This window comes from Hordeum vulgare, chromosome 3H, assembly GCF_904849725.1.
Source record: "Hordeum vulgare subsp. vulgare chromosome 3H, MorexV3_pseudomolecules_assembly, whole genome shotgun sequence".
Classification (NCBI taxonomy): Eukaryota; Viridiplantae; Streptophyta; class Magnoliopsida; order Poales; family Poaceae; genus Hordeum; species Hordeum vulgare.
This window is the reverse complement of record NC_058520.1, coordinates 534,406,204-534,465,315: the sequence shown is the minus strand read 5'-3', so window position 1 is coordinate 534,465,315 and position 59,112 is coordinate 534,406,204. Positions and strand designations below refer to the sequence as shown.

General features: G+C 42.8%; 1 pseudogene; it reads left to right on the top strand.

The window, feature by feature from the left end:
• Nucleotides 1–10,064: 10,064 nt before the first annotated feature.
• LOC123441987 lies at nucleotides 10,065–36,119 on the top strand (annotated as a pseudogene).
• The last annotated feature ends 22,993 nt before the right edge of the window (nucleotides 36,120–59,112 follow it).

The window sequence follows — 59,112 nt, the reverse complement described above, 5'->3', positions numbered from 1 at the left end:
GAACATGAGTCGTATGGTTGAATACGATCAGCATAAAGTTGCTCACCATGGTGACTAGTCCGTCTCACGTGATGATCGGACACGGGTTAGTCAACATGGATCATGTATCACTTAGATGACTAGAGGGATGTCGATTTAAGTGGGAGTTCATACTTAATTTGATTAAATGAACTTAATTGTCATGAACTTAGTCTAAAAGTTGTCTTTATAAATATTGTAGATGTCCAACGTCAACCTCAATTTCAACGCATTCCTAGAGAAAAACAAGCTAAAAGATGATGGTAGCAACTATGCGGACTGGGTTCGCAACTTGAAGCTCATCCTTGAAGCAGCTAAAAAGGCTTATGTCCTTGATGCGTCGCTAGGTGACCCTCCCGCTCCCGCAGCAGCCCAGGACATTCTGAACGTCTGGCAAACGCGGAGTGATGACTACTCTCTGGCTAGGTGTGGCATGTTGTATAGTTTAGAAACGGGGCTCCAAAGGCGTTTTGAGCCACACGGGGAATATGAGATGTTCCACGAGCTGAAGCTAGTTTTTCAAGCTCATGCCCGTGTCGAGAGATATGAAGTCTACGACAAGTTCTTCAGCTGTAAGATGGAGGAGAACAGTTCTGTCAGTGAGCACATATTCAAAATGTCTGGGTTACACGGTCGTCTGACTTCACTTGGAGTCGAACTTCCGGATGATGCTATAATTGACAGAATCCTCCAGTCTCTCCCACCAAGCTACAAAGGCTTTGTGCTTAACTACAACATGCAAGGGATGGAGAAGACCATTCCCGAGCTGTACTCGATGCTCAAGTCTGCAGAAGTAGAAATCAAGAAAGAGCATCAAGTGTTGATGGTCAACAAGACCACTAGTTCCAAGAAAGGCAAGGGTAAGAAGAACTTCAAGAAAGACGGCAAAGCTGTTGCCGCACCCGGTAAGCCAGATGCCGGGAAGAAGAAAAAGAACGGACCCAAGCCTGAGACTGAGTGCTTCTATTGCAAGGGAAAGGGTCACTCGAAGCGGAACTGCCCCAAATACTTAGCGGACAAGAAGGCCGGCAACGTTAAAGGTATATGTGATATAGATGTTATTGATGTGTACCTTACCAGCGCTCGTAGTAGCTCCTGGGTATTTGATACCGGTGTTGTTGCTCACATTTGCAACTCAAAGCAGGAACTGCGGAATAAGCGGAGACTGGCCAAGGACGAGGTGACGATGCGTGTCGGGAATGGTTCAAAGGTCGATGTGATCGCCGTCGGCAAGCTACCTCTACATCTACCATCGGGATTAGTATTAAACCTTAATAATTGTTATTTAGTACCAGCTTTAAGCATGAACATTGTATCAGGGTCTTGCTTAATGCGAGACGGCTACTCATTTAAGTCAGAGAATAATGGTTGTTCTATTTATATGAGTGATATGTTTTATGGTCATGCTCCGCTGGTGAATGGTTTATTCTTGATGAATCTCGATCGTGATATTACACAAATTCATAGTGTGAGTACCAAAAGATGCAAAGTTGATAATGATAGTCCCACATACTTGTGGCACTGCCGCCTTGGTCATATCGGCGTTAAGCGCATGAAGAAGCTCCATACTGATGGACTATTAGAGTCTCTTGACTTTGAATCATTTGACACATGCGAACCGTGCCTCATGGGCAAGATGACTAAGACTCCATTCTCAGGAATAATGGAGAGAGCAACCGACTTATTGGAAATAATACATACTGATGTGTGTGGTCCAATGAACGTTGAAGCTCACGGTGGTTATCGTTATGTTCTCACTCTCACCGATGGTTTGAGTAGGTATGGATATATCTACTTGATGAAGCACAAATCTGAGACGTTTGAAAAGTTCAAGGAATTTCAGAGTGAGGTTGAGAATCAACGTGACAGAAAAATTAAATGTCTACGATCTGATCGTGGAGGAGAATATTTGAGTCACGAGTTTGGCACACACCTAAGGAAGTGTGGAATCGTTTCACAACTGACGCCGCATGGCACACCGCAGCGCAACGGAGTGTCTGAACGTCGTAATCACACTTTATTAGATATGGTACGATCTATGATGTCTCTCACCGACTTACCGCTATCATTTTGGGGATACGCATTAGAAACTGCAGCATTCACTTTAAATAGGGCACCGTCTAAATCCATTGAGACGACACCGTATGAACTATGGTTTGGCAAGAAACCTAAGTTGTCGTTTCTTAAAGTTTGGGGCTGCGATGCTTATGTGAAGAAACTTCAACCAGAAAAGCTCGAACCCAAAGCGGAGAAATGCGTATTCATAGGATATCCTAAGGAAACTATTGGGTATACCTTCTATCTTAGATCCGAAGGTAAAACCTTTGTTGCCAAGAACGGATCCTTTCTAGAGAAAGAGTTTCTCTCGAAAGAAGTAAGTGGGAGGAAGGTAGAACTTGATGAGGTAATTACACCCCTCTCAAACAGGAAAGTAGCGCAGCGCGGGAAGTTGTTCCTGTGGCGCCTACACCAACTGAAGAGGAAGTTAATGATGATGATCATGAAGCTTCGGATCAAGTTACTGCTGAACCGCGAAGCTCCACAAGGGCACGCTCCGCACCAGAGTGGTACGGCAACCCTGTGATGGAAATCATGTTGTTAGACAACAGTGAACCTTCGAACTATGAAGAAGCAATGGCGGGCCCGGATTCCAACAAATGGCTTGAGGCTATGAAATCCGAGATAGGATCCATGTATGAGAACAAAGTATGGACTTTGGTGGACTTGCCCGATGACCGACGAGCCATAGAAAATAAATGGATCTTCAAGAAGAAGACTGATGCAAACGGTAATGTAACCGTTTACAAAGCTCGACTTGTCGCAAAGGGTTTTTGACAAATTCAAGGAGTTGACTACGAAGAGACTTTCTCTCCCGTAGCGAAGCTGAAATCAGTTCGAATCATGTTAGCAATTGCCGCCTTTTATGATTATGAAATTTGGCAAATGGACGTCAAAACAGCGTTCCTTAACGGGAACCTTAAGGAAGAGTTGTATAATATGCAACCAGAAGGTTTTGTCGACCCTAAGGGTGCTAACAAAGTATGCAAGCTCCAGCGCTCCATCTATGGGCTGGTGCAAGCATCTCGGAGTTGGAACATTCGCTTTAATGAGGTGATTAAAGCGTTTGGGTTCATACAGGTTTACGGAGAAGCCTGTCTGTACAAGAAAGTGAGTGGGAGCTCTGTAGCTTTCCTCATACTGTATGTGGATGACATATTATTGATGGGGAATAATATAGAGATGTTGGAGAGCATAAAGGCCTATTTGAACAAGAGTTTTTCAATGAAGGACCTTGGAGAAGCTGCATACATATTAGGCATCAAGATCTATAGAGATAGATCAAGACGCCTCATAGGTCTTTCGCAAAGCACATACCTTGACAAGATATTGAAGAAGTTCAATATGGAAAACTCAAAGAAAGGGTTCTTGCCAGTTTTGCAAGGTATGAGATTGAGTAAGACTCAGTCGCCGACCACGGCAGCACATAGAGAGAAGATGAGTTATGTCCCCTACGCTTCAGCCGTGGGCTCTCTAATGTATGCCATGCTGTGTACCAGACCTGATATAAACCTTGCCATAAGTTTGGTAGGGAGGTACCAAAGTGATCCCGGTACGGAACACTGGACAACGGTCAAGAATATCCTTAAGTACCTGAAAAGGACTAAGGAAATGTTTCTCGTTTATGGAGGTGACGAAGAGCTCGTCGTAAAGGGTTACGTCGACGCTAGCTTCGACACAGATCCGGATGACTCTAAGTCACAGACCGGATACGTATATGTGTTGAATGGTGGGGCAGTGAGCTGGTGCAGCAGCAAGCAAGAAGTCGTGGCAGCATCTACATGTGAAGCGGAGTATATAGCTACTTCAGAAGCGGCTCATGAAGGAATTTGGATGAAGGAGCTCATCACCGACGTTGGAGTGGTTCCAAGCGCGTCGGGTCCTATGACACTCTTTTGTGATAACACTGGAGCCATTGCCATAGCCAAGGAGCCCAGGTTTCACCGGAAGACGAAGCACATCAAGCACCGCTACAACTCCATCCAGGACCATGTCCAGAGTGGAGTGATAGATATTTGTAAAGTACACACCGACCTGAATATTGCAGACCCGTTGACTAAACCTCTTCCACGAGCAAAACATGATCAACACCATAATGCTATGGGTGTTCGATACATCACAATGTAACTAGATTATTGACTCTAGTGCAAGTGGGAGACTCTTGGAAATATGCCCTATAGGCAATAATAAAATGGTTATTATCATATTTCCTTGTTCATGATAATCGTCTATTGTTCATGCTATAATTGTATTAACACGAAACAGTGATACATGTGTGAATAAATAGATCACAATGTGTCCCTAGCAAGCCTCTAGTTGGCTAGCTCGTTAGTCAATAGATGATCATGGTTTCGTGATCATGGGCATTAGATGTCATTGATAACGGGATCACATTATTGGGAGAATGATGTGATGGACAAGACCCAATCCTAAGCCTAGCACTAGATCGTATTGTTCGTATGCTAATGCTTTTCTAATGTCAAGTATCTTTTCCTTCGACCGTGAGATTGTGCCACTCCCGGATACCGTAGGAGTGCTTTGGGTGTATCAAACGTCACAACGTAACTGGGTGACTATAAAGGTGCACTACGGGTACCTCCGAAAGTGTCTGTTGGGTTGGTACGAATCGAGATCGGGATTTGTCACTCCGTGTGACGGAGAGGTATCTCTGGGCCCACTCGGTAGAACATCATCATGAGCTCAATGTGACTAAGGAGTTAGTCACACGATGACGTGCTACGGAACGAGTAAATAGACTTACCGGTAACGAGATTTAACAAGGTATAGGTATACCGACGATCGAATCTCGAGCAAGTTCTATACCGACAGACAAAGGGAATCGTATACGAGATTGATTGAATCCTTGACATCGTGGTTCATCCGATGAGATCATCGTGGAGCAAGTGGGAGCCACCATGGGTATCCAGACCCCGCTGATGGTTATTGGCCAGAGAGGTGTCTCGGTCATGTCTGCCTGTCTCCCGAACCCGTAGGGTCTACACACTTAAGGTTCGATGACGCTAGGGTTATAGGGAATTGTTATACGAGGTTACCGAAAGTTGTTCGGAATCCCGGATGAGATCCCGGACGTCACGAGGAGCTCCGGAATATGGATGTCAAAACGGCCTTCCTTAACAGTTTCCTTAAGGAAGAGTTGTATATGATGCAACCCGAAGGTTTTGTCGATCCTAAAAATGCTAACAAAGTGTGCAAGCTCTAGCGATCCATTTATGGACTGGTGCAAGCATCTCGGAGTTGGAATAAACGCTTTGATGAGGTGATCAAAGCATTTGGGTTTATACAAGTGGTTGGAGAATCTTGTATTTACAAGAAAGTGAGTGGGAGCTCTGTGGCATTCCGAATACTATATGTGGATGACATATTACTGATTGGAAACGGCGTGGAGTTTTTGGAGAGCATAAAGGATTACTTGAATAAAAGTTTCTCTATGAAGGACCTAGGAGAAGCTGCTTACATTCTAGGCATAAAGATCTATAGGGATAGATCAAAACACCTGACAGGACTTTCACAAAGCACATACCTTGATAAAGTTTTGAAGAGGTTCAAAATGGAACAGTCCAAGAAGGGGTTCTTGCTAGTTTTACAAGGTACGAGATTGAGTAAGACTCAGTGCCCAATAAAGATAGCGAGCATATGAGCACTGTCCCCTATGCTTCAGCCATAGGTTCTATCATGTATGCAATGGTGTGCACTAGACCGGACGTTAGCCTAGCCATAAGTATGGCAGGCAGGTTCCAGAGTAATTCAGGAGTGGATCACTGGACGGCGGTCAAGAATATCCTGAAGTACCTGAAAAGGACTAAGGAGATGTTTCTCGTCTATAGAGATGACGAAGAGCTCGCCGTAAAAGGTTACGTCGATGCAAGCTTTGACACAGATCCGTACGACTCTAAGTCACAGACCGGATACGTATTTATTCTTAATGGGGGTGCGGTAAGATGGTGTAGTTCCAAGCAAAGCGTCGTAGCTGATTCTACATGTGAAACGGAGTACATGGCTGCCTCGGAGGCAACTAAGGAGGGTGTTTGGATGAAGCAGTTCATGACGGATCTTGGAGTGGTGCCGAGCGCACTGAATCCAATAACCCTATTTTGTGACAACACGGGTGCCCTTGCCTTAGCAAAGGAACCATGGTTTCACAAGAAGACCAGACACATCAAACGATGCTTCAACCTCATTCGCGACTACATCGAGGAGGAGGACGTGAATATATGCAAAGTGCACACGGATCTGAATGTAGCAGACCCGCTGACTAAACCTCTTCCACGGGAAAAGCATGATCAACACCAGAATTGTATGGGTGTTAGATTTATTACAATATAAATCGCATGGTGATGTGAGGGCTAGATTATTGACTCTAGTGCAAGTGGGAGACTGTTGGAATTATGCCCTAGAGGCAATGATAAATAAGTTATTATTATAATTCTTGTATCAAGATAATCGTTTATTATCCATGCTATAATTGTATTGAATGAAGACTTAGATACATGTGTGGATACATAGACAAAATACTGTCCCTAGCAAGCCTCTAGTTGGCTAGCCAGTTGATCAAGGATAGTCAGGGTCTTCTGACTATGTACAAGGTGTTGTTCCTTGATAATTGGATCACATCATTGGGAGAATCATGTGATGGACTGGACCCAAACCAATAGACGTAGCATGTTGATCGTGTCATTTTGTTGCTACAGTTTTCTGCGTGTCAAGTATTTATTCCTATGACCATGAGATCATATAACTCACTGACACCGGAGGAATGCTTTGTGTGTATCAAACATCACAACGTAACTGGGTGACTATAAAGATGCTCTACACGTATCTCCGAAGGTGTCCGTTGAGTTAGTATGGATCAAGACTGGGATTTGTCACTCCGTGTGACGGAGAGGTATCTCGGGGCCCACTCGGTAATACAACATCACACACAAGCCTTGCAAGCAATGTGACTTAATGTAAGTCACGGGATCTTGTATTACGGAACGAGTAAAGAGACTTGCCGGTAAACGAGATTGAAATAGGTATGCGGATAGTGACGATCGAATTTCGGGCAAGTAACATACCGAAGGACAAAGGGAATGACATATGGGATTATATGAATCCTTCGCACCGAGGTTCAAACGATAAGATCTTCGTAGAATATGTCGGATCCAATATGGTCATCCAGGTCCCGCTATTGGATATTGACCGAGGAGTCCCTCGGGTCATGTCTACATAGTTCTCGAACCCGCAGGGTGTGCACACTTAAGGTTCGACGTTGTTTTATGCGTATTTGAGTTATATGGTTGGTTACCGAATGTTGTTCGGAGTCCCGGATGAGATCACGGACGTCACGAGGGTTTCCGGAATGGTCCGGAAACGAATATTGATATATAGGATGACCTCATTTGATTACCGAAAAGTTTTTGGCATTACCGGGAATGTACCGGGAGTGACGAATGGGTTCCGGATGTTCACCGGGGGGGGGGGGGGGGGCAGCCCAAGCCGGGGAAGCCCATAGGCCTTGGGGGTGCCGCACCAGCCCTTAGTGGGCTGGTGGGCCAGCCCAAGAAGGCCCCTGCGCAGGATAAGAGAAAATCAAAGAGAAAAAAAGGGGAAGTGGGAACGAAGGGAAGGACTCCACTTTCCAATCGTAGTTGGACTAGGATTGGAGGAGGATTCCTCCTCCCCCCCTTCGGCCGACCCCCTTGGGGCTCCTTGAGCCTCAAGGAAAGGCCCCTCCCCTCCCTCCTATATATAAGGAGGTATTAGGGCTGATTTGAGACAACTTTGCCACGGCAGCCCGACCACATACCTCCACGGTTTTTCCTCTAGATCGTGTTTCTACGGAGCTCGGTGCGGAGCCCTGCTGAGATTAGATCACCACCAACCTCCGGAGCGTCGTCACGCTGCCGGAGAACTCATCTACCTCTCCGTCTCTCTTGCTGGATCAAGAAGGCCGAGATCATCGTCGAGCTGTACGTGTGCTGAACGCGGAGGTGTCCTCCGTTCGGCACTAGATCGGAGCGGATCATGGGACGGATCGCGATACGGTTCGTGGGACGGTTCGTGGGGCGGATCGTGGGACGTGATGACGTTCCACTACATCAACCACGTTTATTAACGCTTCTGCTGTGCGGTCTACAAGGGTACGTAGATCGGAAATCCCCTCTCATAGATGGACATTACCATGATAGGTCTTCGTGCGCGTAGGATTTTTTTTGTTTCCCATGCGATGTTCCCTAACAATAGTGCATTTTGATAGGGCGTGAGGAGATTACGGTGGCCTTAGTTGCATCTTGGGGAGCATTGTGCCTCCACACACTCCAAACAAAGATTATCATCCACAAGGGTGTGAACTTCGGGATACATCGTCGTCTTCGCGTGCCTCGGTTATCTTTTACCCGAGCCTTTTACTTATGCACTTTACTTTGTCATAGTCATATTGCTTATTGTTATATATCTTGCCATCACTTAGTTGTTTATCTTGCTTAGCATAAGTTGTTGGTGCACATAGATGAGCCTAGTTGTTTTAGGTTTTGTGTTTGACAAATTAAATGTTAGTTTTATTCCATATTTGTTCATGCCTAAATTGTAATTATTTTAAAACGCCTATGCACCCCCTCTAGGGACATCCACGTCCTTTCAACAATGTGTGTCCTAAGTGTAAGTGTTGGAGAGTCTATAGCCGGACGCCTCAAACGACCACTCATATGCGCGCGGACGCGCTCGGTCACTGATCGCACATGAGAGAAAAGAAAACAAAATACCCAACCGGACGCCTCATATCATCCCTATACGTCTAGGTGTCCATGAACCCTCATATTCATCTCAAATATTGGTAGAATATAATGGCTAGCGGACTCGTCCGGGCGCGACCGGTCAGTCCGTCACATACGACGTGACCCCATCTCGGACCACCTTTTCCTTTTCTTTATTCATCCGTGACGATCGAGAAAAATATCGTTTGGGAGGAGTGGTTGGCTGTTTAGGCCGGAGGTTCTATTACATCAACTTTAATCGGACTTTAGTACTCCTAGTTAGAGCTAACTAGTAGATCTTGCTCTAACTAGTTATAAATAAAAGATCATGAAGGGTGTAAACTTTAATCGGACGATAGTAGCCCAACCATCAGTGATGTTCTATTAGAGCAAATTTTATCCGTGACGATCGAGAAAAATAGACAAACGAAATGGATCGTCCGATTAAAGTTGCTTTTAGTTGCCAAACACGTACTACTACCGATTACTAAAACCAAGTTAGATCTGCCATTTGGAATAACCATATATGATATTCACAAACAAGTCCTATAATATTTATCTTTTGTTGTTAAAACTAAACGAGGGCTTGTGTATTTGGTTATTGCATAGAACACATTGGGAAGATAGAGGACATAATTGTGAAGGGTGTAGCCGTTGAAACTTCCTCATGTTAGTACTATCTTCTTCTGATTCGTTCTACATGTAGTTGTACTTGTCGTATTGCATTGTTGAAAGATAAGGAAACGTTTCTATCGACGACGAGGCGTCTATGATAATTTTGTGGATCTTAAAATGGTATATCGGTTCGGCCTTTTGAATGTGGTTAGAGCAATTACAACGGGGCGATCCTAGCGGACGCGCGGTTTGTTCGTTTTTCTTTCCGCTTGGGTATGCCGCTAGCTCCGCTTTCGCCGTGTTTTCTTTTTGGGTTGGCCATTCGCCCAACACGGGCGGCCCATTTAATATCCACACATTTATATTAAAAGGCCTCTGGCCATAGGTTAAAAAGACCCCCGGTAGACGTGGAAGACGGGAATCGGCTGCGTGGAAGACGCGCGCGACGACTCCGGGCGCATCATCCGAGAATATGCTGATGAGCCCGTGCTGGTTGCGGCCGCGGCAACAACAGGGTTGAGAAGCCCGTAATGGCTAGGGTTTACCCCTAGGTACAACAAGGTCTCCCTTGTTGCCCCCTTTACGTGGGCATTGGTGTCTTCCTGCTGCGCGGCAGCGACGATGGCGGCGACGACAACTGCCTCACCCCTTGCATCGTGCGTCCCTGTGGCCCTTCCTCTGTGCCGGCTCTACGGCCCGCTCCTCGGGCGTCATCTCCTTCTTCTTCTTCTTGGGCGACGCGACGGTCTTGCGGTGGGCGCGGGCTTGCCTCTGCCTGCGGGGGCGGTACCGGACGCGACGAGGGAGGCGAGGCCGGCAGCGGCCTCAAGGTCGTCCTCCATGGCGATCGGAGCGGGATGGGAGCGAGCGAAAGGGTTTGGAGAAAGTGAAGGGGAAAATGGCCGCTTTGCCGCCGACTTGCGGGCTAGGGAGGGGAGTAGGCGCGCGTCGCACTCGTCCGCTTCATTTTTGCGTCGGCGTAAATCAAGTTCAAAATTGGGCCAGGAATGGGTGGGCACGCGGGCAGAAAGCGGACGCGCGTCTGTTTGGGTCAAATTTTTTTCCGCAAGGACCCACATAAACGACGGTGAAAGAAATGAATCATCCCACTAAAGTTGCTTTTATATATATAATCTTTTACATTTGTACTTGTTAGAAAAGTAAAGTGCACTTGCAAAATATTGTACTACTTAGGGTCTAACTGCAAAATAAAATGTACGTGGGTAATAACTGCAAACACTGAAAGTAGCGGTAATAAGTGATTGTGTAGCGAGGTGAAACGTAGCAAGCAAAGAGTAACAAGTAACAAGTAGTAGCAACGGTGCAACAAGTGACCCAATACCTTTTGTAGCAAGGGACAAGCCTGAACAAAGTCTTATATGAGGAAAAACGCCCTTACTTGAACAAACAGCCCACTTATGATTAACCTCTCTCGCAAGCATCCGCAACTAGTAAAGAAGAATTAAGACAACGTCTAACCATAGCATTAAACTAGTGGATCCAAATCAGCCCCTTACGAAGCAACACATAGACCGGGGTTTAAGCTTGTGTCACTCCAGCAACCCATCATCTACTTACTACTTCCCAATTCCCTCATCTAGGCCCAAATATGATGAAATTGGGTTAGGAATGGGTGGGCACGCGGTAAGAAAGCGGACGCGCGTCTGTTTGGGTCAATGGATTGGGTCAACTTTTTATCCGTAAGGACCCAAATAAACGACGGTGAAAGAAATGCATTATCCCATTAAAGTTGTTCTTATATAGAAATAAAATGTGCGTGTGTATATAATCTTTTACGTTCGTACTTGTTAAAAAGGTAAAGTGCACTTGCAAAATACTGTACTACAGTATTGGTACAAGCATCGGTCTGCTGCTGCACGGGACCGTAGCCGTAGCTGTCCCGAAACGACGCCGGGCAGGCTACAGCCTGGGCAGTCCAATGGTGCAGCGTTTGCCAGTGGGAGCTGAACAACTGAAACTGTTGAAGGCATCACAAGCGAAAGTATGGTGCAGCCAGGGGCCATTTAAAGGTGAAGACTGTGGCTGCGGGTGGTCTGACGCCTGGAAAGATGGGGCAGCAGAGGTAGACTGTCAGATGGAATGGGCATGGTCAACTTGCGAAACAGTCCGGTCGTTTTGAACAGTTAAAGTAAAATTAAGATCAGTATGTGGGCGCGGCTGCAGGGGTCAATACTTTTTTTCATCAGCAAACAGAGGCCAGCAATAAATGTTGTGGTTTCAGGAAATAGTCGCCAACGTTCTGTCGCAGGATAGCTGCTGTTGTGTTGTGTGCCTCCTCCATGTAGAAAAAAATGGAGGAGAAACAGCGGGTCTACCATGGTTCTGGAGTCCACGTAGAAGAAAATGGAGGAGAAACAGCGGGTCTACCATGGTTCTGGAGATGTATGTGAGGTTATGTTTGATGCATGGGCGAACCCGTGACCGGGTCTGGGGGGATGCTGCACTGTTTTGTTGTCTTGTGTTGAATTTGGGCACGATGGCTCTGCTGCCATCGCATCACATCACTCCCCAGTGCTTGCTCGAGAAAATTAACCCGGAGGTGAAGGGGTACTGGTAGTGTTTCTACTTATCACTCATCATTAAACCGGTGCAGTGCGTCGACCACCTACTACCGTGGATGGAAGAATTCAAGCCGGGGGCCGTCGGCCTGCCCCCGCGGATTCACGGCACAGCGATGCGTCTCGCTTTCCTTGTGTCGACATCGCCGTCGTCCTTCGTGCGTGCAGGCCGGGGGGAGAAAGTCTTCGGACCGCCTGCAGAATTACTAGCTCGGTACGGTCAGTTGCATTTGCATCTCCCTGAACCGCGTCGCCTGGCTGCCTCATCAGTCTCGATTTATTGGTTGGCTCTTGCTTCGGGTTCGGTGGTTTGCTGCCATGAAAGAAAGCCTTGCGGGGTGGTCAGTGGCGGGTAGGTTCGAGGCCGGGAACGCGGCCCTCCTTTGACTTGTTTTACTCTGCCGTTTTAACGCCGACGTCATGTCATGTGCGATCCTGTGTCTTGGTTCTGGCAGCCGCGGCTCGGCGTGCCTTGACTTGTGGTGCGCTCTGTCTCCTGGCCGAGAGACCCGGTGAAAAGCTGCTCCGGGTTTTGACGTGAGACTTGCGGGATAAAATCACTGTTCTAACCCTTCTGATATCTTTTGTTGAAATTAGTATATTGGGTCTTAGGCTCAAAAAAGAATTTCAGAAATCTTCAAGGCCACATCTAGGTGTGACATGAAAATGTGGTGGTGGGAAGTTTAGTCTCACACCGCTACTTGGGGCTGCTTGGAGAAAGTTAATGCGTCGATCCCAAAAGCTTGGACCAAAGACCGTGGACTGCGTTAATTTGGATTACGCTAAGAATAGCGTTGGCTATAGATTTCTAGTACTGAAATCTGAGGTATCTCACGTGAAGGTTGGTATAAATATGGAGTCGAGGGATGCTACATTCTTTGAGGATATTTTTTCATGAGAGATATGCAAACCACTTCTAGATAGGAATCTGAGAAAACTCCCGAGCCTGCCATTCATATGGAATAATATGAACAGACACATGATGAAAATCCTCCCGAGGATGACGAGGAAACCCTTGGTAGGGGCAAGACACAAAGGACTGCAAAGACCTTTGGTGATGATTTCCTCGTACACATCGTGAATGATAATCCCACTTCTATTTCAGAAGCGTATGCTTCTCCAGATGTTGATTACTGGAAAGCTGCGGTCCGTACCGAGATGGATTCCATCATGGCTAATGGGACATGGGAAATTGCTGATCGTCCCTATGGTTGCAAACCATTGGGATGCAAGTGGGTGTTCAAAAGAAAGCTTAGGCCCGATGGTACGATTGAAAAGTACAAGGCTAGGCTTGTGGCCAAGGGCTATGCCCAGAAAGAAGAAGAAGATTTCTTTGATACTTACTCACGTGTGGCTAGACTGACCACCATTCGAATACTACTCTCGTTGGCAGCCTCGCATGGTCTTCTTGTTCATCAAATGGACGTTAAAACGGCTTTCCTGAACGGAGAGCTAGACGAGGAAATCTATATGCAACAGTCAGATGGCTTTGTGATAGATGGTCAGGAAGGAAAAGTGTGTAAGTTGTTGAAATCTTTATATGGCGTGAAGCAAGCACCTAAGCAATGGCATGATAAGTTTAATACAACTCGAACATCTGTTGGCTTCGTTGTTAATGAAGCTGACAAATGTGTATACTATCACCATGGTGGGGGAGAAGGAGTTATACTATGTTTGTATGTTGATGACATACTGATATTTGGAACCAACCTCAAGGTGATTGAGTAGGTTAAGTCCTTTCTGTCTCAAAACTTTGAGATGAAGGACCTTGGAGTGGCTGATGTTATCTTGAACATCAATCTCTTGAGAGATGATGAGGGTGGGATTACACTTCTGCAATCCCACTATGTTGAGAGAATTTTGAGTCGCTTTGGATATTTGGACTGCAAAATTTCTCAAACACCATATGATCCTAGTGTGCTTATTCGAAAGTTTAAAGGCACAACTATAGATCAATTGAGATTCTCTCGAATTATCGGTTCGCTTATGTACCTAGCTAGCACAACGAGGCCTCACATCGTGTTTGCTGTGAGCAACCTTAGCCGGTTTGTTGCAAACCCGAGCGATGTTCATTGGCGTGCTGTTGAAAGAATTATGCGCTACCTGAAAGGTACAGTCAACCACAGACTTCACTATATGGGATACCCATCGGTACTCGAAGGGTATAGTGATGCGAATTGGATCTGTGACGCTGATGATGAATGCCACTACTGGGTATATATTTACTCTTGGAGGTGGTGCTGTTTCCTGGAAGTCTTGCAAGCAAACGATCTTAACGAGATCGACAATGGAAGCAGAATTAACAGCATTAGACACATCTGGTGTCGAAGCAGAATTTCTTCGAGATCTTTTGATGGACTTACGTGTGGTTGAGAAGCCGGTTCCGACTACCCTTATGAATTGCGATAATCAGACAGTTATTGTCAAAGCGAAGAGTTCAAAGGACAATGTGAAGTCCAACAAACATATAAGAATGAGATTAAAGTCCGTTAGACGTTTGAGAAACTCCGGAGTGATAGCGTTGAATTACATCCAAACGGCTAAGAATCTGGCAGATCCCTTTACTAAAGGGCTATCACATGTTGTGATAGATAGTGCATCGAGGGAGATGGGTATGAGACCCATATGAGTTGTCATGGCAGTAACCCAACCTATATGATCGGAGATCCCGTGAAATAGGACGTGGGAAAACAAGCCAGTGGTGAACTGAGGAGAGTAACGTTACTAACCCACTCCGTTGGAGATGCAATGCTCTCTGATACTGTATGGTAGGATGACTACTGTCTTAATGTGTTCTAAAGCTTATGTGTAAGCAAGATGATGTCCTACCGAGCGATCTTTGGAGGAACACGCCTATATGAGCCTGACTGCTGGTCACAGTCTATGAGATTTGGGTGATCTCTAGTAAACTCATGAATATGCGAGGAGTGTGACTAACATGCTCCACCCGAGGGGTCAGCCTTCGGTAGCCTAGTACTAGTAAGACTTGTGGTGAAGCTTCTTTACGCCAAACTGACAATTCAAGACATAGTCCATTGCTTAGTTGTAAAGGGGTGTAGCTGCTTGTTCTAGGTGAAGCTCAACCTTAACATGTCTTCATTGAAATGCCGGTATATTAAAACAATGATTGGAACGAGAGAACACGATGTGCCCTTGAGATCTGGTGGGGGGTTGTTGAAATTAGTAGTGGGCCTTAGGCCCATAAGAGAATTTTCGAAATCTCCAAGGGCCCATGTAGGTGGTGGCATGACAAGGTGGTAGTGGGAAGTTTAGTCCCACCCCGCTCGTGGAGAAGAAGTTGGACCCCTTTGTAAGGGTCTCTCTTCTACATGCTATTGGAGAGTGAGAAGAGAAGAGTCCCTCGCGCACTCCTCCTCCGCCACCCGCCTCGCCACGCCGGAATGGAGAATACATAACGGATGCGCCACGATCTGAGACGTCGGATCGTGGGCTATTACCGACTCGGACGTGGGTTCAGCCCCCGTCTCTCCACCCGGCCGCCTATATAAGTAGGGCTAACGCCAACCCTAGACGTCACGAGAATCAGAGCACATCTGCCTCACGCGCTCGTACCTTTGCTGCTGTTGCCGCCGACGACTCCGTCCCGTTCATCGCGTACACGGTCGACGGGAGAGCAGGCCTCCGAAACCCCGCCTCTCCCGTTCTTGTACGGGAGAGGGGAGATTATGTTTTTGAGGAGCGATCACGCGATTGCTCGCCTCCATCCGTTTGATTCGTCCACATCGTCCTCGTCATCGCCATGGCTGAACCATCTGAGGCCGATCTTCTCGCCCTTGAAGCTGAGAAGAAGAGGGCAGAGGATGCTGGTGCTACGGCTGCGTCCGCCGCCAACGCCGCTGCTACGGCCAACTGGCCTACTGGAGGGTATAACTCGTTTATCCAACTCTTGTTCGTTTCAATCCTAGCAGTACTACTTGCATGCATAGATGTATCAACTATATGCGTATTATGTGCTAGATTAGTTCATGAGCAGTATGTCATTAGCCTAGTCAATGCCGTGCTAGTTATTATCTCGTGGATTAATCTACTCGGAAAAATGCCTATTTACTCAACAATCCAAAATCTAGTGTGTGTAGGAATTTTTCAAGTAACGGTTTTGCTGCTACACTGAATCCGGATAAGTTTACCGGTACTTATTTCAAGCGTTGGCAAATGAGAACCGCCTTATGGCTCACGGCTATGAACGTGTTCTGGGTAGCCGGTGTCACTCCCATGGGAACGATCTCTTCTGAACAGGAGAAGATGTTCGCGGAGGCCACCATCCTATTCCTTGGAGCAATTATAAGCGTGATCGGAGATAAGCTGGCTGATGCATATTTACATATGCATGTTTCCAAAGAGTTGTGGGAGGCACTCGAATCTAAATTCGGGGCCATCGATGCTGGGAGAGAGATGTATGTTATGGAGCAGTTCCACGATTACAAAATGGTTAACAACCGTTCTATATTGGAACAGGCTCATGAGATAATATGCATAGCTAAAGAACTTGAGGTTCTTAAGTGCAATTTGCCGGACAAGTTTGTCGCGGGCTGAATAATTGCTAAGCTCCCTAATTCCTGAAGGAACTTTGCTACTACTCTCAAACATGAGAGGCGTGAGTTCTTAGTAGAGGACATCATCGGCCATCTGAGTGTTGAGCAAAATTCGAGACCAAAGGACTCCAATGGAAAAGCGGCTGAAAGCTCTTCTGTTGCCAATATGGTACATCAGAGGAACTTCAGTTCCCACAAGCCCAAGGGAAAGAATTCTGTGAAACAGAATACCGACTTCAAGAAGAAGGGAAAAAAGACCTTCAAGAAGAATAAGAAGGGAGATGGCTGCTTTACTTGTGGTTCAGATGAACATTGGGCGAACAAGTGCCCAAACACGTACAAGAAGCCGACGCACGACTCCAAGTCTGCCAATATGATTGTGGGCAACAATGAAAGTGGTGCATCTGGGTACGGTAATTTATTTACTGTATTTTCAGTTTATCAGTCCACCGATTGGTGGGTGGACACAGGTGTAAATATTCATGTTTGTGTTGACATCTCATTGTTCTCTTCCTATCAGGCCACAGGTCGCGGGTCCGTATTGATGGGGAATGGCGCGAGTGCTTCAGTTCTTGGTGTTGGCACGGTCGATCTGAAGTTTACTTCGGGAAGGATCGTGCAGCTGAATAACGTGCAGCATGTCCCCGCCATCAAGAAGAATCTCGTTAGTGGCTCCCTTCTGTGTAGAGAAGGGTTTAAGCTGGTCTTCGAGTCTAATAAAGTAGTTGTTACGAAATATGGACTTTTTGTTGGAAAAGGTTATGAATGCGGAGGTCTGTTCCGCTTTTTCCTTGCAGATTTTTGTGATAAAGTCGTGAACAATATTCATTCGAGTGTTAATGAATCTGAAGTTTGGCATCCACGTCTTTGTCACATAAGTTTCGGTGTTATGTCGCGGCTAGCAAAACTGAATTTAATCCCGACTTTTCACTTTAGCCAAAGGTTCTAAGTGCCATTCGTGTGTGCAAGCAAAGCAACCTCACAAGCCTCACAAGGCTGCAGAGGAAAGACACTTGGCACCATTAGAACTCATACATTCTGATCTTTGTGAGATGAATGGTGTGTTGACTAAAGGTGGAAATAAATATTTCATGACATTGATAGATGATTTCACTAGATATTGCTATGTGTATGTGTTAAAATACTAAAGATGAGGCTCTACACTACTTTAAAATCTATAAGGCAGTAGTTGAGAATCAACTTGAAAAGAAAATTAAACGAGTCCGGTCTGATCGTGGTGGAGAGTACTTCTCAAATGAGTTTGATTCTCTTTGTGCGGAACACGACATTATTCATGAAAGGATGCCTCCCTATTCACCCCAGTCAAACGGGGTTGTCGAACGGGAAAACCGTACTCTAACTGATTTGGTTAACGCCATGTTAGATACATCGGGTTTATCCAAGGCATGGTGGGGGAGGCTATATTGACCGTGTGTCATATCCTGAATAAGGTTCCTACAAAAGATAATGAGGTCACTCCCTATGAGGAGTGGTCAAAGAGAAGGACGACGCTCTCGTACTTACGTACTTGCGGCTGCTTGGCGAAAGTCAATGTGCCGATCCCCAAAAAGCGTAAGCTTGGACCAAAGACCCTGGACTGCGTTAATTTGGGTTACGCTAAGAATAGCGTTAGCTATAGATTTCTAGTAGTGAAATCTGAGGTATCTCACGTGAAGGTTGGTACAATTATGGAGTCGAGGGATGCTACATTCTTTGAGGATATTTTTTCCCATGAGAGATATGCAAAGCACTTCTAGCAGGAATCTGAGAAAACTGTCGAGCCTGCCATTTCTATGGAATATTATGAACAAACAGATGATGAAAATCCTGTGGAGGATGACGAGGAAACCCTTGGTAGGGGCAAGAGACAAAGGACTGCAAAGACCTTTGGTGATGGTTTCCTCGTATACCTCGTGAATGATAATCCCACTTATATTTCAGAAGCGTATGCTTCTCCAGATGTTGATTACTAGAAAGCTGCGGTCCGTAGCGAGATGGATTCCATCATGTCCAATGGGACATGGGAAATTACTGATCGTGCCTATGGTTGCAAACCATTGGGATGCAAGTGGGTGTTCAAAAGGAAGCTTAGGCTCGATGGTACGATTGAAAAGTACAAGGCTAGGCTTGTGGCCAAGGGCTATGCCGAGAAAGAGGAAGAAGATTTCTTTGATACTTACTCACCTGTGGCTAGACTGGCCACCATTCGAGTACTACTCTCGTTGGCAGCCTCGCATGGTCTTCTTGTTCATCAAATGGACGTTAAGACGACTTTCCTGAATGGAGAGCTAGACGACGAAATCTATATGCAACAGCCAGATGGCTTTGTGATAGATGGTCACGAAGGAAAAGTGTCCAAGTTGTTGAAATCTTTATATGGCTTGAAGCAAGCACCTAAGCAATGGCATGGTACGTTTAATACAACTCGAACATCTGTTGGCTTCGCTGTTAATGAAGCCGACAAATGTGTATACTATCGACATGGTGGGGGCGAAGGAGTTATACTGTGCTTGTATGTTGATGACATACTGATATTTGGAACCAACCTCAAGGTGATTGAGGAGGTTAAGTCCTTTCTGTCTCAAAACTTTGAGATGAAGGGCCTTGGAGTGGCTGATGTTATCTTGAACATCAAGCTCTTGAGAGATGATGAGGGTGGGATTACACTTCTGCAATCCCACTATGTTGAGAAGAATTTGAGTCGCTTTGGATATTCGGACTGTAAAATTTCTCAAACACCATATGATCCTAGTGTGCTTATTCGAAAGTTTAAAGGCACAACTATAGATCAATTGAGATTCTCTCAAATTATCAGTTCGCTTGTGTACCTAGCTAGCGCAAGGAGGCCTGACATCACGTTTGCTGTGAGCAAACTAAGCCGGTTTGTTGCAAACCCGGGTGATGTTCATTGGCGTGCCATTGAAAGAATTATGCGCTACGTGAAAGGTAGTGTCAACCACAAACTTCACTATATGGGATACCCATCGTTACTTGAAGGGTATAGTGATGCGAATTGGATCTCTGATGCTGATGAGATGAAGGCCACTACTGGGTATATATTTACTCTTGGAGGTGGTACTGTTTCCTGGAATTCTTCCAAGCAAACGATCTTAATGAGATCGACAATGGAAGCAGAATTAATAGCATTAGACACATCTAGTGTCGAAGCAGAATTTCTTCGAGATCTTTTGATGGACTTATGTGTGGTAGAGAAGCTGGTTCCGACTATCCTTATGAATTGCGATAATAAGACAGTTATTGTCAAAGTGAAGAGTTCAAAGGACAATATGAAGTCCAACAAACATATAAGAATGAGATTGAAGTTCGTCTGACGTTTGAGAAACTCCGGAGTGATACTGTTGAATTACATCCAAACGGCTAAGAATCTGGCAGATCCCTTTACTAAAGGGCTATCACATGTTGTGATAGATAGTGCATCGGGGGAGATGGGTATGAGACCCACATGAGTTGCCATGGCAGTAACCCAACCTATATGATCGGAGATCCTGTGAAATAGGACCTGGGAAAACAAGCAAGTGGTGAACTGAGGAGAGTAACTTTACTAACCCACTTCGTTGGAGATGCAATGCTCTCGGATACTGTATGGTAGGATGACTACTGTATTAATGTGTTCTAAAGCTTACGTGTAAGCAAGATGCTGTCCTATAGAGGGATCTTTGGTGGAACACACCTATATGAGGCTGGCTGCTGGTCACCGTCTATGAGATTGGGGTGATCTCTAGTAAACTCATGAATAGGCCAGGAGTGTGACTAAAATGCTCCACCCGAGGGGTCAACCTTCAGTAGCCTAGTATTAGTAAGACTTGTGGTGAAGCTTCTTTACGCCAAACTGACAATTCGAGACATAGTCCATTGTTCAGTTGTAAAGGGGTGTAGCTGTTTGTTCTATGTGAAGCTCAACCTTAACAGGTCTTCACTGAAATGCTGGTATATTAAAACAATGATTGGAACGAGGGAACACGATGTGCCCTTGAAATTTGGTGGGGGATTGTTGAAATTAGTAGTGGGCCTTAGGCCCATAAGAGAATTTCCGAAATCTCCAAGGGTCCATGTAGGGTATAACTCGTTTATCCCACTCGTATTCGTTTGAATCCTAACAGTACTACTTGGATGTATAGATGTATCAACTATATGCGTAGAATGTGATAGGTTAGTTCATAATCAGTATGTCATTAGTCTAGTCAATGCCATGCTAGTTATTATCTCGTGGATTAATCTACTCAACATCTTTATCACAAAGTGAATTCAATATGTAAGTATTTCATGATTTGATCTTTTTGGCAACGCGAGTGAGCGTGGTGTTTCTGCTCCATATGGAAACGTCTAGGTAGCTCGCGTTGCCGCTCCATATAGAAACGCTTAGGTAGACCGCGTTGGAGACTATCCAAAAACGCTAGGGTATTTGGTGTTTCTACCCAGGCTATAAAACGTCATGTGGATTGGCGTTATTGACCTTGATTTTGCAATCTTGGCTCTTGTCTCCTCCTAACTTTTTAAATCAGTGAAAATCTCTACTCCAGCAACGCCAACCCCCATGGCGTTGTTGCTTCTGCCTCAACGCCTCGTGGTCCTAACCTGCTTGTTGACAATCTTTACTCCAGCAACGCTAACCCCCATGGCGTTTTCAGCCTGGGTAGAAGCGCCAAATACCCTTGCGTTGCCATATGGTGTGTAACGTGGGCTAGTTCAGTGTTTGAATGTGGAACAGAAACGCTAAGCTAGTGTGGCATACCTACGTTCAGCAGCAACGCAACGGGCTATGGCGTTTCTAAAAGGGTTAGATCATGAAATATTTTCGGATTGAGTCCACTTTATGGCAAAAGATTGCTGAGAGCGTGAGAACAGTGCAAAAAACGACTTGGAGGGGCAAAAGTCCAAACAAATCTTGAACTTGCTTAATTCTGTAAATTAGCACACTCAATTTTTTGATCCCGGTCTATTTTAAACCTTAAGGCAAGCCACTGAACCAACTAAGTGCTAGTGCTTCTTTATATCGCGCAGGTTTAAAAGAATAAAAACTTAGACGCGCTATTTATTGCACATTACGTCGCATCATTTAGATTTTCCAATTATTTAAATATATGTTCACATATTACAAATTAGTTTCACGAACATGCAAAAAAAGTTCATCTATTCAATAAAATAGTTCACCAAATCAAAAAAGTTCATGAATAAACAAAAAGTTTACGAATTCAAAACAAGTTCACCAAATCAAAAAAGTTCATGAATAAACAAAAAGTTCACGAACTCAAAAGAAGTTCACCAAATCGAAAAAGTTCATGTATAAAAATAAATCACGAATTCAAAACAACTTCATTGATTTTTTTAATTTTTTTTCATCAAACAATGAAAATAGTTCATCGATTTAAATAAATGTTCATCAAATTTGGAAACAGTGCATTTAAATTGAAAATAGTTAATCAACTTTGAAAAAAGTTCACCGTTTTGAAAAAAGTTCAAAAATTTGAATAAAGTTCATCAAATTTGAAAAAATATGATCATTGATTTTGAAAAAGGTTCATCAAATTTAAAAAATTCATGAGTTGAAAAAATCCAGTTCATGGATTTTGGAAAGAAATTTATCTATTTGAAAAAAATATATAAGAATTTGGAAAAAAAGAAGAAAAGGACAAAAAAGGAAAAAGGAAAAAGGAAAAAGGGAAAGGAGGAATGAAGAAATGGATGAAAAACTTGTATGTTATCACACCTAGTGAAGTGGTCGTATTGGTTCCGGTTCGAATCTTGGCTTCACTATAGTTTTTGCAAATGTTTTAGTGTTTAGAAGACAGAAAAAAATACGGACCGACCCAACAAATCCATGCAAGTGTGTGCTGCTGGATTGAGGAGAATGCAGGCGCTTCAGGACCCTCTAGTGATAGTGCATGGACGAAACTCTGGCATAATAAAGTCCCTTCAAAAGTAAAGGTTTTCTTATGGAGGCTGGCTAGGCACTCAATGCCGACTACAAATTTGTTGCATCATCGAAATATGTGAACAACACACAGATGCACACTTTGTGATCGGGAGGATTCGTGGAGGCATGCTCTTTTAGAGTGCAGCATGTCCAGATACATTTGGGCTTTGTCTGACGAGGATCTTGTGGAGAGACTGAGTGAGAACGGCAATCCCCATGCAAGGAATTGGCTCTTTGCAATGCATGATGAATTATCACATAAGCAATATAACCGAATGGTGGTCACCTTGTGGGTGATATGGAGGGCTAGGAGAAAGACAATCTACGAGGATGATTTCCACAATCCACAATCCATGAATCAGTTTAGCCGAACTTTCCTTTCACGGCTGGAAACTAAGGAAGTAAGAGAGAGGACACCTGCGAGACAAGCAAGACCACTAACTGGTGGCTGGATCCGATCCGGCAGCTGTGGCACAAAATAGCGGCGAGGAGTGGTTGCAACGATCTGCCGAGATCATAATGGCTCTTCTGAAGGCGCCTCGGCTATTGTCTTCAAGGGTATCCATGACCCGACATGTTGGAAGCTCTAGCAGTGTGGGAGGCTCTTACCCTTGCCGAAGACCTTAACCTCCGGCGAATTCACGTGACATGTGATTGCAAGGTCATGGTGGATGACATCAAGGATAAAAATCCAACAAGTTATGGGGCAGTTCTACATGAAATCACACACCATTAGGTTTATTCTAAGAAATGTAGTATCATGCATGAATATAGGAGCTCGAATATCGAGGCTCGGAACTTAGCGAAGCATGTTATGAGATTAGATGTTGGCTGCCATGCTTGATTATGCAACCCTGGTTCGCTTGGTTATGCAACCCTGGTTCGTTATCTTTTGTACCCCTAAACATTGATCAATAAAAGTTCCTTGAGGTCGTCTAACAAAAGCAAAAATGCCTGTAACCGGCGCATGTGACGCTAAATATGATTCACCAACGAGGCATGTCAAATCTGAGGATACCAGTTGGGAAAACCCTATTTGACTTATTCCGCGTCAAATAGTCGGGGCTCCGCACACCCTCCTTAGAACACTTGGGCCGTCCAGTTTCGCTTGTCGAAGGTTCCCTGCATTGGTTTTATTTTTGTTTTTTGTTTTTGTGTTTCCGTTTTTTTGTTTCTTTTTCCTTTTTTAAAGTTACATTATTATTTAAAAAATAAGTTTAATTTTGAAAATAGTTCCTGAAATTCTGAAAATGTTCTTACCTTATAAAAAATGTCCTAAATTACAAATAGTTGCCGTTTAAAACAAATCATAACTTCAAAAAATGTTCCAGATTTAAAAAAATGTTCTGTATTTTTCAAAAAAAATCTATTTTTCCCAAACATGTTATCGTTTTCTTTCTATTTTTTCCCTTTTTTCTACTTCTTCAGATTGACATTTTCTATTTTTTGTTTTGAATTTTACAAATTCTTCTCGCGTTCAAAATTTGGTTCACAATTCATATTTAAATGTTCATGCTTCAAAAAATAATCAGGAATAACAAAAAATGTTTTTGCTTTCGAATGTTTTTTTTAAATGTTCATGTTTCAAAAATTGTTCTCCTATTCAAAGAACTGCAGGATTTTTTAAAAAATGTTCCCTTTTTCATAAATTGGTCACAATTTTAAACAAATCTTCTTGTTTTCACATTTTTATAAAAAATGTTCCTGTTTTACGAAAAATGTTTCTCTTTTTTAAGTTTTGTTCACAAATTGAAAACTTCTTCAAATTTTGTTCACCAATTCTAAAAATACTCATGATTAAAAAATGTTCAAGAATTTTAAAAAATGTTCTTCTTCATTTTCTGAATATGTTTGTGTTTTCAAAAAATGTATGTAAGTTCAAAATTGTCCGTGTTTCAAAAAGTGTTCATAAGATAAAAAATGTTCCCGCTTCAAACATTGTTTACAAATTTCCAAAAATGTCCTTTTTCATAAATTGGTCACATCTTTTTAAAAAAGTTCTTGTTTTTACACTTTTATAAGAAAAAAGTTCCTGTTTTATATCAAATGTTTCAGTTAAAAATAATAATTTGTTCACAATTTGAAAAGTTGCTAAAATTTTCTCACCAATTCTAAAAATGTTCATGATTTGAAAATATTTGGGGATTTTAAAAAATGTTCTTCATTTTCTAAAATATGTTTAACTTTTCAAAAAATATATGGAAGTTCAAAAAATGTTCAAAAAGTGTACATAAGTTGAAAAAATGTTCCTGCTACAAAAATTGTTTACAAATTTCAAAAAAAAAAATACTTTGTAAGAAAAATGGTCTGTGCTTTTAAATGTTCTTGTTCTCAATTTTTTTCGTTTTTGAAAATTATCCAAAAATTCAAAGATGTTTCCATTTATAGTATTTGTTTTTAAATACAAGAGTTGATTAAGTTCCAGAAATTCAAAAAAAATAAAAAAAAAACCTTTTATAAAAAAGAGAAAGAGAAACACAAATAAAATATAAAATAAGATAAAAAGGAAAAAAATTAGTCAATAAAAAGCAAAAAAAACACAAGCTGGTGCCAGACCAGTTGCTTTGCTAGCGGCGGCGGCCCAATCGCTTGCGTGTGCGAAGCTACCCCAATAGAGGTCCCTACCAGGTTGCTTGACATTACGACGAATCTGGCCAACCATTAGCGACTCACTGGTGCTGCTTTGTCATTATATTATATTATATTATATTTTTCATTTTTTCCTTTCTTTTTTTGCGATGGTAAAAAAGTTATATTTCATACTCATAGGGTTACAATGAGGAGGCACCAACTCCTTCTCATAAGATGGACCTTTACCAAGCCATACACTAGTAGTACTCTTCGTATAACTATACAAAACCAACTGATATGCTATCCTATTTTTGTCCACGCTTAATTTTAAAAGGAATAACCTCTCGTTCAACCATGTGATGCCTAATCTGTGCAACCAAGTGACCATATGCCCACGTGGTTAAACTCTCCCCATTCATAGTTGTTTGTGCCACGGAAGAATTAGACTCAACAACGATAGGTAGGGAGCTATGCTGTATAGCTAACACCATTCCCCGCATTAATGCATGTAGTTCTGCCTCCAACGCATCATTACATTTAAATATGCATCTATAGGCCGCAAATATCACACTTCCATCATATCGTCGCAGAATCATCCCAGCTGCCGCTGAACCATCGGAACGCATGAATGCCCCCATCGACAGATAATGCAACTTTGCCCAATGGTGGACTCGGCCATGCCAAGGGACCGCAAGGAATGCTCTGCTGGACGGCCTGCTCCTGAACCAGCGGCGTCTTCCCTTTGATAATCTCCTTACTAGTGAATCTCCTACACATGTTCAACGAGTTCATATAACTCTGAAGATAATCGGTCTTTATCGCCACTAATGGAATATCTTTCCCATGCACTAGATGTGACCGAAGGGGCCAAATTCTCCATAACAACATAATTGTGGAGTCCCGCATGGTATCATCACAATTTGCAAGTGTGTTTAGGAGCCACTTGTGACCTGTATCCTTCAGGAACTCTTGACTTGGTAATCTCCAAACATTCTGCATCAGTGACCAAACCCCTCTTGCATGCTCACATGAAACCAATGCATGGAAACTAGTCTCCTTCTCCCTCCCACACAACGGACAACCATCTCGGGTAGATATGTGCCTATATTTTTTTTGCACTCATTTGTAGCAAGAGCACCAGAGACAACCTTCCAAGCCATAATCCTCATCTTTAGAGGAACTTGTGCACTCCAAATTCACTGCCAGATAGGCCTTTGACCAGACGGCTGACTCCTAGAAGAACCAACCCCAAGCGAGGACTGAATCTCCGTCGCAAGACGATAAGCGCTTATAACAGAGAATTGACCGCTTCTTTGAGGGAACCAAGCAATAAAATCCTGCCTATTACGAGGTGATGTGCGAATCTTCAAAATCTCACGGACATCAAGGTCCGAAAAAACTCCCTTAGCCGCTGCTCATTCCATGCACCATGTTCATTCAAGAAGTCAGCCACCCAATTGAATCGATAATTTCCTTTTGGAGTGACCGGACGCAAGTTAAGCCCGCGCGGAATCCAAGCATCTCTCCAAGTCTTGATTAAGGTACCATCACCGACACGCCATGTATTTCCTTTTCTGAGTAGTTCTAGTCCATGGACAATCCCTTTCCATGTTGTTGAAGAATTTGAGGAAAAAAACAGTATCCAACAAGTTCCCCGGTGGGTTGTATTTCTCTTTGAGTAAGCGGGCACAAAGGCTGTCCGGACAATCCAGTAGTCGCCAGGCTTGTTTTCGTAAGGATAACGGTTTCCTTTTATTTTTGCAATGAGCATAAACATTTTTTAAACTGCACAATGTCTTCTATAACAAACGATGAAAATTAGTGGGGCTACCCAAAGTGCTTGACAGGACTTGAACTGTGGATTTCACATTTAGTGCGACAGTAGCCAGCAATTTGCACTCAAGGGTGCTCACACAGATAGATACTGCAACCTCAGAGAGAACAGACAGGAACGTTCATACATGTAAACATTTTTCTAAAATATCAGAACATTTCATGATTTTTGTCAACAATATTTAAATGCCAAATATTCTTTTTAAACACAAATAATTTCCAAAACTACAAAAACATTTCGAACGAAAATGGGACAATTTATTTGAAAATCGAAACATTTGCCAAAAACATGTGAACAATGTTGGGAATTTTTATCATCTTTTGACAAATGTGAATAATTTTTGAAATAACTATTTTTTCTTAAATATGTAAACAGAACTTGAAAATTCCAAAGACTTTTGAAAAACACAAAAACGAATTCAATTTGTGAGAAAAAACTGAAAGAAGGAACATTTTTTAAACTTCTGAACTATTTATAAATGCGCGAACATTTTTTGAATATATGAACAAAATTATTGAAAATATTTTTTTGTGAAAGTTTGTGCAATTTTTGTTCCGGATTCAAAAAATTGTTGTCCTTTTAAAAATATTTCAAAGAGTGTTCACTTTTAAAGAACTGATTGTGTTTTTGATAAATCGTTCTTGTTTTATCGAGAATATTCAGAATTTCAAAAATTGTCCGCACTTCAGAAAATGCTCAGGGATTTCAAAATTGTTTACGGTTTCTAATATTGTCTGCTCTGAATAAATGTTTTGAAATCTTGATACCGTGGTCCATGATTAACTATGTTCATGCTGTGTATATTTCACTAACAAGCAACTACTCTTGTTTTCTTTTGAGGCAAAACCATCTACTTTGGTGTCTAGCAAGTTGAGACCGGCATAGCGAAGTCGCATGTTGGATTCGTCGGAGTGCCTATTTTCTGGGTATTTCTAATGGAAATGTGAAAAATAAATAAACTCACTTCGGGCCCGATGGGCCATCCCAATCGCGTTCGCAACCAACAATCCTGGGAGCCGGGATTTGAATTTTTTTCTTTTTCGGAAGCGGGATTTGATTTGCCATATCGACAAACCCTGTTTGGGAACGCCCACAAGGTTTCAAAATAGATTGGAATCAAAGAGTTTGGTGTGATGATCTCTGGGATTATAAGTTTAAGGTTTGATTTAGTTTTATTCTACAAGTTCAAGGTTTTTTTGGATTCTTTCCGACTTGAAGGTGCCTTGCCTTGCCAATCCTGTTGTTCTTCGGTGACGTGTGTTTACTTCTTCTTCGTACGTGATGCTGCGCCTGCAAGGCAACAGGTTATCGGTGTATCGTTCGTCAAATCTGATGGAGTCCAGGTTGTGTTTAGCTTGCCTCCCGTGAAAATGCACCTCTCCCGGTTGAGAGATTTATTCGAGATCTAAATTTGCGTCGGTACAAGGTGCAATGGGAGTGTGTTAAAAAACCGATTTCTGAATTATTCTGTAATCTATAAACCTGTAGCTGCAAGAAAAAAGAACCAAAATTTTAAAACACTTTCAATTTTTTTAGAAAAAATTAAAGTTATGAGCAAGTTTCGCATTAGAAAAATCTTGTATTAATGAATTATATATAAATTATTTAAATAGAAAGACAAGAAAAAAGAAAACTAGAAGGACAAAAGCAACAAATAAAATAGCCATACGAGAAAACAAACACACACACACACACAATAGGATAGGAAAATCAGCCCATGCTCATCCATTGTGTTTGTTTGAAATTAAAGTAGTGAGCAACAAGTAGGTTTTTTCGAATGTCCAGGCCAGCATTATGACTGCGCATTGTTATCATGTGATTTTGGACCGGAAGCAACTAGTTAGGAAGCACTCCTTCGAAAGCCTCGGAACAATTGATGCATGCGCCGTAATTAGACGTGCTTTTAGCCACCGCCACGTGTCGCATTTTTTGATTGACTTTTTTGTTTTTTGTGTGTTTCGGGTTTCATTGGTCTTCCTTAGCTTTTTGACAAAAAAAGTTCAGTTTTTTTTGCATGGAAAAACATTTTTTCTGTGAGGTGCACGATAGTACTCCCGAAAGGTGCGTTTTTGATTTCGCGAGAAGCATGGTCGTGTCTCTCAGAAACAAAAAAAATGTGTTTGTCTGTTTTTCTTCTATAAGAGGTACGACTTTGCTTCTATGAGAGGCATGGCCGTGCCTCTCGGAAACGAAAAAACCTACATTTTTTTGTGAGAGGCACGATTTTGCTTCTACGAGAGGCGCGATTGCCGTGCCTCTCAGAAATGGAAACGAAATATCGCTTTAAGTTTTTTCGTGATAGGCACGGTTTTGCTTTCGTGAGAGGCACGGTCGTGTCTTTTGAAACGAAAAAAAAAATGTATTTTCTGTTTTTTCGCAGGAGGCACGGTTTTGCTTCCTCGATAGACATGGTTTTGCCTTCGCGAGAGGCACAACCATGCCTCTCGGAAACAAAAAAAAACGTGTTTTTTGTTTTTTTATCGCGAGAGGTATAGTTTTTCTGTCTGGGTTTTTTCGTCTTGTTTTTTTTTCATGAAAACAAAGTTCGTCAAAACCTGTCAACATGTGATTTAGTTTTGAAGATGTTGACGCGAGAAACCCATGATATAAACGGTTCAAGATTTGGACCACAGTTTAAGAGATAAAACATTTTGAAAATATGAATCTGATAAAAAACTTTCAGGTTGCGACCAAGTGACACACATGATGTGCGTCATTTATCGCAACCTGGAAGGTGGAAGTAATCTTCGAAAGGAGTACTTCTTAGTGATTTCGGACCCCTCTCACCTCGGGAGTACACTAAATGGGACTGCCCAATACTGTAGCCCTAACAACTGTTTTGGGAAGTTTTCATGGACTCGTCCGGGCCAGTTTGACACCTTTTTGTGGTTTTTCTTTGTAATGTTTCTATGTGTTTTTATGGTTTTTCTTTTTTGAATATTTTTTGGAGTTCCTTTTTTTAGGGGGGTGAGCCGTCTAAAAAATCCAATTTCTAAACCGCTGAGTTAGCTTTGTAAATATCTAACTGGAATTGGGAAATCTTTGTTTGCATATTAGCACCACGTAAAAAAGCACTAAAGTTACGAAAGTTTCGAAAATTTTGAAATATTCACATTTTTAGAGAAAATCTTTTATGAATATTTTTTTAGAAATATTTATGAATTCAGAAGGCAAAAGAGGAATTTAGTCGAAATTATAACCCAAAGAAACTGGAAGGGAAAAAGCCACGAATAAAAATAATAAACGATAACACTCACACGTGTAACACCAGACAACATGTTAGAGCATATTTCTCGATATGTGGTTTTGGTAATTGATGACGATTCCTATGGACTAATGCCCTGTTTGAGCATATTCCAGGGCTAGCGGTAGTAGCGCGAGGGTCTAACGGTAGTACCGCCAGGGCTAGCGGTAGTACCGTTGTGCTCGGGCTGTAAGTGAGGGTAACGGTCTGATTTCTTCCCCCCACTATATAAAGGGGGTCTTCTTCCCCCTTAGACTAATTTATCCGTTGAGCTCATGTTCTACCCCCATTGTTGACCTACTTAGAGCTTGCTTACTCTCAATCCCTGCAATGATTCTTGCTTGTTCTTGAGGGAAGAGAGAGAGGAGATCTAGATCCACATTTCCACCAATCACTTTCTCCTCTATGTGAGGGGAATCCCTTGGATCTAGATCTTGGAGTTCTTTGTGAGTTCCTTGTTCTTCCTCTTATATTTCTCCATAGCTTTTGTTGTCGTGGAGGGATTTGAGTGTGAGGGACTTGTCCACTTCGTGTGTTCTTGCCATTGCATTAGTTGCATTGGTTTGAGTTCTCCACGGTGATACGTGGAAGTGAAGTTTGAGAAGCTTATTACCTTGGTACTTAGTACCCTAGATATTGTTCTTCGTGAATGCTTTGGCGTCCTAGAAGCTTGGTGGTGTCTCGGCAGGCCCGGGCCCACAGTGGTGCCACATGTGCAGCCCGCACAGGGCCCACGATTTTGGGGGGCCCAAAAAAATATATATATGCATATGAATATAGTTGTACAAAAAGGAAAATCGGCTGGACGTGGGCGTCGTGCCTCGATCGATCGATCTGTGCATCTGGCCACCGCGCCGTGGGCTCCTGGAGCGAGCTGGCCAGCTGGGCACCTGCCGCCTGGGCCACTGGGCCTTTATTACGGTGTACGTGAGGCTACTACTACCACCTGGGCCCTGGCCTCAGCCCGTGTCAGCTACAGCGCTACCATCGATCGAGTCCTTGATCGAGGCACGACTCTGTGATCCAGCGATCGCTCGCCGCCTCGCCCCTGTCGCTCGCTAGGCCTGTCGCTCGGCAAAACAGGAGATCGCTCCTCGCTCGCCCTTGTCGCTCGCCAAAACACGCGATATCGAAACGTGAGGCTCTGGTGCTCGCGGCTCGCCGTCTCGTGCTCATGGTTCGCCGAGTCGCCGTCGCCGAAACGTTTTCCCATCAGGCATCAGCATCATGCATGCTTCCCATCGATCTGGAATTTGTAGACGCAGACCCTGTGTAGACGGGGTTGCACTATCGCGACATCGGTAAGAAAAGAATATCTCGTCGTCATGTGCTCGTCGCCTTCGTCGTTCGCATCATCACTGATCAGTTCATCTGTTCATCAGATCGATCCCGCGATCCGATTCAGGCCGCCGCCGAGACTCGTCGTCTCGTCGGATCGATCCCAGTTCATCCGTGAAGGATCCAAAACTAGGTGAGTTAGATAGTTCGTCTAAGTGTCATCATGCTACTGTATAACTTCAATTTCATTGTATTCATCTTTTTAATATTGTATTTCAATAATATAGTTTTGAGTCATCATGGGGAAACATCATTTTGGTGCCTATAAGCGCAAGAAAAAAGCAGAAGAACAAAATTTAATTAATAAATCTTATAAAGGCGGCATGGACAAATTTGGTAGAAAAAAACCACCGCAAGTGTCATCCGGTAATCAGTCTGTTGATCCTTCTACCCTTGCACTTGCAATTGTTCCTTAAAATGATGATAGAGATGGTCAGACAGAGACAGATAATATGAGGTAGAGGAAGATCATATTGATGTTAACTTGAATAGTTCACCTCGTCAGGATGTTGGGGAACGTCGCATGGGAAACAAAAATTTTCCTACGCGCACGAAGACCTATCATGGTGATGTCCATCTACGAGAGGGGATTTCCGATCTACGTACCCTTGTAGATCACACAACAGAAGCGTTAGAGAACGCGGTTGATGTAGTGGAACGTCCTCACGTCCCTCGATCCGCCCCGCGAACCGTCCCACGAACCGTCCCGCGATCCGTCCCACGATCTAGTGCCGAACGGACAGCACCTCCGCGTTCAGCACACGTACAGCTCGACGATGATCTCGACCTTCTTGATCCAGCAAGAGAGACGGAGAGGTAGACGAGTTCTCCGACAGCGTGACGGCGCTCCGGAGGTTGGTGATGATCTAATCTCGGCAATGGAAAAACCGTGGAGTTATGTGGTCGGGCTGCCTTGGAAAAGTTGTCTCAAATCAGCCCTAATTGCTCCATATATATAGGAGGAGGGGAGGGGAGGCTTGCCTTGAGGCTCAAGGAGCCCCAAGGGCTGCGCCACCAAGGGAGGAGGAGTCCTCCTCCAATCCTAGTCCAACTAGGATTGGAAGGTGGAGCCCTTCTCTCCTTTCCCACCTCCTTTTTTCCTTTCTCTTTGATTTTCTATCCTTGGCGCATAGGGCCTTCTTGGGCTGTCCCACCAGCCCACCAAGGGCTGGTGCGCCACCCCCAAGGCCTATGGGCTTCCCCGGGGTGGGTTGCCCCCCTCGGTGAACACCCGGAACCCATTCGTCATTCCCGGTACATTCCCGGTAACTCCGAAAACCTTCCGGTAATCAAATGAGGTCATCCTATATATCAATCTTCGTTTCCGGACCATTCCGGAAACCCTCGTGACGTCCGTGATCTCATTCGGGACTCCGAACAACATTCGGTAACCAACCATATAACTCAAATACGCATAAAACAACGTCGAACCTTAAGTGTGCAGACCCTGCAGGTTCGAGAACTATGTAGACATGACCCGAGTGACTCCTCGGTCAATATCCAATAGCGGGACCTGGATGCCCATATTGGATCCCACATATTCTACGAAGATCTTATCGTTTGAACCTCAGTGCCAAGGATTCATATAATCCCGTAAGACATTCCCTTTGTCCTTCGGTATGTTACTTGCCCGAGATTCGATCGTCAGTATCCGCATACCTATTTCAATCTCGTTTACCGGCAAGTCTCTTTACTCATTCCGTAATACAAGATCCCGCAACTTACACTAAGTCACATTGCTTGCAAGGCTTGTGTGTGATGTTGTATTACCGAGTGGGCCCCGAGATACCTCTCCGTCATACGGAGTGACAAATCCCAGTCTCGATCCATACTAACTCAACAAACACCTTCGGAGATACCTATAGAGCATCTTTATAGTCACCCAGTTACGTTGCGACGTTTGATACACACAAAGCATTCCTCCGGTGTCAGTGAGTTATATGATCTCATGGTCATAGGAACAAATACTTGACATGCAGAAAACAGTAGCAACAAAATAACACGATCAACATGCTACGTCTATTAGTTTGGGTCTAGTCCATCACATGATTCTCCTAATGATGTGATCCCGTTATCAAGTGACAACACTTGCCTATGGTCAGGAAACCTTGACCATCTTTGATCAACGAGCTAGTCAACTAGAGGCTTACTAGGGACATTGTTTTGTCTATGTATCCACACATGCACTGTGTTTCCAATCAATACAATTATAGCATGGATAATAAACGATTATCATGAATAAAGAAATATAATAATAACTAATTTATTATTGCCTCTAGGGCATATTTCCAACAGCCGATGATTCTTTTAAGTCTGATATATTTGATCCAAGAAACTGGAATTCTCTTGATTCTAAACAGATTGATATCTTAGCACAAAATGTTCCAAAAAGAGACAATTCAATTAAGAAAGGTCCTAAAGATAGATATCGTAAAAGGTTTACCGCAGTATTCTATACTAGATTTCTATCAAATGGAGAGTGTTGTCATAGAGACTGGCTTGTCTATTCTAAACAACTTGATAGAGTCTTTTGCTTTGCTTGTAAGTTATTTAGAAAAACTCATCAGAAAGGTCAATTGGCAAATGAGGGCTGTAATGATTGGTCACATATGACCAATAGACTAAAAGACCATGAGACAAGTGGGGATCATGTTTTGAGTATGACTAATTGGTATGAGTTGCGCAGTAGATTGGGAAAACATCAAACTATTGATAAAACAGCTCAACGACAACTTGAGAAAGAGAAGGACCATTGGAGAAAGGTATTATTCAGAATTGTTTGCATTGTGAAATTTCTTGCCAAGCATAATCTAGCATTCCGTGGTACTAATGGCAAGTTGTATGAAGATAGCAATGGTAATTTCTTGGGTTTGGTAGAGATGTTGGCTGAATTTGACCCCATTATTCAGGAGCATGTTCATCGTATTACAAATGAAGAAACTCATGCTCATTATCTTGATCATAAGATTCAGAATGAATTGCTACACTTGCTTGCTTCTTGTATTAGGTCTGAAATTATCAAGAAAATAAAGAGCGCAAAGTATTTCTCTGTCATACTTGATTGTACCCCTGATGCAAGTCACCAAGAGCAAATGTCTTTAATTATAAGATATGTGGATTCATCTTCAAGTCAAGTTTGCATATAAGAGTCTTTTCTAGAATTTCTTGATGTAAATGATACAACTGGTCAAGGACTTTTTGAGGTGCTATAGAATGAGCTAAATCTTCTTGATCTTGATATAAATGATGTGCGAGGACAAGGTTATGATAATGGATCAAATATGAAAGGAACGCATCAAGGGGTACAAAGAAAACTTTTGGATGCAAATCCTAGAGCTTTTTATTCTCCTTGTGGTTGTCATAGCCTTAATTTAACACTTTGTGATATGGCCAAGACTTGTGGTAGAGCAAAAGACTTTTTTGGGATCATCCAACGCATCTATACAATTTTTGCAAATTCTACTAAGAAATGGCATATTTTGAAAGAAAACATATCAGGATTGACTCTCAAGTCTGTGTCAGCTACGCGTTGGGAGAGTCGTGTTGAAAGTGTTAAACCAATTAGATTTCAATGTTCAGACATTCGCGAGGCTCTACTTCAGGTAACCAATATGTTCATATTGATAATGATGTAATTCATTCAGACTTTGACTAGTCCAACCATAACATTTATGAACTTTATTTTAATTTCAGGTATCTGAAACTGATAGTGATCCGAAGGCAAGCAGTGAGGCTCTAGGTTTGGCAAACAATGAACTTGGGGAGTATGAATTTATCGTGGCAATAGTCATTTGGTTTGAGGTATTGTCTGCTATTAATTTAGTAAGCAAGAACTTGCAAACAAAGGATATGCTTATTGATGTTGCAATTGAGAAAGTGAAAGGGCTTATTTCTTTCTTTGAGGGGTACAGAGAAACTGGTTTCTTAGAAGCATTGCAGATAGCCAAAGAAATTGCACTTGAGATGAATATTGATGCAACATTTCATAAAAGAAGAGAAATTAAAAGAAAGAAACATTTTGATGAGAACCGAGACGACACAAATATTGCCACACAATCTGCACAGGAATCATTTAGAGTCAACTATTTCATACGTGTTGTTGATCAAGCAATTTCCTCACTCACAAGGAGATTTGAGCAATATGAAGGTTATCAGAAAATATTTGGTTTCTTATTTACCTCTGAAACATTGCGTTCATTGGATAAGGATAGTTTGAAATCTTCTTGTGTTAATCTTGAGGCTTCCCTTATCAAGGATGAACAATCTGATATTGATGCCAATGAACTATTTGTTGAGTTGAAGTTTCTTCAAAATTTCATGCCAAAAGAAAATATTGGACCTGTTGAAATTCTGAATTTTTAAAGCGGCATGATTGTTTTACCAATGCAAGTATTGCATATAGAGTTCTCTTGACCATTCCTGTGACAGTTGCATCGGCAGAAAGAAGTTTTTCTAAATTGAAACTATTGAAGTCCTATATGCGTACTACTATGACACAACAAAGACTCAATGATTTGGCCACAATAGCACTTGAGAGTGAAGTCTTGGAGAAGATTGATTACGAGGATATAATTGAAGATTTTATTTCAAAGAATACTGCAAGAATGAGGATGTTCAAATAAACAACAATCGGGAGTTGTATAGGTATGACTTTTTTATATGTCCAATTTTTATGTAAGATATTATAATATATACATTATAAAAAAATTTGCGAGACATATATACATTATAGTTGCTCGTTAGTTCATGTTTTTGTAAGATAGGGCCTCATTTTTTCGTTTCGCACAGGGCCCTGGATTTTGTCGGCCCGGCCGTGTGTCTCGGAGCTCAATCATTGTGGTGTAAAGCTCCGGGCAAGCGTCGGGGTCTCCAATTAGGTTGTGGAGATTGTCCCGAGCAATTTGTACGGGTACCCATGACCGCCCCCAAGATTTGCCATTTGTACAGGTTCAGTGACCGCCCTCAAGGGTCCCTTAGTGGAATCACGACATCTTGCATTGTGCGAGGGCGTGAGGATATTACGGTGGCCTTAGTGGCATCTTGGGGAGCATTGTGCCTCCACACCGCTCCAACAGAGACTAGCATCCGCAAGGGTGAGAACTTCGGGATACATCATCGTCTCCGCGTGCCTCGGTTATCTTTTACCCGAACCCTTTACTTATGCACTTTACCTTGTGATAGCCATATTGTTTCTTGTCATATATCTTGCTATCACTTAGTTGTTTATCTTGCTTAGCATAAGTTGTTGGTGCACATAGTTGAGCCTAGTTGCTTTAGGTTTTGTGCTTGACAAATTAAACGTTAGTTTTATTCTGCATTTGTTCAAGCCTAAACCGTAATTATTTTAAATCGCCTATTCACCCCCCTCTAGGCGACATCCACGTCCTTTCAATTGGTACCAGAGCTAGGTCTCTCTTTATTAGGTTTAACCATCTAGAGAGTAAGGATGTCGACTAGGGGTTTAGGATTCACTGACACTCTTAGTTTCGATGGCACAAATTTTGATGTTTGGGTAATTCACATGCTTAATCACTTTCGGGTCTTGGACCCAAATTTAGAGCGAATCGTAGATATGGGTTTTTCTTCTCCAAAGGGTTCTCAAAATATATCTTTAGAGGATGAGAAAAACTCTTATCTCAATGCTCAAGCTTCTAATGTGTTTTTTGATGCTTTGAGCAATGTAGTTATATTTCAACTCATGCCATTTCGGGATGCTCATGAGTTGTGGACAAAGCTTCAAGATAAATATGGTATGTCGAAGATTTGTGGGAATGATTGTTCTCCCTCCACCTCCGGTCGTGTGGTCTTCTCAACTTCATCTACTTCACCTACATGTGGATTGCCACAAGGTAATGATATGGTGAGCAGTGGAGATCATTGCAATGATGATAGTGGGCTTATTGTTGATGATCCTTCATCACTATATTATTGCAATGCTTCATCTTTGGGCATTAACACTTCGAGCACTCTAAATGTTTTACATGCTTGTGTTGATAGTCCTTGCATATCATGTAAAAACTGCTTGACTAAATCTCATGATGATATGCTTCCTATATCTTGTTGCCATGATAAAAATGTATATATTTCCTCGAGTTGTTGTGCTAACAATGTAGAGGAATTTCATCACTCCATGGAACAAGATGTGGCCTTGAATGGTGCTTCAAGGGATCCTACATCATCATCTATTGTTACTCACTTTTTCCTTATGGCCAAGGCTTCAAAGGTATCTCCTACTTTGAATCCCAATGTATCTCATGATGATGATGTTGATGATAACGAGGATGAGAATAATGATGAAGAGAGTGATGTTATTGCATCCTTAAAAATTAAGGCTGAAATGATTTTTAAATCTCTTTACAAAAATAAACTTGCTGGTTCCAACTTCTTGGAAATCATGTCTATTGCCACTGAGGGCAAGAAATACATTGAGGATTTGGAAGCTCGTCTCGAGGAGCATGAGGCCACCATTGAGACAATGGAAGGTCACGAGCGTGATTACGCTAACGAGATCGCGGAGCTATCTCAAGCTCTTGAAAATGAACAAACCACCAAGGAATCTCTTGAGGAAACCTTTGCTATAGAATTATCTAGATTAAAGGAATCCCATGATAGAGCTCTCGAGGTGGCTATTGATTTTAGAACTAAAAACGATAAGCTTGAAGTTGCACATGCTAAACTCGTTGAGGACTATGAGCACCTCGAAAATGGCTCAAGGGCTATTAAGAGTTCGCTCATCGAACTCACCGAGTCTCATGCTCAATTTGAAGCTTCATATGCTAAAGAGCTTGCCAAGTTGCCTTCTCCTCTTATTGTTAATAATGATGCTTGTGCTACTAACTCTAATTCTTGCGAATCATCCATTTTAAAGGAGAATGTTGAGCTAAGGGCTCAACTTGAGTTGCTATCTAGCAATTATGGGAAATTGGAAGAAAGTCATGTAATGCTCACAAGCTCTCATGATGATCTTCTAGTATCCCATAATGTGCTAAAATTAGCTCATGAGGCTATTACTACCAAGGTAACATCGAGTGAGCCTCATGTGGACATTAGCACTACTTCTAGTCAAAAAGCTATATTGCCATGTGCTAGTCCTCATAATTCATCTACTCATAATGTTGCTGCATCTTGTGATGAATTACTTTCCATGCCTTGTTTCTCTAACAATGAAGCTTATACTTCCTCTAGTACTTGTGTTGATACTAACCATGTAGAGGAAATCAAAGATCTCAAGGCCCAAGTCACTTCCTTGAAGAAAGACTTGGAAAAGAGTCATGAAGGAATGTCCACACTAAACAATGTCTTGTGTGGGCAAAAATCCCCAAATGGCAAAGATGGACTTGGATTCAACTCCAACAAGAAGAATAAGTCCAAAAGCTTCAAGAAGAAGGGCCAAGAACAAGTCAAGAATTTGGCCAAGATTATTTGCTTCAAGTGCAAAATTGAAGGGCACCATGTTAGATCTTGCCCACTAAAGAAGAAGCCCCAAAGTCACAAGCAACAAGGGAAGCGACCACAAGTTCAATCACATACTCAAACACAAGTTGAAGAAAGCCCCCTTCCCAATAAGACCCAAGCCAACACTTCTCATGTTGAGAAATCACCAGGGAAGAAATTAAAGGGTAGATGTTGCTACTTATGTCGTGAGAAGGGTCACTTGTCTTCTTCTTGCACGAGAGGTAATTTATCCAATCCAATCATTATTGATGATTTCTATTCTCTTGGGAAGGATAAGGTTGGCAATGTGTTTGCCAAGTTTGTTGGTACTCAAAGTGGTGTCAAGAAAAGTACCATTTGGGTTGCCAAGCCTATTGTGACTAACCTCTTAGAACCCAACGTGGTTGGGGACCAACAAGCTCATACTTGATCAATAGGTGAACGTGGAGGACATTAGAGACTTGGATATATAATGAATAATTAAGGGGTCTTCATCATTCATATTATCTCAAGCCAAGTCATTTGGATTATCGAGTTTCTATCTTATATCCAATGTGCCTCCTTACGGTAACTTGTACTTAAACTGTTTACGTTGTTAGTTGCTTGCCCCTTTGCATGTTGTGGTTATGTACCTTGCATGTGTTTGTATATGTTGTGCTTCCAACTTTCTTATCTTGAGTAATCGAGTATGTGTATGTTGGTTTGCATATCATGTACATGTGAGTCTTGTATTGAGCCTTATTGCATCTTGTTTGTATCTTTGTTGGCTCTTGTGAGATATTAATGGATTATTCCATTGTGGGGAGTGATGTGCTTTGCACACCTCACAATCCTATAAATGTGTATACATGGGGAATACCACTTAGTATTGATATTTCAAGATTATCTAATTTCTATGTGGTATGTCTTACTCATGAGAAATTCAAATTCTATATGGTCCATTAATTATCTCTTGTTGGTTTTAATTTGCCACTTGTTAATATTGTCGGATTATCACATTATGGTGGAGTAATATGCTATGTGCATATTACAAGCCTAGAAAATGTGTACATTTGAGGTATTGCCACTTAGTGTTGATATTGTAAATTATCTTGTTCCTAGGTGGCATGTTAGCTCTACAAGTGTCATTTGCTTGCGTTTTATGGGTAAATATGATGTTGGATATATTTGTGATCTACCAATGAGTATTATTTCCAAAATACTTCTTGCACTTAACAATCGGTATTCCCATCATGTGGTAGGAATTGCTAATCGTCTTTACATTGGATTTTGTGTTCCGTTTGTCTTCCTTGCCTCTTGTGGATCTATTTTAACATGTCTAGTATTTTTATAGATATAGAGAAAGTGATGATCCCATCTTGTGAATTTTGTATTTAAATGCAAATTCTATATAATGCACATCTCTTGGGGGAGCTATCCTATTTTCTTTAGAACACTCTCTTTACTCGCCCATCATAAAATCTTTTTATCCCCATCAAGTGTGTGTTGATGGGAGGCAAGTTTTGCTCTTTATGATGCTTTGTGCCATCATGAAATTTTTTCGAGGGTTTGGTTTGTTGGAACCTAGCTCTCTTTTGGAAAACTAGATACCTCGTGTTTGTTTTCCTTCAATTGGTATCTTGTTTCCTTTTATCTGGCATGTGTCAATGGATATCTCATTCCTTGAGGTATCTTTTAATTGATATACTTCTAGTGATGGTTTTTCGTTTGGTATCTTATTATCATTTGATACCTTGTCTTTTGGTGTATTATCAACTTTGTGTTGAGTTGATTCTTGAAAGCCTTGAGCATGCATATTTACTATGTATAGCTTCTTTTGCTTGCTTTCTTTCTTTGACCCAATATATAGGGGAAACTCCACCTTGTCATAAATTGGCTAAAGTGTGCATGAAATTCAAATTCATATCTATGTGCACATATGTATGTGGAGTTTGTCCTATGTATTGTTGGTTTTCTAACTCTTTGGTCCCAATGAGCTTGGGCACCATTTTGTTTGTTTTGTTGTTCCAGGAACAATTGGAGATGCGTTGGATGCTCGGCTCACCTATAAGGAAGGTTTTGATACCATGTGATTATTGGAGCCAAGTTAGGATGAGCAACGAACAACTATCTACTACATTAATCCAATGTTGTCTCGGTAACAAGTATCTACTTCATGCATTCATTTTTTGCAAAGGCCCAAACTTGTATTTTCTTTTCCAAGTTCCATCATGGCATGAATCTCTTGATTCGTTCTTGTAGTACTTGTTTCCTTTCTCAAAGCATCCGAACAATGATGTCTTATTGCTAGTTGGGATGTCTTTGATGTTCATATGTTGAAAGTTCATATTGTACAATAAGAAAATATTAGGCCATGTGCTATGCTTCCAAGCAAAGATCTTATTGATATATTTATGACTTCCTTTTGGATATCTTTTTTGTTCCTTCTTGTAACCATTTCGTGTGTACATCCTTCTTTGTGGATATATATCATCATGATTGTCTTCTACTTAGAATCTTTTACACGTGAGAGAAGTTACATCTCTAATTGATATCCTCTTTTCTTTCACGTTCACCGTTGCATTTCCTTTTTCTGTTTTGGTGGCTTCGTGAAAGGATTTGTCTTGAGTGCATATCTTATTTTCCTACATCTTGATGCACTCTTTGGCCGTGAAGATTATTTTTCCTCATGCTTGTCTTGATGAGGGTTTTTCCATTTCGATTGATATCCCTCCTCTTGACGAGGTTCTTATTTCCTATCTTCACCATGGGTTGTGACAAGCGTTGGTTCTTATTTTGTTTATTAGTAAGCTTGTGAACCCATTTTCTAGTATGTGTGGGTGGGAATGATATGTCTTGAACTTTGTTTTTCATTTCATCAAGACTATGTTGATGAGTAATGCTCATCCTTATCTTAGTCTTCTCAAGTGCTTTGCCATGACTCACACACATTATTTTGGTTGAGCCTATTCTTAAGTTGCTTCTTTTACATGTTGCTCAACCATTTGTTTTGTGCAAGTGGTATGCTTATTGTCTCATCTATCTTCTTGCACTCGTTGTGTGCTTTTATTAATTTTGGGGGAGCAACGATCCTATTTTGTGCACTTGTATCAAATACAAAAATCTCTTATTAGTGCACAAATCATGGGGAGCTTCTCTAGTTTTGATAAAACAGTCCGTTGCCTTTATCATAATATCTTTTATTCATGTGGTTCGAAGGACCATATGATTGTTTGTTCCATCTGGTATCTTTTGATTACTTGCCTCTATTTTTGTATGTCCTTGTGGCATACGATCCTTTTATTTGCAATCTTTGGGTCCTCGATATAGTTCGTTTTCCTCCAACTTCTTATCATTGTATATGTGTATTTCTCTCCACTCATTTGTTGAGAATTACACACTTTTTGGAGGACCACCTACTATATTGGCTTTCTAAACTTTTTGTCCATTTTGGCAATCGATGCCAATGGGGGAGAAGTTTAGAGAGTTTAGTTTGGTTATGCTTAGAGGGTTTTGCTTTTATTACATAAGCATTTACATCTTGTACACATGCATTATTGCTTTGCATGTGTGTGCTTGTTTATGCTTATTTCCTTATATAAACTCTCTTGAAGTGGTTGTCATCAATTACCAAAATGGGGGAGATTGTTAGAGCATATTTCTCGATATGTGGTTTTGGTAATTGATGACAATTCCAATGGACTAATCGTTGCCTTAAGTTATATTTATAGGATTTGTCCATAGGCACTTCTTGAAGTCCATCTGTTGGGTTCAAGGAGTTTATATGATGACCAAGATGGTATGCAAGGTATTATCCAAAGAATGGTCATAGAGACACAAGGTTGATCAAGATCGTCATACAAAGAGTAAATCAAGATGATCAACACACAAAGCGTACAAGATGTACCGAGAGGGATCAAGTGATCCCATGGTATGGTACGCATTGTCCATTACGTGTTTGTGTACTAACCCATGGTCTTCGTGAGAGTTCTATGTGGGGGTTAGGTGTGTTTCCATGGGCTTGTGTCAAAAGGAAGATCTCATACAACCCATGAAGGATGACGTCAAGTGGTGATCGTCTTTAATATTGCGGTGTGCAAGTTCAAGTGGATCATCACAAATATATCAAGCTTGAAGCTTGCCGTCCATTGTGGTGGCAATGGACTTGTGATGATATGCTGAAGAGTGGCTCACCCATAGTGAGTATGGGGGAGCAATCAACTAGTCTTCATCAAGCCAACGCAATCAAGAAAGGTGGTCCATCTTGAGGAAGCCAAGATCATCATCATCTAGCTCAAGAGGACGAGGTGAAAGGTATAGTTTTGCCCTTGATAGGTTTTCTGTTTTAGGATAGATTGTTGTACTGTCAAGGGGAGCTCTCAAGTGAGTAGTTTGATCGTATCGTTCGTTGAGAGCTCAAACCATTTGCATCCCTGCATCATACTTCTTGATTCTTGTTTGGTGTTTCTCTTTGTGAGTTTTATAGCTTATGGTCATCTTCATGACAAGCTTGAGTTCATCGAAAACGGAGTCCATATGCATCTTCTATGATGTTTTTGATGTTGGGAGTTTTTACCGGTCTTATTCGAAGAAGGGTTATCACCATTTTCTTATGGTACTTTTCTCACTTGATTCTTATTGATATTTCTATCAAGATTGTGTTAGCCCATGTCGTTAGCTTTCCAACAAACTTGGTTTCGTTGAAATCGGAGTCCGTATGCGAAAGTTAGAGCAGACTTAGTATCCAGCGGTAGTACCACTCCTCGTGCGAGCGGCACTACCGCTCGTGTAGCGGTAGTACCACCCCCGGAGCGGTAGTAATTTCTTACTACCGCTCCCTAGTGGTAGTATCGCTTCAGGACAGTAGTACCTCTCTCTGAGCGGTTGTTCTTCGTCGGACTTTTTGCGAAGACTTTCTCTAGAGGTAGTACCGCCAGGGGCTAGCGGTAGTACCGCTGTGCTCGGGCTGTAAGTGGGGGTAACGGTCTGATTTCTCCCCCCACTATATAAAGGGGGTCTTCTTCCTCCTTGGACTAATTTATCCGTTGAGCTCATATTCTACCCCCATTGTTGACCTTCTTAGAGCTTGCTTACTCTCAATCCCTGCAATGATTCTTGCTTGTTCTTGAGGGAAAAGAGAGAGGAGATCTAGATCCACATCTCCACCAATCACTTTCTCCTCTATGTGAGGGGAACCCCTTGGATCTAGATCTTGGAGTTCTTTGTGAGCTCCTTGTTCTTCCTCTTATATTTCTCCATAGCTTTTGTTGTTGTGGAGGGATTTGAGTGTGAGGGACTTGTCCACTTCGTGTGTTCTTGCCATTGCATTAGTTGCATCGGTTTGAGTTCTCCACGGTGATACGTGGAAGTGAAGTTTGAGAAGCTTATTACCTTTGGTACTTAGTACCCTAGATATTGTTCTTCGTGAATGCTTTGGCGTCCTAGAAGCTTGGTGGTGTCTCGGAGCTCAATCATTGTGGTGTAAAGTTCCGGGCAAGCGTCGGGGTCTCCAATTAGGTTGTGGAGATTGCCCCGAGCAATTTGTACGGGTACCGGTGACCGCCCCCAAGATTTGCCATTTGTACGGGTTTGGTGACCGCCCTCAAGGGTCCCTTAGTGGAATCACAACATCTTGCATTGTGCGAGGGCGTGAGGAGATTACGGTGTCCTTACTGGCATCTTGGGGAGCATTGTGCCTCCACACCACTGCAACGGAGATTAGCATCCGCAAGGGTGTGAACTTCGGGATACATCATCGTCTCCGCGTGCCTCGGTTATCTCTTACCCGAACCCTTTACTTATGCACTTTACCTTGTGATAGCCATATTGTTTCTTGTCCTATATCTTGCTATCACTTAGTTGTTTATCTTGCTTAGCATTAGTTGTTGGTGCACATAGTTGATCCTAGTGGTTTTAGGTTTTGTGCTTGACAAATTAAACGTTAGTTTTATTCCGTATTTGTTCAATCCTAAACCGTAATTATTTTAAATCGCCTATTCATCCCCCCTTTAGGCGACATCCACGTCCTTTCACAACATAGTCACACGCCTTCCTAACCATCCATTTTGCCATATTAAAGATATGCCATGAGTGAATTTTTTTAGTTTTTTGGACTTAATTTTTTATCTCTTAAATAAAAATTCCAATTTAAAATCTGTTTTTATCGTTAAATTTGTCTCGACGAGATCTTCAAAACTAGATCGTATATTGGTATGTTTCAACGACTTTTTTTGGGGCTAAAAGTTGCTGTGATGTTTACACCGAAGTTGTCATAGTGTTTACAATAAGGTTGCGACGACATGTTTCATCTATTTTTTTAGATTTAAAGCTATCATTGTATTTCAACTACTTTTCACGGTAATTTTTATTATTTGACCATGAATTTTGTACTAATTAACCACGCAAATTTAACTCATGGATCATGATTTTTTAGTAATTCATCATGGCATATCGAGTTTATATATGAGGGCAATTTTAATATTTTGACCATGACAATTCTTGTATTTTTAACATGTAAAATATTTTTCTGTATGAATCATGACAAATTTTAGTGCATGTATCATGATAAATTTAAGTAATTCACCATAGCAATTTTAGTATATTGTTCATGGCCAATTTAAGCCGTTGACCGTGCATTTAAAAAATAATTGATGACATATGTATTTTTTACTTATGAACCATGTCAAACCTATTTCATGGATTATGACAGATTTTAGTAATTTATCATGGAAAGTTTAGTTTCTTATATTAAAAATTTACTTTAAACATAGAAAAAAGTTGTTGGAATATACCATGGCAACTTCCGTGTAATCATGATGGCAATTTATGATCAATAGATATGCAACTTTTAACCAAAAACATTTGTTGAAATATATCAATATGACATCTAATTTCGAAGATCTCGTCACGACTGATTTAATGATGAAAATAATTTTTAATCGAATTTTTATTTCATAGATAAAATAATTTAAAAACTGAAAAGATGAAAGATCCCTTTGACATGATAGTTTTGTTATTTATACATGCAATATACGGTGACATGACCTAATTTATAGTCACCAACAAAAGGGCCCGTGCGTTGCAACGGAAGAAAAATATACCACACGCTTTTTATAATCATTTTGATTTATTAAAATAATAAGCTAACTAACTAATGTAGTCAGTCCTATCCTATTTTGTTGAAAAATCAACCTGTCCATTGTTAATTTCACCATGATGAGAAATTGAGCGAAACAAGAAAAACAAAACAAAGAGGCTACGTGAATTGATCAATGGACCGTTATCTTATTTCACTCATCGGGTAGAAAATGTGGGATCAGATGACAAAGTGAAGATGGTGTTCCATTCTCTGTCTCTACAACAATGCAATCTTACATTCAATACATTCATTCATCACCAAACAAATCCCCACAAAACAAAATTTCTTGCCGGTGCTTGGCACACGGTTGGAGGCATGGGGAGGGGATCACACCAAATGATGAGTTCCTGCCAGAGGAGGGGATACGATGAGGGGACTAAGGGTTAGGCGCCTCTATCTGGCCATAAGGAGTCACCGTTGCCGCGCCATAACCTCGGAGTTCCCCATGTGAGCCATGGAGGGCCCCCTCCACCTGCAAGTACTCCGCTCCGCCGCGCCTTATCCGCGCGCCGCTGCCGTTCTGCATCGAGGAGACGCATCTATTGGGGAACGTCACATGGGAAACAAAATTTTTCCTACGCGCACGAAGACCTATCATGGTGATGTCCATCTACGAGAGGGGATGTGTGATCTACGTACCCTTGTACACCGTACAGCAGAAGCGTTAGTGAACGCGGTTGATGTAGTGGAACGTCTTCACGTCCCTCGATCCGCCCCGCGAACTATCCCGCGAACAGTCCCACGATCTAGTACCGAACGGACGGCACCTCCGCGTTCAGCACACGTACAGCTCGACGATGATCTCGGCCTTCTTGATCCAGCAAGAGAGACGGAAAGGTAGAAGAGTTCTCCGGCAGCGTGACGGCGCTCCGGAGGTTGGTGATGATCTTGTCTCAGCAGGGCTCCGCCCGAGCTCCGCAGAAACGCGATCTAGAGGTGAAACCGTGGAGATATGTGGTCGGGCTGCCGTGGCAAAGTTGTGTCAAATCAGCCCTAAAACCCCACTATATATAGGAGGAGGAGGGGGGAGACTTGCCTTGGGGTCCAAGGACTCCCAAGGGAGTCGGACGAGCCAAGGGGGAAGGCCTCCCCCTCCCAAACCGAAATCTACTTGGTTTGGAAGGTGGAGTCCTTCTTCCCTTTCCCACCTCGTTCTTTTTTTTTCCTTTCCTCTTTGATTTTATTTCCTATGCGCATAGGCCTCTCTTGGGCTGTCTCACCAGCCCACTAAGGGCTGGTGCGGGACCCCAAACACGCATGGGCTTCCCCGGGGTGGGTGGGCCCCCCCGGTGAACTCCCAGAACCCATTCGTCATTCCCGGTACATTCCCGGTAACTCCGAAAACCTTCCGGTAATCAAATGAGGTCAGCCTATATATCAATCTTCGTTTCCGGACTATTCCGGAAACCCTCGTGACATCCGTGATCTCATCCGGGACTCCGAACAACATTCGGTAACCAACCATATAACTCAAATACGCATAAAACAACGTCGAACCTTAAGTGTGCAGACCCTGCGGGTTCGAGAACTATGTAGACATGACCTGAGAGACTCCTCGATCAATATCCAATAGCGGGACCTGGATGCCCATATTGGATCCTACATATTCTACGAAGATCTTATCGTTTGAACCTCAGTGTAAAGGATTCATATAATCCCGTATATCATTCCCTTTGTCCTTCGGTATGTTACTTGCCCGAGATTCGATCGTCAGTATCCGCATACCTATTTCAATCTCGTTTACCGACAAGTCTCTTTACTCGTTCCGTCATACAAGATCCCGTAACTTACACTAAGTCACATTGCTTGCAAGGCTTATGTGTGATGTTGTATTACCGAGTGGGCCCCGAGATACCTCTCCGTCACACGGAGTGACAAATCCCATTCTCGATCCATACTAACTGAACGAACACCTTCGGAGATACCTGTAGAGCATCTTTATAGTCACCCAGTTACGTTGCAACGTTTGATACACACAAAGTATTCCTGCGGTGTTAGTAAGTTATATGATCTCATGGTCATAGGAATAAATACTTGACACGCAGAAAACAATAGCAATAAAATGACACGATCAACATGCTACGTCTATTAGTTTGGGTCTAGTCCATCACGTGATTCTCCTAATGACGTGATCCAGTTATCAAGCAACAACACCTTCTTCATAATCAGAAGACACTGACTATCGTTGATCAACTGGCTAGCCAACTAGAGGCTTGCTAGGGACAGTGTTTTGTCTATGTATCCACACATGTAAATGAGTCTTCATTCAATACAATTATAGCATGGATAATAAACGATTATCTTGATACAGGAATTATAATAATAACTATATTTATTATTGCCTCTAGGGCATAATTCCAACAGTCTCCCACTTGCACTAGAGTCAATAATCTAGCCCTCACATCATCATGCGAATTACATTGTAATAAATCTAACACCCATACTGTTCTGGTGTTGATCATGCTTTGCCCGTGGAAGAGGTTTAGTCAGCGGGTCTGCTACATTCAGATCCGTGTGCACTTTGCATATATTTACGTCCTCCCCTTCGACGTAGTCGCGGATGAGGTTGAAGCGTCGTTTGATGTGTCTGGACTTCTTGTGAAACCATGGTTCCTTTGCTAGGGCAATGGCACCCGTGTTGTCACAGAACAAGGTTATTGGATTCAGTGCGCTTGGCACCACTCCAAGATCCGTCATGAATTGCTTCATCCAGACCCCCTCCTTAGCTGCCTCCGAGGCAGCCATGTACTCCGCTTCACATGTAGAATCTGCTACGACGCTCTGCTTGGAACTGCACCAGCTTACCGCACCCCCATTAAGAATAAATACGTATCCGGTTTGCGAATTAGAGTCGTCCGGATCTGTGTCAAAGCTTGCATCGACGTAACCTTTTACGGCGAGCTCTTCATCACCTGCATACACGAGAAACATCTCCTTGGTCCTTTTCAGGTACTTCAGGATATTCTTGACCGCCGTCCAGTGATCCACTCCTGGATTACTCTGGAACCTACCTGCCATACTTATGGCCAGGCTAACATCCGGTCTAGTGCACAACATTGCATACATGATAGAACCTATGGCTGAAGCATAGGGGACGGAGCGCATATGCTCTCTATCTTCATCAGTTGCTGGGCACTGAGTCTTACTCAATCTCGTACCTTGTAAAACTGGCAAGAACCCTTTCTTGGACTGTTCCATTTTGAACCTCTTCAAAACTTTATCAAGGTATATGCTTTGTGAAAGTCCTATCAAGCGTTTTGATCTATCCCTGTAGATCTTAATGCCTAGAATGTAAGCAGCTTCTCCTAGGTCCTTCATAGAGAAACTTTTATTCAAGTAATCCTTTATGCTCTCCAAAAAATCTACGTTGTTTCCAATCAACAATATGTCATCCACATATAATATTAGAAACGCCACAGAGCTCCCACTCACTTTCTTGTAAATACAAGATTCTCCAACCACTTGTATAAACCCAAATGCTTTGATCACCTCATCAAAGCGTTTGTTCCAACTCCGAGATGCTTGCACCAGTCCATAAATGGATCGCTGGAGCTTGCACACCTTGTTAGCATTCTTAGGATCGACAAAACCTTTGGGTTGCATCATATACAACTCTTCCTTAAGGAAACCGTTAAGGAACGCCGTTTTGACAAACATCTACCACATTTCATAGTCGAAAAATGCAGCTATTGCTAACATGATTCTGACGGACTTAAGCATCGCTACGGGTGAGAATGTCTCATTGTAGTCAACTCCTTGAACTTGTGAAAAACCCTTTGCCACAAGTCGAGCTTAATAAACGGTCACATTGCCGTCAGCGTCCGTCTTCCTCTTAAAGATCCATTTGTTCTGAATAGCCTTGCGGCCCTCAGGTAGTACCTCCAAAGTCCACACTTTGTTCTCATACATGGATCCTATCTCGGACTTCATGGCTTCTAGCCATTTGTTGGAATCTGGGCCCACCATTGCTTCTTCATAATTTGCAGGTTCATTGTTGTCTAACAACATTATTGATAAGACGGGATTACCGTACCACTCTGGAGCAACACGTGGTCTCGTCGACCTGCGTGGTTCGACAGAAACTTGAACTGGAGTTTCATGATCATCATCATTAACTTCCTCCTCAACCGGCGTCGCAACGACAGAGGTTTCCCCTTGACCTGCGCCACCATCCAGAGGGATGAGAGGTTCGACAACCTCGTCAAGTTCTATCTTCCTCCCACTCAAATCTCTCGAGAGAAACTCCTTCTCGAGAAAAGCTCCGTTTTTAGCAACAAACACTTTGCCCTAGGATTTGAGATAGAAGGTGTACCCAACTGTCTCCTTTGGGTAACCTATGAAGATGCACTTTTCCGCTTTGGGTTCCAGCTTTTCAGGCTGAAGCTTTTTAACATAAGCATCACATCCCCAAACTTTAAGAAACGACAACTTTGGCCTTTTGCCATACCACAGCTCGTATGGTGTCGTCTCAATGGATTTTGATGGTGCCCTATTTAAAGTGAATGCAGCTGTTTCTAATGCATAACCCCAAAATGATAATGGCAAATCGGTAAGAGACATCATAGATCACACCATTTCTAATAAAGTACGATTACGATGTTCGGACACACCATTACGCTGCGGTGTTCCAGGCGTTGTTAACTGTGAAACAATTCCACATTGTCTTAAGTGAGCACCAAACTCGAAACTCAGATATTCACCCCCACGATCAGACCGTAGGAACTTATCTTCTTGTCACGATGGTTTTCAACTTCACTCTGAAATTGCTTGAACTTTTCAAATGTTTCAGACTTGTGCTTCATTAAGTAGACATAACCATATCTACTCAAATCATCAGTGAAGGTGAGAAAATAACGATATCCGCCGCGTGCCTCTACGCTCATCGGACCACACACATCGGTATGTATGATTTCCAACAAGTCACTTGCACGCTCCATTGTTCCGGAGAACGGAGTTTTAGTCATCTTGCCCATGAGGCATGGTTCGCATGTGTCAAGTGAATCAAAGTCAAGTGACTCCAAAAGTCCATCGGCATGGAGTTTCTTCATGCGCTTTACACCAATATGACCTAAGCGGCAGTGCCACAAGAATATGGCGCTATCATTGTTAACTCTAACTCTTTTGGTCTCAATGTTATGTATGTGTGTACCACTATCAAGATTCAATATGAACAATCCTCTCACATTGGGTGCATGACCATAAAATATGTTACTCATAGAAATAGAACAACCATTATTCTCTGACTTAAAAGAGTAACCGTCTCGCAATAAACAAGATCCAGATATAATGTTCATGCTTAACGCAGGCACTAAATAACAATGATTTAAGTTCATAACTAATCCTGACGGTAACTGAAGTGAGACTGTGCCGACGGCGATTGCATCAACCTTGGAACCATTTCCCACGCGCATCGTCACTTCATCTTTCACCAGTCTTCGTCTATACCGCAGTTCCTGTTTCGAGTTGCAAATATGAGTAACAGAACCGATATCAAATACCCAGGCACTACTACGAGAGCCGGTTAAGTACACATCAATAACATGTATATCAAATATACCTGATTTTTCTTTGGCCGCCTTCTTATCAGCCAGATACTTGGGGCAATTGCGCTTCCAGTGACCCATACCCTTGCAATAGTAACACTCTGTTTCAGGCTTAGGTCCAGCTTTGGGTTTCTTCGTCGGATTGGCAACAGGCTTGCCGCTCTTCTTCAAATTACCCTTCTTGCCTTTGCCGTTTCTCTTGAAACTAGTGGTCTTATTCACCATCAACACTTGATGCTCTTTACGGAGTTCAGACTCTGCGACTTTCAGCATCGCAAACAACTCGCCGGGATACTTGTTCATCCCTTGCATGTTGTAGTTCAACACAAAGCCTTTATAGCTTGGCGGCAGTGATTGAAGGATTCTGTCAGTGATAGCTTCTTGCGGGAGTTCAATCCCCAGCTCAGCTAGACGGTTTGAGTACCCAGACATTTTGAGCACATGTTCACTGACAGACGAGTTCTCCTCCATCTTGCAAGCATAGAATTTATCGGAGGTCTCATACCTCTCGATCCGGGCGTTCTTCTGAAAGATAAACTTCAACTCCTGGAACATCTCAAATGCTCCATGACGCTCAAAGCGACGTTAAAGTCCCGGTTCTAAGCCATACAAGACTGCACATTGAACTATTGAGTAGTCCTCCTTACGTGCTAACCAAGCATTCTTAACATCCTGATCAGCCGTAGCGGGTGGTTCATCTCCTAGCGCAGCATTCAGGACATAATCCTTCTTCCCAGCTTGTAAGATTAGCTTAAGATTACGAGCCCAGTCTACAAAGTCGCTTCCATCATCTTTCAACTTAGCTTTCTCTAGGAACGTATTAAAATTCAGGATGACTGTAGCGTGAGCCATGATCTACAACACAAATATATTCAAAGTGGACTTAGACTATGTTCAAGATAATTAGAGTTTAACTTAATCAAATTATTCGCTAAACTCCCACTCAAAAAGTACATCTCTCTAGTCATTTGAGTGGTTCATGATCCACTTACACTATCTCAAGTCTGATCATCACGTGAGTTGAGTATAGTTTCATTGGTAAGCATCCCTATGCTAATCATATCATCTATATGATTCATGATCGACCTTTCGGTCTCATGTGTTCCGAGGCCATGTCTGCACATGCTAGGCTCGTCAAGCTTAACCCGAGTGTTCCGCGTGCGCAACTGTTTTGCACCCGTTGTATGTGAACGTTGAGTCTATCACACCCGATCATCACGTGGTGTCTCGAAACGACGAACTGTAGCAACGGTGCACAGTCGGGGAGACACAATTTCGTCTTGAAATTTTAGTGAGAGATCACCTCATAATGCTACCGTCGTTCTAAGAAAAATAAGGTGCATAAAAGGATTAACATCACATGCAATTCATAAGTGACATGATATGGCCATCATCACGTGCTTCTTGATCTCCATCACCAAAACACCGGCACGATCTTCTTGTCACCGGCGCCCCACCATGATCTCCATCAACGTGTCTCCATCGGGGTTGTCGTGCTACTCATGCTATTACTACTAAAGCTACACCCTAGCAAAATAGTAAACGCATCTGCAAGCACAAACGCTAGTTATAAAGACAACCCTATGGCTCCTGCCGGTTGCCGTACCATCGACGTGCAAGTCGGTATTATCTATTACAACATGATCATCTAGTACATCCAATATATCACATCACATCGTTTGGCCATATCACATCACAAGCATACCCTGCAAAAACAAGTTAGACGTCCTCTAATTTTGTTGTTGCATGTTTTACGTGGTGACCATGGGTATCTAGTAGGATCGCATCTTTACTTACGCAAACACCACAACGGAGATATATGAATTGCTATTTAACCTCATCCAAGGACCTCCTCTGTCAAATCCGATTCAACTAAAGTTGGAGAAACCGACACTCGCCGGTCATCTTTGAGCAACGGAGTTACTCGTAGCGATGAAACCAGTCTCTCGTAAGTGTACGAGTAATGTCGGTCCGAGCCGCTTCGATCCAACAATACCGCGGAATCAAGAAAAGACTAAGGAGGGCAGCAAAACGCACATCACCGCCCACAAAAACTTTTGTGTTCTACTCGAGAAGACATCTACGCATGAACCTAGCTCTGATACCACTGTTGGGGAACGTCGCATGGGAAACAAAAATTCTCCTACGCACACGAAGACCTATCATGGTGATGTCCATCTACGAGAGGGGATGTGTGATCTACGTACCCTTGTAGACCGTACAGCAGAAGCGTTAGTGAACGCGGTTGATGTAGTGGAACGTCTTCACGTCCCTCGATCCGCCCCGCGAACTATCCCGCGAACAGTCCCACGATCTAGTGCCGAACGGACGGCACCTCCGCGTTCAGCACACGTACAGCTCGACGATGATCTCGGCCTTCTTGATCCAGCAAGAGAGACGGAGAGGTAGAAGAGTTCTCCGGCAGCGTGACGGTGCTCCGGAGGTTGGTGATGATCTTGTCTCAGCAGGGCTCCGCCCGAGCTCCGCAGAAACGCGATCTAGAGGTGAAACCGTGGAGATATGTGGTCGGGCTGCCGTGGCAAAGTTGTGTCAAATCAGCCCTAAAACCCCACTATATATAGGAGGAGGAGGGGGAGACTTGCCTTGGGGTCCAAGGACTCCCAAGGGAGTCGGCCGAGCCAAGGGGGAAGGCCTCCCCCTCCCAAACCGAAATCTACTTGGTTTGGAAGGTGGAGTCCTTCTTCCCTTCCCCACCTCCTTTTTTTTCCTTTCCTCTTTGATTTTCTTTCCTATGTGCATAGGCCTCTCTTGGGCTGTCTCACCATCCCACTAAGGGCTGGTGCGGCACCCCAAACACCCATGGGCTTCCCCAGGGTGGGTGGGCCCCCCCGGTGAACTCCCGGAACCCATTCGTCATTCCCGGTACATTCCCGGTAACTCCGAAAACCTACCGGTAATCAAATGAGGTCATCCTATATATCAATATTTGTTTCCGGACTATTCCGGAAATCCTCGTGACGTCCGTGATCTCATCCGGGACTCCGAACAACATTCGGTAACCAACCATATAACTCAAATACGCATAAAACAACGTCGAACCTTAAGTGTGCAGACCCTGCGGGTTCGAGAACTATGTAGACATGACCTGAGAGACTCCTCGATCAATATCCAATAGCGGGACCTGGATGCCCATATTGGATCCTACATATTCTATGAAGATCTTATCGTTTGAACCTCAGTGTCAAGGATTCATATAATCCCGTATATCATTCCCTTTGTCCTTCGGTATGTTACTTGCCCGAGATTCGATCGTCAGTATCCGCATACCTATTTTAATCTCGTTTACCGGCAAGTCTCTTTACTCGTTCCGTAATACAAGTTCCCGTAACTTACACTAAGTCACATTGCTTGCAAGGCTTATGTGTGATGTTGTATTACCGAGTGGGCCCCGAGATACCTCTCCGTCACACGGAGTGACAAATCCCAGTCTCGATCCATACTAACTTAACGAACACCTTCGGAGATACCTGTAGAGCATCTTTATAGTCACCCAGTTACCTTCGACGTTTGATACACACAAAGTATTCCTCCGGTGTTAGTAAGTTATATGATCTCATGGTCATAGGAATAAATACTTGACACGCAGAAAACAGTAGCAATAAAATGACACGATGTAACGACCAAGATGCGGTCCTTTCCGATCTGGGGGATCGAGGCCCCCGAATAGGAAAGAAGCGCATCTAAGTGTTTCGCACGCAAGTAAACATAGCACATAACAATAATAACATTAGACAAACTGGGATTCATCTGTCTTCTTATTAATAATACAGAGTACAACGCAGATACAAACAAGGTAGTTCCGGTACGGACTACAAAACAAGAAAAATGCTATGCTACCCGCTGCAGGCCCACGATCACGACCACGGCTCAGTCCTCTGGATAGTTCACGTAAAGGCGATCTGTCTCCTCGTCGTACTGCCACGCCAGCTGGGTGCCGTCGGGATCATCAGTCTCTGGGGTACCTGTACCTGCTGGGAGTTTCGGAGGAATCCGTGAGCCACGGGGACTCAGCAATCTAAGACCTTGGTGCCAGAACTAGTCATGTTATTGGGTAAGGAAGGGGTGAAGTGTTTCAGGCTGCTGCATCCTAAGATTGAATAAGTGGCTAGCTTACGCCAAGGAGAAGTAACAGTGGTCTACGCTAACGATCGTGAATATTTGATCAGAAAGTGATCCTGAACACCTACCTACGGCATGCATAACCCCACTGTGTTCCCGGTCGAAGAGAGATCTTCGAAGGGACAGTCACGGTTACACACACAGTTGACATTTTTATTAGTTTATGTTTAAGTTCTCTAATACCGGATGTTAACAAAATATTCCAAGTTGCCACATAACCGCGGGCACGGCTTTCCGAAAGATTAAACCCTGCAGGGGTGCTCCAACTAGTTCATCACAAACGAACACAGGCCACAAAGGCATCCTCTATCACGAATCTCGTGATCTCGTCGGATTCCTTAGAGGAAAACCTCGACTCTGGGGAAAACCAAAGCTTCACTGGGATTCCTATACGCAAGATATACCGCTAAGGCAAGACAAGACTAGCAGGACCTCCCGACATGTCGACGACCCTGATAAGAGCCGCGTATCTCAGTCTCAGGACACGCCGGATGAGCGATGGTACCACGCCAAAACTCCGAGTTGCCCCGGGGAGCGTAATAAGCTGCTCTGGTTTGGACCAACACTCATGAGGAGCACTGGCCCGGGTTGTTGATTAAATTCCTCGGGGTAGCTATTCCCTATGCAGTTTATTATTAGGTGATTAGGAAATAGTACCAATGTCGGGTCCTGCCGGACAAGCCTTAACACTACGCGATTTATCAAGGGGGTCCCCATAACAACCCCGAACGTGTTAGGAGCGATCTTTATGGGATCAAACACCGGTAACCGGTAACTAAGGCGGCAATAACGGAACAAGACACCCGGCAAAAGGCTAGGCCTCCCGTCATTTACCAAGTATATAGATACATTAATTGAATAACAGAAATTAATATAATGATATCAAGCTCATGTCATCACATGAGTTTAAAACACCTGCAACTAACAATGCTAACATTAGTAGCTGAGCAAGCCTACCTAGCCATGCCAGTTTGCTAGGAAAGAGTAAGGTGTTTAGGCTCATGGCATATGAAGAGGCAATATATTTTCAGTGGTAGGCAGCGAGCAATTTGACATGGAATCAAAACTAACATAACAAGTCTAGAGATGGGATCAAGGTCATATCATCTTGCCTGTGATATCCTCAGCTTGGAATGGTTCTGGATCGTCATGCACGTACTCTCCTGACTCCATGTATTCGCTCTCCGCTCCCGGTGCTACCCAACATAAGAATAACAGCCAATGAACAGCAGCACCACAAAATGCAACAATCACGTGATGCATGAGATGAAAGTTAAGCATGCACGACTATATCTAACACTAGCACCAGCAAAATAAACTACAACAAGTTTCTGGACATAACTTTGCACTAAACTATTTGGACATGCATGGGAATGATATGAGCAGATGCAGCTCGTAAAAACGGTGCAAAAACATATAAAGAACTTTGTAAACGGAGCTACGGATCAACGGGAATCAACGAAACAAGATATGAAGCTCTACGTGAAAGATTCAACACCACACACACAATTGGCACAAATCTGGTATTACCAGGTTGCCAAGACATATATTAACCCAACATGAATGAAATGGAGCAAGGTAGAACACCACAACAACAATTAAGCGCAAACTTTGAACAAAATGGCAAAACTACGCAATCTGCCAGTTTCTGCATCTTAGCTGTTTGTGAGCAACATGCAACATAGCTAAAGGTCTTCAAATATGACAAATAATATATGTGGCTGTTTCCAACCAAGAACACTACAAGCTCCAGCAAGAATCACAGCAAAAGGAATTAAACTCTAGAAGATACAAGGCCACAAACTTTCCCAAAACCATCAAATCTCAGGGACTTAGTGAAAATTCCTGCACCTTAGTTTCTGTTTCTGTTCTGGAGCTTTTTGACAGCAATAAAAACACAATCTACTGGACTCCAAATTACTTGAAAATTGACAGGAAGCTTCAAAAACATACCAGGTTCAAAACACTAGCACTGAACTAAGTCCAGTTCTCAACAGAATGACCAGCACATCCTCATCTACAGGGGAAGAAAATGTTTCCAGCATTCCAGACTTGGTGAAATTTTCAGAGTTCAAAAATCTGGACTTTTCCAGCCACATGCCCACTTTGTCTAGGCATAGATTGCACACACATGTCACCAATAGGTGATTGACACCACTATGGTGTTGAGTACAAACCCCTACTACTAACACACAAACATCCATGCCCTTGGGCTCCATCTATAACATGGAAACAAAGCCCAAACTTTCAACAAAATGTAAATGCAACTCCATAAGGTATTCTTCTAAGATGACAATTACATAGGAGAGTTTCATGTGCACAATGACAAAGTGACATGGGGGTTTGAACCCCATGTTTGTGTCATGCACATCAACAACACCCACACCCATATCACAAAATTACTAGTATCAAGCACATCACAATGGGACTCTAAGCTAACCAGAGAGTATGCACACCCCCCACATATGGGCATGTAATGGTGCACACTCTCACATATATTCCACTTCATTCACAACAACATCATGCTCTTAAACCTAAGAACAACAAGAGGGGGAAAAAACTAAGCAAGTAACTTGGTAGCATCACCTCTCAAACACTTTTAGTAGGTACCACAAGTGGGGTGCACTCACAACAACATCATCTCCATACCCACCCCATCAACTCCACTTACAACCTCTATGCACAAATGCCTATTTGCAAACACACCAACAACATGAACTACAAGACCACATACACATTTATGCCCTACATACATGCTCTCTCTCACCCTCCATCAAACAACAGGGAAGAAAAGTTATATAAGAACATCTGCAACCCATTGATCTAGGCTTAGAGTAGCAAACAAAGGAAGGGAGGAACAAAACAAAAAAAAATCAGCAAGAAATAAAAGGAAAAATATATGGGGTTTCTCTGGGATTTGAACCCCAGATCCCCTGATACAACACCCCACAATGCATCCACTGCGCTGCTGCACAAGCTATTGACATGAGAAGGGAATCGCAAGGTAAATTGCCTGTAGTCCACTGATACGAAAAAAATCAAAACAAAAACAACAAAAGGCGCTGAGGGGGGGACTCGAACCCACGCCCTCCTACAGGCGCATGCATATGACAGTGCCATACTACCATCAGACTACGGTTCGATGACTGGCAAGATCGGGAAGGGGAAACAGAAGGACCAACTCCGCTGCAGAGGAGAGCTCCGCCGTCGACCGGACCAGAGAGGGCTGGCGGCGCCACTCTTGTCTACCACCGGCAGAGGTAGCTCCTGGCGGGGGACGCGGGAACCGCAGGGGTTCCATTCCCGCCCTGAGCACGGGAAAAAGGCTCCCCTTCGGCTGCCCGGAACTGCATCGGTGTTCTCTGCTGCTGCTGCTGCTGC